We start from the raw sequence: 72089 nt of genomic DNA on the forward strand, positions 1-72089 counted from the left end.
AAAGGGTTGACATGGCTAAGTAACAAGCATGGGAGCTATTACTTCAAATTGCACTAATGACATATGTTGAAGCAAGAGAGGCTCCAAGCAAAAGGAATTGCTCAAAGGGCTATATACCTAGATAAATCCAGGAACATTCCCAAACTCATCCTCTAAAAACACAACATAGTGCAGTTTCAATCTCATGATAGTCACTCACAAGGTTGAAAACCATAAACTCCATCATGCATAGCAAGGACTAGCTACTATGACATCCCTACTGACGTCATCAGCGCCCAACAGTGGGTGTAGACCTTAGTATAAAAATATGCTCTCACACATACAAATCCACACACCCACACATACTTGAGCATCCATTTATACAAAGTCTTCGTACTGAGTTTCTGTCGGCACTCCGGAGGTGAAGGGCAGACTCAGCCATGATGAAGGCTAGCACTAAAGGAGAAGGCTAATCAAAAGGTAGTCCAAAAACTCTTCATTCAAGCTACAACTCTTGTGAAGTCTAAACATTTTCCTTTTAGTCTCTCCCCAACGAGCATCTAAATCTAAATCTAGCTGGTAGGGCAATGCACCATTTAAGATAGAAAGAATTATCACAATACCAGCAGGCCGCAACTTGGACGAAAATTTCACAAGGTGAAATTTGCATGTCCGCTAATACAGCAGAAGCATATACCTAGATGAATCCAGGAAACATTCCCAAACTCATCCTCTAAAAACACAACATAGTGCAGTTTCAATCTCATGATAGTCACTCACAAGGTTGAAAACCATAAACTCCATCATGCATAGCAGGGACTAGCTACTATGACATCCCCACTGACGTCATCAGCGCCCAACAGTGGGTGTAGACCATAGTATAAAAATATGCTCTCACACATACAAATCCACACACCCACACATACTTGAGCATCCATTTATACAAAGTCTTCGTACTGAGTTTCTGTCGGCACTCCGGAGGTGAAGGGCAGACTCAGCCATGATGAAGGCTAGCACTAAAGGAGAAGGCTAATCAAAAGGTAGTCCAAAATCTCTTCATTCAAGCTACAACTGCTTGTGATCTAAACATTTTCCTTTTAGTCTCTCCCCAACGAGCATCTAAATCTAAATCTAGCTGAAGAATTATCACAATACCAGCAGGCCGCAACTTGGACGAAAATTTCACAAGGTGAAATTTGCATGTCCGCTAATACAGCAGAAGCATATACCTAGATGAATCCAGGAAACATTCCCAAACTCATCCTCTAAAAACACAACATAGTGCAGTTTCAATCTCATGATAGTCACTCACAAGGTTGAAAACCATAAACTCCATCATGCATAGCAGGGACTAGCTACTATGACATCCCCACTGACGTCATCAGCGCCCAACAGTGGGTGTAGACCATAGTATAAAAATATGCTCTCACACATACAAATCCACACACCCACACATACTTGAGCATCCATTTATACAAAGTCTTCGTACTGAGTTTCTGTCGGCACTCCGGAGGTGAAGGGCAGACTCAGCCATGATGAAGGCTAGCACTAAAGGAGAAGGCTAATCAAAAGGTAGTCCAAAATCTCTTCATTCAAGCTACAACTGCTCAAAGGTCTATACCTACTACTCAAGCGATGGCTCACTTAATCTCTTCATTAAAGCATTCAATGTTCCAAGGGCGGAACAACAAAAAAGGAATGCAAACTCAACCCATTCAAAAATTGAGCATGAGAAGGTCAACCAAAGTCAAAACTTTGACATTTCAATCAAAAAGTAAACTTTGCATACTTTTAGGTCTTGACATGTTTTCCATGTTGTGGACTAACCTCAAGTCCCATGGAGTCCAAAAAGCATCTGATGCACAACATGAGCCAATGCTATAAAAGCCAAGGCCCTTTAGGTCATATATGCCTTGGTCATTCTTAATCAACACACTATATTTTATACGCGTGCACACACACACATATATATATGTAGACCTAATTAAAATTTGTTACAAAACAAAGGGAAAAAAGGGAGTTTGTAAGCGACTTTAGACTAAATTATGGGGTAAATGAGAAAAATAACAACTTAGTATGATCCAAGAGCTGCCATCGGGTCTCAAAAGATTTTGGGAGGGAATAACTATGTGAACCTATGCTCTAACAAAATGCACCTATATCCACTCACACAAGCATGGATACATAAGCTGCAATCTGGGTTTGGAAAGATGGAATCTCTCTAAGGCCTACATAAGCACATGCTCTCACAAAAAGTACACCTTCCGTACATATATTGGAACAAAGAGCACGCATGGATTCACACAAAAGATCATGATAGCGGCTACTACTGGCATGAGGAAAAGACTTGCCCATCTTAACTATCTTCGCTAGGTTACTGTGTTGTCCATGTAGACCATCTGCTATACAGGCTTTATCCAATACACACCACCAACAGCAATGGCAATGCAAAAACCAACAAATAATTGTATGGCATTGCTTAGATAGTATTACGGAAGATTTAAAGAGTTGGGACCGGAGTCCCTCGCTTCTAAAGCACGGCCTAGTAAGACGCATACATTAGTTTTAAGCTCAACAGGTAAAGCAGTTTTTAAGTTGACGCATAAAAAAGGGTACTTTGAAGTACAAAATCCGCTGCCATTCTACTGAATCGCGTGCGCATGAGATGAAAGGCGGCAAAAGCCATTTCCTGCAACATAATTTCTCTCACACAAAAACAAATCAAGAACAAGCTCGTGTACGAGTGAGCCTCTGCCATCTTCCCAAGGTTCGAAACAGAATGAGCCCTACGAAAGAAAAAACAAGAGCGGGCAAGCTGAAGGCGGCACAGGCATACCTTGTCTTTGAAGTGTTTGACGTTCTTGAAGATGGAGTTATAGTAAGCATTCATGCGGACACTGTCGGAGAGCATCTCCTTCTGGTGGTAAAGGAAAGCATAGGTACAAAAATAATTCGCGTAGTCAGCTCCTTTATCGAGGGGTGAGGCTTTGAGGTCGATGGCAAGGGGAGGGGCGGATCTGGAGGCGCCATTAGGAAGCCCGAGGCCATTCATGACGGTGTACGAGCTTGAAGTATGGAGTTACTTACAAGCAAGCAACAGAATGGCTATGGCGGAGGAGGAGGAGGACACAGAAAAAATATCATGCAAATCAAATCCCCTCCCTTGCCTTTAGTACATGCTCGTCATATGCTCCTTGTCCTTGTTGTCTCTTTCCTTAGGTTGTTGGTTCGTTTGTTTTGATTGTCACTTCACTCCAAGCAACTTTAGGGTACCCATCATAGGTCTTCACTTTGACCTACTTTGTTTCTACCTTCTTGGACATGGTCCTTCTTGTGAGGATCTCATCTCTTCAAGAATGTCATTTTCTAGCTCCTCCATTACAGAACAAGCAAACACTTGGGCTTCGCATGATGCTCTTTGAGGAACTATTCACACGTGCTCCTATACTTTATCGTGCCCAATTTAATCGAGCAAAAAGCTTGCACATGTCTTGGTAGATGCATGGGTTACATAAACATCGAGGACAACAAGCTGAGTGCTTCTCAATATATTAGAGTAGTCTTTCTTACTATCATGTGTAGACATGAATAAGCTCGACTAATACAATACACAATTTGCATCAACGCCATGTTGCCCTAATAGTACCCGCCTATTTCTTTTGCTCTGAAAATTCACAAATTTAATCAACTAATTCTGATATGGTTTGTGCTTGAAATGCTTGTAAGTCAAAGTCCTCATGTTCATCTCATTAAACTGTGTGTATACATTTACGTCTATTTGTGCATCCTCTTCCTCTTCCTTTTCAACTAAATCTACTGTCTATGTTCCCATTTTAGCTGCAGGGGCACTAATGACCTCTTGCTCCTTGGATGTTCTTAATTCATCTTCTATAAATTGAGATTCCCCCAGTTCTGACATGGATGCTACCAATATGATCCGTTTAGATTTCTCTTTTGCATATAACTCCTTCTATAACACTTCCAGCTACTCTTGCAACATTGTTACTCTAATTGATTCTGCGGTTTTGATATGCTCCCCAAGCGATTGCCCAGTGTGATCATCAGTTTTTCCTTGATATTCAGCCACATCTTGGTCATGTAATCATATCCACCAGATCTTGCAAGCAAGCAAATTGCTCATCAACTTGCGTGTTTATCTGCCACTTCCACCAGTGATAGTTGTGGTATCCCTCCACTTCCATTTTCTTCAACCACACCAGATTCTTGGATACATCATCATCCAAATAGAACTACCTGCTCTTCCAGCTCCTCTAGCTTAGGCCTTGCAGCGCAACGTCCAGGATGGTCCAAACAAAACCTTTCTCTTCCCCATGCTCTCTAACTAGCTTTGCGACTTAGAATCAGCCTATTCTTGGGAGGTAGCGCTCGCAGTATCTACTGTTGACAACGATCAATAAGGCCTCAGATATTGAGATTTGAATCGATGAAATCGATCTTACACGCACTCCAACTGATTTGAAGAACTGAGATGATAGTACACTAAACATAGGAATCAATCACGTGATGCTTAAACCATCTCTTCAATGTGACCCATGTGTGCAAATTGTCAATCTAGTGAATACGGCGGGCCACCGCCACCCCCTTATTATACCCAAATACTGCCATGACCAATACTTTCGATTCTGGATCCTCTGACTAGGTCACCGATTCATGTACACCTATGAATGGCTTTAGGAAGAATTCGTTGATTGGTGTTGGGAACATGTTGCCATGTAAATCAGCAATCCAGAAAGTTTCATGTTTCAGGTCCTCCACAATCCGATATGGACCCTAATATCTCAATTTAAGCTTGCTCGAGAATCTTTCCAACTTGGAATTATACACCAACACTAGATACGATCATCTTCAGGGTCTGCTTCATTGTCTTGTTACTAATCTTTGTCTCTTCGTTTCTCCTTGCGGATTATACAGCGTGGCCATTTTATGCACTACCATATGTACATCCATTAGTTGTTCCACTATGGCATTAAGAAAGTGAGTTTCACTATGGCATCAATTGGACAACTGAACCTTGTGATGATGTTCCTGTATATAAACTTTGCTATGCTGGCTATCGTGTTGTCCCTTAGTGCTTGTGTTTCAACCCATTTAGTCAAGTAATCCATGGCCATTACCATGTAATTGTTGCGTGTATATAGCACTGCCGTCGGCTTAAACGGTCCCATGAAATCTAGGCCCCACTTTTGGAAAAGCTCCAATAGAAGAATCAAGTTGGAAAAGCTCATGTCAGCATTTACTGGATGACCATCTCTCTAGCAATACCAACACTGCTTTGCAAATTCATGTGCATCTTTGATGACTGTTGGCCACCATAACCCTACTTGGAAGACTTTCTTAGCCCGCAATTTCTCCTACAAACATGGAATACAATCTTTTTTCCCAATAAGTAATGATGGAATTTCCCCAAGGAGTAAATCATTCCTAGGCATTCTCTTTCCATGAGTGAATAATTTCTTTCCGCACTTGTGAGCATCCGACTTGCATAATACACTGGCTAATACCAACCTTTCCATCGTTTTTGCATCAACACTGCACTGATTGCAATATTGATGCATCCGCAAACACATGGAAGTCTAAACTCTAATCCGACGGCTGTAATACCAAGAAAACTATTAGGATCTTCTTTAACAACTAGAATGCTTTTTCCTATTCCTGCCCTCAATTGAGCATAGTGTCCTTCTTTGTCAACCTGGTAAGGGGCTGGCAAAGATATGACAAATAACGTAGAAACTAATTGTGCCATTTCCATAAATCTTTGTAACTCATTGACATTTAGAGGGACCTTGGCCTTTTGAATGGGTTTCACCTTCCAAGGATCAATCGCCATTCCCTCGTACAAAATGATGTTACTGCTAGTACCACTCCTCTTCATTGAAAAAGCACACTTTGTTGGATTCAAGCACAACCTGGCTATGAATGTACCCATTGAAGCTGTCTAAAAATTTGTACATTTCATGACCCACAACTTCATCTAGCAATGTATGGCAAAAAAGCAATGAAATTGGATCCATGATCATTGTTGCATTTAGCTTATTGTAATCCACATAGATCCAGAGTTTCCCATTCTTCTTTGGAACAATTGCAATTGGAGATAACCAGGTTACCTTATATGTCGCATAAATGACTCCCACCCTCAACAACTTTTCAATTTCTTTTTTTACCTACTTCGTAAAATTTGGTTCATTCAATAACATTGTTGGATTACGGGCTTGACATTTTTCTTCATGTTGATATGATGAACATAGAGGGCCAGATCTACTCCCTTCATGCTCGTATATTCCCATGCTCCTGTAGCAACTGGACCAATTCCTATCAAAATACTCTTGTAGCAAATACGCTCACCTTGACTTGTTTTGGCTCATCCTCCGTTCCCAAATTAAACCCTTCCAAATCATTCTCTTTTACCTAGGACATTCTCCACATCTAATCTTCATATGTCGATTCGGCCTTCAAGAGTAGCTCCTCTCCATATTTCTGGTAAAACGTGATTTTCTGTCATTCAATTCAAGGTCCGATATGGTGGGTTGGGCATCCTTTGGTTCAAATACCTCATCAAGCAGCACCGGATCTTCCGTTGTTACTATACACACTTTTGTAATGGGTTATTACCCCCGAATCCTCTGTTGAAAGACTTCTTCCACGTCTATCTTGAACAGAGGGACCATCGATGGATTCACATCTAGGAACTTCTGCTCCTCATCATCATCCAGTTCTATTCCCATATTCACCCCTTGGGCCATGATAGGCCATTGTTTCTTCTATAGGGTTGTACTTGGAATCATTTGCATTTTCAGCTTCTTCTTACCATTCTATATGGTGATCATGCAAGATCCCCAATCCTGTTTCACCCTAGCTGCCTTAAATCCAAGGCCTACCTAACAACATCTTCTTCCTCCATCTCCATGATTATGAAATTAATGTGGAAAACCATACCCTGCATGCGTATCAATTGATTCTAGATTATTCCTATTGGCTAAATTCTTCTTTGATCCGCCATGCAAACCTAAAATGGGGCAGCTCCAATCCAAAAAGTCCCAATCGCCTAAACATGTACTGTGGTAGGATGTTGACTCTCGATCCTCCATTGAGAAAAACTCCTGTCAAATTCTAACCCTGGTACTGTCGGCACCATGTAATCCACATCCTTGAGTTCTGCCTGGCATATGATTAGTACATCCTTCTCCAAGCGACTTGGTGGTATGAATTCTTGAGGTTGAAACTCTAGGTGGGGCCACATCAGATCTACCACTAGCCTTTTCCTGACTTTGGGAACCATCCGTAATAGGTGCTCTACTTGGATCTTTACTTCCACCTTCTTCAAGGCCATTAGCAATCCTTCTGAAAAGTTCTCCAATAGAGGAGTTTTATCATGACTTTGGGCTATAGGTCTTACCTTTGTATTTTTCCCTGGCTTTGCACTAGCTCTGAGAAAAGTGGATCTAGCTTCCCGTAATTTCGGTGTGGCTCGTGTATTCTATGTTACTTTGCTATGAAGAAGGCCATAAAGACTTGGTATATTAGATTCTAAAGAAATCTTAAAGGAGAAATAAATAAAGATAAAGTAGCACCAACTCTACAAGATTGGTAATCATCAAGGTTGATACCAATGTGGTAACCAAAGCACAATCCAAAGAGATGACAATTCCAACTTGAATGGCATATCAAAGGCTAGTGGATCTAGTCGGGATGGTAAGGATGTTTGAATTGTAATCAAGGTCTCTATTTTACTATCACCTTCATTGTCATCCAAATGGAAGGGGAGAAGGGCTACCTAATGCTGCTAGGCTAAGAATGGCTTATAATAGCAAAGATTCTTCATGATTGGATAAGAATCAACACAATCAAGACCAAATAAATAGATATCAAAGTCTCATCCACACCTTTCAATCTAATTTAAAAGCCTTAAAGCATTGAAGCCATAAGAGAAAATCCTCATGGATCTGGAGGAAAATCTAATGTTTATGTATTTGTTCATGATGGCTACTATTGACTTGTTTGCTGGGAGAGTGCATCTAAACAAGCAACTAGAAAGGTAAAGTAGCATTTTTCTTGAAGTCTTCATTGAGAATATCAAAGTTATCAGAAATTATATAAAGAGGCAGCGATAGTTAAGATCCACCTTGACGAGGGAGGCATCCCCAAAGTTCAAAAGATAAGGGGAATCAACATGGAGGATTTTTCTTAAAGCCTTCATTGAAGATATCAAAGTTATAAAGAGATTAGTTAAAGAGGCAACGATAGTTAAGATCCACCTTTATGAGGCAGGCATCACTGAAGGCCAGAAGATAAGGGAAATCAACATTGGTATTGAGGAAAAGCCAAAGGCCATTAAGATCAATGCATAGCTTGATGAATCCTTTGTATAAAAAGCGACCCTATCTCTTCACAAAATACATGATATATTTCCATGGGATTAAACAACATATGAAGGAATTTTGATCTCAAAGTTTGGAGGTACACGTAAATTGCAATACAACTATACATAAATAATGTGGATGGAGTCTCAAAAATAACAGTGAAGAAAATCCTTCAAGTGGGACTATGGTAGTGCACAATGTTGTAGGACTATCAAAGTATTGTAAAGAATGTGACATTTATTAAGGAATCTGAAGGGCTTTATTGCATGACTAGATGTCTTTAGTTCTCCCTTGGGAACACTTTCAAAAATCAAGTTCATGGGTCCATTTAAAAGGTTTCCACGCTACATAAAATTAGTATCTTGTTATAGCAATAGATTATGCCACTGAATAGATTGAAGCAAAAGCTTGAAGGGATAGCATTACAAGAACAACATTTTTCATATGCAAGTTTGGATGCCCACCCAATCACCAATCACAAATTGTATTAGATCAAGGCTTACACTTTAAAAACTCAATCCATTGCATCTAATGAAACAATATCTTATACATCATAAAATGTTTACCATCTACTACCTAAGATGTAATGGACAAGAAACAAGGTAATAAAGTGTATCCTCATGATTCAAAAACAAAGAATAATTTTGTTGGAATGATTGGGACAAAAAGATATAGACAGCTCTATGGGCTTATAAGATGGTCTATAAGGTAACAACAAACCGCACAGCTTTTTAGTTGGCTTATGGCCTTGAGGTAGTTTGTTCTAATATTAGTACCTAAAACGTGAGGATTGTAAAGGAACATGGAAGATGTAACAAAATGGTGGCCATGGATGAGATCAGGCTAAAGACTCAATGGTCACAAGTGGTTATCCATAATAAGAGAAGGAAGGATTGGCACGATAGACACATAATCCTAAAGGATTTTGAGAAACGAATGATGATCCTTATAATTCAAGGTTTGGGACCAAAAAGTCAAATCTAAAGTTCAAAAGGATAGGATTGCAGCAAATTGTTAACATTCATGGCAATTGTACCCTATCATTAGAATATTTGGATGGGTTAGCAATCCCAAATGTGTTAAATTGGCTAAATGTAAACCTTCTACACTTGCCATGAATCTCATGTAACTGGTCATATCATCCCTTTGCCTATGTAATTTCATGATAGCTTATCTTTGTGGATTTTCTTTCCTATAATAAAGAAGAGGATGTGTAAAAGTTCCATAAGAAGAATTAATGATCATCCCCTTTAAAGTTGACGGCAATAAATGGGTTTCATTACTCTATTCTACATGGAGGCAGTCTACTCCTAGTGATTGCATGATTAGCATGATAGTCAAATTTATTCGAGCATGCATGGTGGCACTCAACTCCTATGAAATGATTACCACAACATCCAGGATTTAAGTTAAGAGGAACCTAATCAACCAATCAACTCTAATTTGGATGAGGATGACAACCAAATCTATTTGAGTCTGCATCTCTGCTGCTATGAATGGATGATTACCACAACATCTGATTTTAAGTTGAGGAGCTAATCAACCAATCAACAAGAGTTTGGATGAGGTCTATAAACTATCAAATTTACCATTTTGCACTTTTGACACATTCTACCTTATAAGCTTTACTGTTGCTTCTGTCCATCAAATGACAAATCCTCCTAACTTTGCCAAAATCCACTATTGAGTCCTTTCTTCTCCATCATTCTTCTTCCATCACGCCCATTTGGATCACTATTTCTTATCCCTTCACATGTTCTCACCCTTTAACTCTTGCCATAGTTCCCAAAGTAATCCTTTCACTCCTCTTCGATCATCCCTTTAGGTACCTAAGAATCTCTACATTATTATGGTAAAACAAAACCAAATAGAAGACATGGCAATAGGATGTTAAAAAAAGTAGAAGATAGAGCAACATATGATGATCACACCTCAACAACAAAAGTGGATACCAAGCACAAAAAATGGCTTGAGGGATGCAAGCTAAATTTTTTTGCAACCTTCAATGAGGAGTTAGCAAATCAAGGTAAAGATAGAGCAGCATCTGATGATTACACCTCAACAACAAAAGTGGATACCAAGCACAAATAGTGGCTTCAGAAAATGTAGCCTAAAGATTTTTGCAACCTATAATGAGGAGTTAGCAAACAAGCTCTTGACTCGTTTTATGTGGGTAGTTTGAAATGCATCATCAATGGAAATCATATCATCCTTTTAAATAAAAACGTTGTGCGAGTCTTCTACCTTGACAACAAGGATGATACATTGCATAAGAAATGTATCACCCTCTTCGGGCCAAATACATTCAAGAGAGATCAAGGGTAGTTCCTCTCGCACCTTCTAGACAATCTTAGCTCTACTTTCAAGTTTTTGGCATAGAAGGTGTACTTGAAAAATATCAAAGAATTTTAAAAAATAGACTAGCCAATGCCACAAGGACGCTTCACCTATTCATGGCACAGCTCCCATGGTGCTAGCACAAGAGACTCCACTAAGTTTCTCTCGATCTCTGAGATTGAAGTGTTGCTCAAATGTGTTTATTGTGGCACAAATCATTAGGGGATATGTTGTACAAATAAATTTTAGTATGGGAGACTCCAAGATTGGGATCTTGAATGTGTATGCACCTACTTGTTAGTAGGCAATGAACTTATTTTTGGAAATGGCTTACCGAGTGCCTTTCAGCTGAATTAGGAGACTTCAAATATTTAAAGTTCAAGGGCAAGTAGGGTGGAGCCTCTTTCTTGGCAATGTCTTGATTGGAGTGTAGTACTTGTGAGCCATTAATCCTTGTAGTTAAAGGCAAATATCCTTAGTAGGAGGCACAATTCTCTAGACTCTTGGGTAGCCTTCACTACTCCTTCAGCCCCAACGGTGGCATGCTTGACTACTTAAGAGACTAGAGAGATGGACTACTTGAGAGACTATAAATATTTATACGTGGGGGATTGGATGATGCACAGAGGAAAAGTCAATAGCATCTTGCAGGGACGATGATGTTAGATCATTCCTAGATTATGCTTCATTTGGAGTAGATGTTTGTTATTTGCACATTTCATGATTAAAAATCTTTTTTTTAATGCTACATGTGGAATGAAATTGTAGAAAAGCACCCATATAAGGAAGTAACATCATGTGGATAGGTAAACAAATAGAAATGGAAGCTTGTTAGTTACAGAGTGCTTTTCCCCACAATATTATTGGATCGCTTTTGAAGTGTTTTTCAAAAAAATTTAAAAATATACATTCTAGGAATAATGAATCAAAATATATGTAAAGGTGGATGTGTTGGGATGCATGAGATGGCAAATAGAGGGTATTGATGTTGCTACTATAGTGTGTCTCAATAGTGTGTCTCAATACTACAATTCCACCTACTACTACTATTGTTTAGTGATAACTACATTGGGAGTCTGAAAGTTTTCTCCTCCCATATTATAGCTCGTCTAATTAGTCTATAGTGTTTTGAAAGATGCTTTATAGGGATAACAAATAAGTTGTATGTAAAAAATGTGTGCTCGGATGTAGTAGAGGGAAAATAAGTGCTATTGCTACCATTATAATGAGTTTCGGCACTATAATTCCATCTACTACTACTATGGTGTAGTAATAATATCATAGTTTCCTCCTCTAGTTTAAAAAATTCTCTCTTATAGATCCCCTAGTTAGTTTGTGATGTTTTTTTGAATAATACCTTCTATAGATAATGAAATATATTGTATGTACAAGTTTATTTTATGGGATTCATGAGAGGGCAAGTAGGTGCTACTGCTTCTACTACAATAGGTATTGGCTCTATAATTTTGTCTGCTACTACTCTACTATCTAGTGACATTGCATGCATATGATTTTGATAGATTATGAGATGAGTAAACATTGTGATCCCAACTTTCAAAAATATTATGAGAGTGCACATGGAAGCACCCAAGAGTACACTTGAGGTGAGAAACATTTTACAAGTGTATATGTGTGTTCAAATAAAATTGGTATTTTTCCAAATACTAGAAAGCTAACATGAGAAACATTTTATGCCTGTGATTGCATGTTCACATAAAATTGTTACATTTCCAAATAGCTAAAGAACCAATTATACTTTTACTTTTGGCATTTCAAAGTACACTTGAATGTTGAGTAAAGTATTCAAGGTAAGGTTTGGAAAAGCATTTTGTGCATTAAAGTAGAATGTGAGTTTCCTAGAGGGAGCTTAAAGCACATTTTTGTGAAAATATTTGTAATTGGATTTATTTCATCACATCACAAAATTCTTTTTTCCATAGTTCAACAGTTATTGTTAGATATCAATGCTCCACTCTCATGTAACTATGCGGGAACTAGCTAACTCTACTTGTAAGGCCCCCATATGAGGAGAAGGCATTTGAGTAGCTCAATTATCCGATAGGTCCTGGTTTGGACACCAGATGGGGGCCATGTGTGGCCTGATGGCTGGACGGCTTTAAATAGAGTTGGCACACTGCCAACTAGGCCACATGCAAGTGCAGGAAGGCAACCCATGACTGACCGCATTGAGGGTAGACAAAGCATTTCTCGGGGCAGCCCACTCTCGGGTTGCGGGGCTGTTTGGAGCCCTAGATGATCCTGGATGGCTCTGGGCCGAACGAAGTCTGTATGTTAGTTGCTCTATTTTGCGCCACGGTTCCATCGTGTGGTCGGTGGCCTATTTCAGGACCGACTCCCAGTCGACCATTTTGGGCGGACTGGGTCGGTCACCCAATTAGGTCTAACCGACTATGACTGGTGGCTATATAAGAGCAAGCCCGTGAAGCCCATCATCATCACTGCTACAGCAACCCTGATTCCTTAGCATCTAGCCTCCGTCCTCTACTCTTTCTAGCATGCCATCGAAGCTTCTCTCATAGGAGCGCATGGCTGGGAGGCAGCGCCATCTATTGTATCAGTTTTACAGTAATTAAATCTTTGATTCTCCATACTATCTGCTTTTCTCTCTTGCATACGAGATCCTGTTATCTGTTGAGCATAGACGTATTGTTTTCTAACATGATATCAGAGCTTGGGCTCTAGCAAGAAGATTTGGTAGTGTGTTTCTGTTTGCGAGCAGATTGTGAGAGATGGCCCAGCCCGCAAGACTGTGAATCCCACCATTCAGCAAAAGCGAAAAGTTGGACGGCACTAACTATCTACTCTGGACGTTCAAGATAAAGACCATCCTAAGTGCATACGAGCTTTGGGATACTGCTACTGGGGTGGATGTGAAGCCAGTTGCGAGACCGGATCCAGCCAATGTAGGACAATAGATAGTACCAACCGCGGATGAGATTCTCGTGTGGACAAAAAGAAATGGAGATGCACTGTGTTCTATTGTCTGCAGTGTAAGTGATTCTGTCATGGCATTAATTCAACATGTCACCACACCGGAGGCATGGACGGTCTTGAAAAATTACTACGAGACCACGAATCAATCGCAGATTTAGAATCTAGAGACTCAACTCGTGAACGAGAAACTGTCTGAGTCTAAAGCGACAGAGAAGTTCATCACCAGGGTGAAGAATCTGCGCGATTAGATGACTGCGATTGGCATCATCATCACCAGTGAGAATCTAGCACGAAGGTGCATATAGATTCTCCCACCAAAGTATGATGGTCTTGTTACGGCGCTGAATACGCAGAACAGAAATCCACCCCTCAACTTTGAGGATTTCAGTGCGATGCTTCTAGAGGAGGAGATGCGTCAAAGATTCGGCTTTCTCGATTGGATCAAAGAAAGATAAGGGTAAGGACTCTGGTAACCCATCTTCTTCTGATGATAAAAAGAGAAAGAAGAAGATCAAGTGCTTCTATTGCAACAAGGGAGGGCACAAGCAGAATGAGTGCCGGAAGAAGATTGCAGATGAGAAGAATGGAGTAAAGAAAGAGTCCAGCAACAGCGCGCAGGTAGTACCAGTAGAGTTGTTCGTAGCAATTGAGGAGATTTGCACGGAGGCAGTTCATGTACCTGCAGATGAACCTTGGATCATTGACAGTAGTGCATCGCGCCACATGACCAGTCGGAAGGATTGGTATATCTCTCTACATCCGGTAGGGAATGACATCCTGGTAGCAGTCGGCAATGATGCAAAATGTCCAACAAAAGGAAAAGGTACGATTGCTCTCAAGTCAAATGGAGTTGTAAAACAGTTGTCCGATGTTCTTTATGTGCCAGATATCAAGAGGAACTTGTTGTCCGTTTCTGCGATCACGAATCGGGACCTCAAATTTCAATTCAATAAGAATGATGCACAGATTTTGGATCTTCAAGGGAAGGTCATTGGTAAAGGTACACGGCGCAACAACATCTATGAACTCTCAGCTTTCAGTGCTCGAGTGGATGTGAAGAACACTAAGCTGTGGCATGAGAGGTTTGGTCATCTAAAACTTAGTTCTTTAAAGGAGATGCATAAAAGTGGAATGATTGCAGACCTACCAGAAATTACACATCTGCTCGATGTATGTGAAGCTTGCATGATGGGCAAGCAGCATCAGTAGCCCTTTCTAAAGAGGCCAGCAGGGCAAAGGCTCCTCTAGAGCTCATTCACACGGACCTCTGCAGAAAGATGGAGATGGAAGCATTGGGTGGTTCCTACTTCTTCATGATGTTGATCGACGACTACAGTAGAAGGATATGGATATACTTCCTAAAGACTAAAGATGAGGCTTTTAGTAAGTTCAAAGAATGGCATGTAATGGTCGAGAAAGAAATGGGGAGGAAGGTGAAGAAGTTGAGATCACACAGAGGTGGTGAGTTCACATCAAGTGAATTCGAAAGTTACTGCAAAAGTCACGGGATCAAGAGGTAGAAACCCTCGCCACATACATCACAGCAAAATGGAGTAGCAAAACGCAAGATGCGCATCATCTGCGAAATGGGCAGGAGTATGATGAAAGGGAAAGATTTGCCAAAGACTTTCTGGGCTGAAGCATGTAACACGGCAGTTTACATTCTGAATCATAGCTACACGAAGGCTGTGAACGGGATGACTTCATTGTATGCCTTTTTTGGTAAGAAACCTTCAGCTGCACATTTCAGAGTTTTTGGATGTGACCATTTTGTGCATGTCTTTGATGCTAACAGGACCAAATGGGAACCGAATAGCCGGAAGTGTATTTTCTTGGGCTATAGTGAAGAGGCGAAGGGTTACCGTCTCTATAACCCTATTACCAAGAAGGTAACAGTAAGTCATGATGTGGTATTCTCAAAACAACCACATCAATTGGAGGAGGATGCTTCCTTCCCAAACAACCAGAATCCATCCATTACAGCCACCAACAGCAGACCGAACTCCCCCAACGGTGCTTGGGAGGATTCAAGATGAAGAAGAGGAAGAAGAGCCTGCAGAACCACAACGGCAACAACCATTCTCGAAGTGGATAAAGCAGCTTTTGGATGGCAGAGAACCTCCAGTCATTCAGGAGGAACCATCTAAACACCGCCGGTCCAAGAGATTAGAGGAGCAAAGAAGGGCATAGGAACACTTGGTTAACTACGCTTTGATGACAGAGGTGATCTGTGCTGAAGAACCCAAGTGTCTTGAAGAGGCACACGGTGATGATAGGTGGATGGAGGCTATGCAGTCCGAGTATGGCTCCATAATGAAGAACAACACTTGGGACCTTGTGGATCGACCACCAAAACGCAAGGTAATTGGCACCAAGTGGGTGTACAAGACCAAGTACAAGTCTGACGGCACGTTGGATAAGTACAAGGCTCGGCTCATGGCAAAAAGGATTCGCACAGGTACATGGTTTTGATTATCAGGATACTTTTGCTCCCACAGCTCGCGACTAACCACAATTCGTAGTGTTTTGGCTTTAGCAGCCCAAGGAAGTTGGCCCATGTTTCAGATGGATGTAAAATCTGCCTTTCTGAATGGAGATCTCAAGGAGGAGGTATACGTGGAACAACCACCAGGTTTTGTGATCCCCGGTTCAGAAGGTAAAGTCTATAAACTGAAGAAGGCACTTTACATGCTGAAATAGGCCCCACGAGCATGGTACCAGTGGATTGATGCCTACTTTCTACAAAATGGGTTTAGGAGGAGCCCATCTGATGCAAATTTGTATATCTTTAGAGAAGGAGGCAGGTGTATGATCGTGGTCCTTTATGTGGACGACCTTGTCATAACAGGGAACCATGAAGAGAAGATCTCGCAGACAAAGCATTTGCTAGGAAGAGAGTTTGAAATGACAGACCTCGGACTGATGCATTTTTGTTTAGGGATTGAAGTTTGGCAAGAGCCAAAACAAATCTTCATCTCACAGCTGAAATATGATGGAGAGATACTAAAGGCATTTGGCATGGCTAAGTGCAAGACAGTTGGCACCCCTATGGAGGTTGACGTGAAGCTTTTAAATGAGGATTCATCACCACTCGTCGATGAAGCGAAATATAGAAGGCTTGTGGGCAGTTTGATTTACTTGTGCAACACGCGACTGGACATCAGTTTTGTGACTGGTGAACTAAGCAAGTTTTCTAATAAGGCCCGGGAGAACCATTGGAGGGCAGGGATGCGGGTGCTGAAATACATCAAAGGCACACTTGATTATGGCATCACCTATACCAAGGGCAACATCTTGACCGAATTCTGTGACTCGGATTGGACAGGAGATGTGGACAGCAGGAGATCAGTGACAGGTTACTGTTTCTCACTTGGATCTGGAGCTATGTCATGGGTCAGCAAAAAGCAACCTACAATTGCTCTTTCTTCTACCGAGGCTGAGTACAAATCAGCATGTTTTGCTTTTTGTGAGGCAATATGGTTGAGGAGGATTTTAGGGGACATGGGTGGAGTGTAGAACAAGCCTACATAGTTATCATGTGACAATCAGAGTTGCATGGCAATTACAAAGAACCCTGTGTTCCACGCTCGCACAAAACACATTTAGATTCAATATCACTTTGTACGTGAGCCATCATGGATGGAGAGGTCGACTTGGTGTACTGTCCGACTACAGAAAATGTTGCGGACATCTTCACGAAGGCTCTTGGAAGAGACTTGCTGGAGAGGCATCTTCATCGACTTAGCATTGGGCTGAGAAAGTAAGTTCACTTGCCGGTGGACATTGAGAGGGGGTGTTAGATATCAATGCTCCACTCTCGTGTAACTACGCAGGAACCAGCTAACTCTACTTTTAAGCCCCCCATATGAGGAGAAGGCATTTGAGTAGCTCGGTTATCCGATAGGTCCTGGTTTGGACACGAGATGGGGGCCATGTGTGGCCTGATGGCTGGACGGCTTCAGATAGAGTTGGCACACTGCCAACTAGGCTACATGCAAGTGCGGGAAGGCAACCCATGACTGACCGCACTGAGGGTAGATGGAGCATTTCTCAGGGCTGCCCACTCTTAGGTTGTGGGGCCCGTTTGGAGCCTTAGATGATCCCGGATTGGCTCTGGGCCAAACGGCATCCGTAGGTCAGTTGCTCTATTTTGAGCCACGGTTCCATCGTGTGATCGGTGGCCTATTTCGAGACCGACCCTCAGTCGACCGTTTTGGGCAGACTGGGTCAGTCACCCAATTGGGTCTAACCGACTACGACTGGTGGCTATATAAGAGCAAACCCGTGAATCCCATCATCATCATTAGCTACAGCAACCCTGATTCCTTAGCATCCAGCCTCCATCCTCTACTGTTTCTAGCACACCATCGAAGCTTCTCTCACAGGAGCGCACGGCTGGGAGGCAGCACCATCTATTGTATCAGTTTTACAGTAATCAAATTTTTGATTCTCCATACTATCTGCTTTTCTCTCTTGCATGCAAGATCCTGTTATCTGTTGAGCACAGACGTTGTATTGTTTTCTTACAGTTATGTATGCATCAACATTTGTATAATTTTATGTTGGAAGGGAAAGAAAGAGAGAGAGAGAGAGAGAGAGAGAGAGAGAGAGAGAGAGAGAGATTGAAATACATCACTTTTGTGTCTTTTTGTTTGTGTGTGGAAATGAATCATGGGAACAACCAAGAGAACAAGGGCTTTTCTAGATTCTTCATTGGGACAAGCATAAAGAAATAGCTTCTACACTCTATGTAAGAAGAAACAATAGAAGTGATATCATAATAAATAACAGAATTGATTTTAAGTTCAAGTAGTCCTTTTCTTTAGTTCAAAACATGAACTATCTCCTAGAAAGCTCCAATGCCAATGGCAACAACTTGTGAACTTAGTCATGTAGGATGAAAACCAAACTCTAAGAAAATGTAAACAAATTTTGACAAAATATAACCTTAGTAGTCTAGACCAGGACAAAAGCCTAGAGCAAGTAGCATTTCAATCAATCATTTCCTCTGTGATTCACTTTTAGTTTGATGTTGACAGTTGCATATTTGAGCGTAGAGTTTCTTTGTATGCATGTTTAGTTTGGAGAATGCTAAACAATTAGAGTGTTTGATCAATTTTTATGCTAACCATTGGTATTTCTCATCGTATGAGCTAAGACCATCATTTCCTAGAGCATCTGAGGGGTTAGAATGAAGGATCAATCGAGATAGTACTACATCAATTGGGTTGAAGCGGAATGTCTGGGTCATAACTTGGCATCAAAATTCATTATGAAATGATTAAAACTAGATTAGTGTATCCAAATAATTACTCAATGATTAGGGCCATCATTTTCTTAATCAGGTGATTGAAGAGTTAGTTTCCTGCCACATGATCATTCACAAGAAGTCGACCGTGTACTACCCACAGGCCAATGAACATGTAGAATAAGAAATCCTTATATGCCTACTTATGGGATGGCCAGATGGCGATCTTGTTCTTGTGCTTCATTTTGGTCTAGCCATGTCTGTGCCAAAATTCCTTAAACGAGTTGATCGAGTAAGAGATGGAGGTGTTCTTCAACTCGTTATTGAACCACATATCCGTTTCAAAGGTCAGCCAGGCGAGTAGGTAATGTACATGCATAAGTAGACATGTCATAATTTTTTCTTGTTTGGCTAGGCACTTTTATAATGGTCAAGCTCTAACATATGCACGTAGCAACTGCATGCATTTAAATGCTTTGAAATGGAGAAGATTTATTTTGAGAATTGTTTCATGGGTGGAAATTTTACAGTGGACTATGTTTTTCAAATATAAAAGTGGAAACTCATTGGAATTTAAGGCCATGACAAATCCAAACAACTTGTTTGCCAAATATGTGGTTGTGGATTGATAGCTTGCTAGAACTATTGGTCAATTTGTCAAGATTATAGCGTACTTGCCTTGTATGCTTCGCTCTTTGTTATGGACTATAACATTTGTGGACACCCTGCCTCTCTAAAAGAGCTCTAATATTTTTGAGTGCTTTATTGATTTGCACTAAGTGAAGTTCTATTTATGTTTATGAAGATTAGCTCTATGAGGTATGGAACGTGAGAGGTCGTCTTCCATTTAGTATTTTCTTCTTTGAACGATGTATGATGGATAAACACATGTACATGATAGCTATTGTGTTTCTTGAGAGAATAAATTGGCAATGCTACTTTTATTTAGAGATGCTAGGTGACAAAGTAGAGAGGGAACATGACCCAATGTATGAACTAATGGAGCTGAAATGTTTTGTTTTGCTAGTTAGAACATGTGATGTAAAAAGTTAAATGCATATAAAGTTAAGCCATGGTAGCAAATGGCTACATGATGTAAACTGTCCATGCTATTTCAACACTCATAATAGCCTTTACTCTTTTAGATTCATTCAGTTGTTCCACTCTTTGTACTTTTGAGAGCACCACAGTATCTACATATTGAAGAATACAAATGGAAATTGGATAACAGGCTGCTAAAATTCTCTTATTGAAATTTTGAAAGGCTCCTATTATGTCCATTGACTTGGAGCTACTTGAGCTACACCCAAAAAAAATCAATCTCCTAAGGGATAGCTACTAGGCCTATAGGTGGTGGCCTTGACACTACCTTGGCTTTGAACTATCACAGCGTTTTGGTCTATGATAGTGATCGACTTTTGCTTTAGCAGCTACTGCTAATTCTCATGTGGCATGTTGTGCTATTGGCCTCAGTGGTGATGTATACCCAAATTTTTGCATTAGTTCTTGCGACGACAAGCCCTTCTTACCTAAATAAAACAATCGAAATATGTCTTTTGATGAGGCTTCTAGTGGCACATCAGATTGGAATTCAATTGTCGGAGTTGGCATCGCTTGTTATTCCACCATGTGCTTGGGAGATTCATCCTATGGAGGTGGCTCGGGGTCACTTGATCGCTGGAGTGGCATGAAGGGGGTCTATATAGATTGATGCTCTTTTTAGAGGTCTACGGGTGGGTCCTACCATTGAACTTGGGTGGAGTTGGGGTCGTCTATGGAACTTGCTAAAATTCAGGCTACATTTTCTTGATAGACTCATTGTTTGATTTTGTGCTTGGAAATTCGATCTTACTGGTCTCCTCAGCTTTGAGACTCATGGCTAGGTGATGAAGATGGAATAGGGGCAAGTGTCTCTAATACTTTTTTCGTCCATTAGCTTTGGTTATAGGATGCATAGTGGTGCGTCAAACTTGCAGTAAGTTTGTCCCTTTGCACACCCTTCAAAGTGTATCAAAAACTTGGAGGAGAAGGCCATCATCTAGTAAATGGTACACCCAAATTCTACTATAATTGTCTTGCCTATGAAGGCCCTTGAGATATTGCCAATCCTATGTACTCAAACAAAATCTCAAAGAATGGATGCACCGCCTCATCCAGCATGTAGCTAACTAGGTACTCTAAGGATGATGGAATAACTTATGGGATGGAAGAAGCATCACATTAGGCTAGCAGAGGGTGGGATGCTTATTCGATGTGTAGGACATTTGAATCTTCCTTAACAAACCGCTTGCTCGGCAACACTTTCCTCCCTTGTACAATGATGGACGTTCTTTGTTGTCATAGTTATTAATCAATGCCTCTTCATCATCTTTATTTAAGTTGGCCTCACAATGAAGTTGCATGCAAGATTTCTTTTGCCATCCATTCAACCAGGTGTAGTGGTAGAATACGTGAATGGGGCTAATGTCTGTGCTTCTTTTGTGTTGTGGAGAGGGGGAATCTTAAGAGGCCATGCAATGTAGTGTGAGATATTGCTTGAAGTGTTCAAAGGAGTAGTGGATTTGTGTGAGAAGGATGATAAGGAGCTATGTGGCTATAGAAGCACATGCAATATGTAGTAATAGTGGTGTATTATGTTGCCCTTTTGGAGTACAAATGCTATGGATGACCACTAGACCTGTGATTAATGTTCACTATAATTATGAGATATGGCTAAATTGGACTTGAATTCTCACACAAAGCTTAATTACCATTGGATATCCATGGATGGGTGATGTGGTAGGCAGTTGCATGACAAGGCTTTATCATACTACCATTGACGAGGTCAGAGGTGAAGCTTTCTATAAGTTAGCTAGTTGGACTATGTGGTTTTGTGAAGATTTTGCTCATCTTCAAGGGTTCATTTCAACCCTAGTTTAGGCTAGGAATTCGGGTACCAATTTTTATTTGTATAGTAAAACCATCACATCTTTCTTGATATTCTTAGGGGTGATGTGCCACCGGTCATTCTTGGCCTTTCTTCTCTCTAGATCACTATCAAGCCCAAACTACTTAGGCTTAGAGCTCATTGAGCTCTACCTATTCGTTTAGACCCTATTGAATAGCTTCTGGTCTCCTTGAGTCAAAGCTTAATTGTTTGACCATCAGACCCTATTGAATAGCTTTTGGCTCCGTGAGTAGAAGCTCAACTCTTTGACGCATAGACTTGGAATTCGATTTCCAATCCATAGGTCATGTGGAAAGGGATAATTGTGGTTGTGACCTTATATGATGTCCCATATGCCCAAAGGGTTGTAGTAAATTTGAAGTAGCAATCCATCGGTTGGTATCTACCATCTTGATAAGGACAATTTTCAATACCTTATTTATTGCCTTGGCCTTGGCATACTTAATTAGAACGCGTGAGTTGTGTATTGCAACTTATTTGAACCGGTAGGCCATACAAAAAGGGATAATCATGGTTGTGACATTATATGATGTCGTATATGCCCAAAGGTCTACATTCAACTTGAAGTCCCAATTTTATCAATTGGTGTGTACCATCTTGGTAGGGATGGTCTTCAATACCTTATATGTGCCTTGTCCTTGGCATACATAGTTAGAACCCACTGATCCTGTGTTGTAGCTCATGTAAACTAGTAGTGATAGAACACAAATCCAAACATTAGGCATACTTAAGTGCTATGAGAGCATGGCCATTACTTGTTCACTTGACTCACAATTTAAGACAAAATTCTGGTGCACTTTGATGCTCTAAGTTTTATTTTTATAATGGTCTCATAGTGATCACCAAAAATTGATGGAATTTCCCTCATTCACTCTCTGCTTGTATAATCACCTACTCATGCAAGTTACTCACTTGTGGGAGATCTCATGCACTCAAAGGCTCAAAGGGTAGGAAGCCCAACGCCAGGCAAAAGCCTTGGAGGCTTCAAAAAATACAAAATAAAACAAGGTGCATTAATGATATTCAATCATTCATAAGGCCTGCCCAAGTTAAAAAAAGTAAACAAAAAGGAATTCACTGAAAATTGTGTGAAGGAAGAGGAGATAAAGGGGGGGGAGAGAGAGAGAGAGAGAAGAAAGGTGGAGATTGTGTATAAGAAGACTTGAGGAGATAAAGAAGGGAAGAAAGAGAGAGAGAGAGAGAGGGAGAGAGAGAGAGAGGGGGAGAGAGAGAGAGAGAGAGAGAGAGAAAGTCAACCACTTTAAAGTCTGCATTCAAGTCCAATGAAAAAGAGCCAATAGGAAAAATGTAATTCCAAAATTCAAGAAATGCCTAATTTCTGCTTTGCCAAAATCTCATGGTTGCTAAGGCTACCCTGAGGGCAGACCAAAAATTCGAATTAAAGTGTTAGACTTTAAATTTGAGGAGTGGAAATTCAATATAATAATGGTCAGAAATATTATGTATCACTCAACGTGCAATCCTTCTTCTTCCCTGCGTCGTCGTCTCCGCCCTCTCTTCAACAAAGTTCAGGCTCCAGCCACAGATCGACAATACTGGTATGGACCCCAAGATCTCCTTCTTTTTGGATTCTTAACCGCCTGCATATTTGCTTTGCTCTTCCGCCTGTTTTGCGAAAATGGCGCAATAGTCTGGTTGTTTCCTTCCGCGCTTTCGATGCGCAATCCTTGTTTTCTTCACCGCTTTCAGAACTATTTCTAGTTTACATCTCCCGCCGATGGAGCTGCTTTTAATCGCGGTTTTCCTATTTGGGTGGAGTTCCAGGCCGTAGATCTCTTGTTCCGACACCTGCAGAAATATCGTCGTATCCGTTGATGATTGTAAACCCCACTTTTGCAAGTAAAGAAACCTAAACTGTAGGTCGTTCACGGATTTTCTGGAAAGACTGACCCACTGCAAAAAGGTGTTGCCTTTGTACGGGGCTCTGGTTTTCGGAGTCTCTGGATGCGCTCTTGCGTGTAAGAGAAGTCACTACATTGTTTCCTTTTCTTTAATAACAATAAAGACTCAGGCAAATCCAGTATTTTTTCTAGTTCTAAAATTTGATTTCAGGTTTATGGAACTGTAAAGGTCTCGGATAGCTGGTATGCTGACGAGTCGCTGAGTTTTCAAGGAGGCAAAGGAGATGCAAAGATGCAATATACAGGATTTAGAGGCAGGAAACAAGCAAAGGGTTGAAAGAAATGAAGTGCCGACGTGTCCGGTGTGCATAGAGAAGCTAGGCACTTATGGAGGACCTTCTTCATTAGCGTGTGGTCATAACGGCTGTCTGGAATGTCTCCAACAGGTTTGATAAATTTTCATACATCGGAGCTCTAGCCAATGCCTTATATTTTTGCCTTGGTCTCGTTGGTTGAAGGATTTTGATCTCTGCATGCCAGGTACAAGCGCATAATGCTATTCCTGTGTGCCCGCTCTGCCGAACTCCTTTCGATGCAGAACTGAATCTAGGGCTCAATTTGAATCTGCGAGATGCATTGGAGAGGTTAGAGATTGCCTCTTTACAAGCAGTGGGGTGCTTTGGAGATGGTTCCTCAAAGAATGTTGTGACTGATTACAAGAAACGTCAGCTCCCTGCAGAGAGCATTCAGGTGGTTGAGCAATATAATTCTCAGCTGTCCGAGGGAATCAACTCCTGGACACCTGTATCAGCTCCTCCAAAGGATATTATGGATGGTTCAACCCATGTAATTAATGCGTTTCCTTATGATGGAAGGGATCAAGGTGAAAACAATGCATTTGGGATAATGGGAAATCCACGGCCCGAAGTAAACTTTTGGAACATAGTGACTGGAACTTTGGCCATTCTATCTGGAAAGGTGAGACACAATTCACAAGATAACCATATTTACAGAGCACATTCTGACGGTCTAAGAGGGGAAGCAGGGCAAGGGTCCAGAGATATATGGGCTAGTGTCCATCTTCCTAGTGCACCACCACTTTTGACAGGACCTGGGGAGGATGTCAGGGCATTGAGAGCCACGTTAGAGGCCGAGCCACCTCAGTGGGTACCAGATAGTGCGAGTAGCAATTGCAACCAGTGCAATGCAAAATTTCAGCCCCTGACAAGGGGAAGGCACCATTGCAGGTTTTGTGGGGGCATTTACTGCAGATCTTGCTCAACGGGGAAATGCTTACTACCAATTAAATTCATGGAAAGGGATCCTCAGAGGGTTTGCGATACATGCTATGAAAGGTTGGAACCTTTGCAGAGGATTTTGACCAATCGAGTCAGTAACGCAGCACAGGTTGCAATTCATGACGTGACTGACTCTACCTGCATGAGAGGCTGGCTGAATAATCCAATCGGCCTATGTATGCAGGAAGAAATTTTCAAAGCAACCAACGCTTTGAGAACCTTCTGCAAGGTACAGTGAACTGTTGATCGCTTTGCTGTCACCGCCCCTTGCTGCTACTCATTGGTTTTGGTCACATGGCTGAATTGAGAATACATCAGCTTATCATTTTTAAATGCAGCTTGGCAGGCTTAAACCAGAGAAGTCAATCCCTGAGTCCGTCCTCCAGGGTGCAAAAGGGCTTGCCATTTTGACAGTTGTAAAAGTCGGGGTGGTCATGACGTATAAGGTGGGGACAGGTTTGATTGTTGCTCGAAGGGATGATGGTAGCTGGTCGCCTCCAGCTGCGATTGTTTCTTGTGGTTTAGGGTGGGGACTTCAAGTAAGCGAGTTTTGGATTTTTGAGAATAGACTCTGACTCACTCTTGTACGATGTTTCAGGTCTCATGACTTATGTCACATGTGTAATTTTAGGCTTTGTAGAGTATGCATATGAGATGACTTTATTGTTATAAGTTTAATTTTGAAGCTGGAATGATCAACTTGTCTTCCAAGCAAAGCCTTACTACGCTATCCTAACTGATCGATGTCTATGGCAGGTGCTTCATTTGCAATTGTCTCCTTTTTGAATGCACAGTTTGTTTTATCCGTTCCCATAGTTATTAACTTTTTCTGACCTTCCATGGAACTGCTGCATGGATTGTCTATGTGAACATATGTTGGTGTAAAACAATCACTAAGGCTCAGCACGATGTGTTGGTAGGTCTTAGGTGTAAGGAGTGTCATGAGGACAACTTGGTGGGAGCTATGGATGCTAAGTGGCACATGTAGGGATGACTTCACAATGTCAGAATAGGGCCCCGGATGTAGGATACCCAATCGCAATTTGCCAGGGATGAAGTATAGCTGCTGCGAATTGATTCCAGCACTTTCTTCTTGCATAGAACCTCTATTGCAGGTCCAAACAGGCCCAAGCAGGTTCTAGATGAATCGCAATTGGGGTGGGGACCTCCTGGATGTGAGTGCAAGGTTTAGGAAGCAAGGAAATAGCAAGGATGCCGCAAGGGGAGATGGAGAGATCAAGGGAGCAGCAAGAAAGTGACGCGAATCAGCAAGAGCCAGCCCCTCCAAAACTGATCACACTTTTCTTATAGCCGTAAGGGAAGGCAGAAATCTTTTAAAAGCGGCAAAAATCATATAAAGCAGGTTTGGAAACCTGTAGAAAGCTAAAAAAAGATTTCAATGTCTTAGTTTCTAACTGTAGTATTTAATTAGTTATCCTAGGTTAGAATAGTATTTAGTAGTTAGTTTAATCTTTTAAGTAGGTCTTTTAAAAATTTCCCCATAACCCCTCTAACCCTGGACACAATTAATTAAACAAGTACGCCTAGAACAAATGCAATCCTAGGTTTCCTAGGCTCCTAACTTGACTTAGACAACTCTCAGAATTCAGCCATCCTTTAGACCTGCTCTAACTAATGTGGATGTGAGTGATCAAGGTACTAATTCTAACACAAGGACTATGTCTGAAGAAAACTCACATGGTTGACTGACCCTGGGCCGGCTAGTTGGCTGCCCCTGGGTCGGTCTGTTTGGCAGGGTACATATAGCCTTGCCCATTCCATTGTCTAGCATAGCATTCTACTCCTTCTCTGCTGGTGTATTCCTCTGCTATATACAGTTGCCATTGCCTGTATCTGTTCACATTCTCTCTCTCTCTCTCTCTCTCTCTCTCTCTCTCTCTCTCACATGTATGCTTCCACACTGCACTCCACTCTCACACGGTACCAGATTTTTAGGTTGGTTAGAGACCAAGGGAGGGCAGAGTTTAAGCGCACTATTTGAAAGCGTAGAACCAGACGAGTTGAGGGACCATTTCTGTAGCCATTCCCTTGCTTTAAGGCTGCTTTGTTTTGCTGCTGCTGTGTGCTGTTTCGCTGCTATCTAGACTTGCGCTGAGGCACGCCCAAGAGGCGGTTGTTGTGCACAGTCTGCCCTTGCTTAGCCCATCAAGTCGGCCATCTCTCCCTCTTGCAGTGTTATCGCAGCTGTTTGGGACAGCTTTCCTGGGTCAGCAGTAAGGTGATGCAGCTCTTCATGAAGGTGATTGGCAGCAGGACTTCGAGATGATATGGTGGCTTTCTGGAGCAGCAAGTGTCACGGGGACGTGAATGTAAGAACCGTGACTAACTTTGGCTCAGGGGACTAGCTTAGGGGAAGCGACACTTCCCAGAAGTCCCTAGGTGCACACACTAGGCCTACATGCTAGGGGCAAGGCAAGGTTTAGAGGGGTCATAAAGTTAGGCCCAAGGAAACCAATGTTTCATTGGTTAGAACTTTATTGTAGGGGCAAACCAATGTTCCATTGGTTTTGTGGGGTTAGAGCACTAATGAGGGGGCCACCCTCATGCACACCTACCCTCTTGCTCCCCTTCCACCTTGGTTTTGATGAAGGTACGTGCTTTCTTGAACATTGCTGGCTCCTCTCTCTTTCCGTACGCATCCCGAGGTCCTCTCTCTCTCTCTAAGGCTGTTTCACCAAGGCTTCCGTACGGCTGTACGATGAAACCTTCCCTCGAAAAGGACAGCAGAGACACTATGAAACCTTCCCTCGAAAAGGGCAGTAGAGACACTCTCATTTCTTTCCCTCTCTCCCTCTCTCAACAGAGACACTAGGGCTCAGGACAACAGTCGGGCTGGACCCCCTCGAAGGATTTTATTACTTGAGAGAAGATGAAGTACATAGTTCAGCGTAGAGCTGTTCATACATGAAAATCCAAAACGTGAAGGAATGAATCATTACATGAGCTCTTAGGCTCCCTTTCTTGGCAACAAGCCACTTGTCAATTTCTACACGACTTTCCTAATTACATGCCACTAAGGGCAACTCTGGAGTCTTCGAAGCACTTGGTCACGCGAACTGCCTCCCAGACTCTGATTAGGCTCCCGTAGCGCTTAGGAAAATAACTCTTCCTAGTACCTGCAACAATTAATTAAAGCGCACCACCATTGCACCCATTAATTGTTAGCGCTTTGCATGCAAACAACACATTGTGGACTAGTTCTAGTCACGGTGGGCGTCCCCACTGAATACATGTGCACACATAACAAATATAAAAAAATATTTTTATTCTTTGGTTGATTGAAGTCAACGCTCTTGATATAATGCTTTGACCAAGGGTCGAGGCGCCTTAATTATAGCCAAGTCTCTCCAACCGAAGTTGGCACAACTCTCCAACCGAAGTTGGCACATCTTGGTTAACCGTGGTTAACCCTCTTGGCGCATGCCAAGTCTCGTTGACCGGAGTCAACACTCTCTAACTGTAGTCAGCTCTCTAGTTCTCTAGTTAACCGTAGTTAACCCTCTTGGTAATAAACCAAGTCTCTCCGATCGAGGTCAGGTTTACTTGACCAGAGTCAAGTATCTTTGACCGTAGTCAATTCTTTGACCATTAAAAGAACTCTTTGATCATAATTAACACATATAAAACTCTTTAATTATGATCAAATAAATGGTCAACTGTACTTTGACTTAGGATATTTACATTGTGGTGACATTCCCTCGGCTTCTATTCAGTTGACCTCAACTGAAAAGCTTCCTTGTAAACATCCAAAAGGTGTGGATGATCGGATAACATGTCTTCGTCCATCCACTTGGCATCTAATGGCGTATAATTCTTGAATTTTACAAGATACTTGTAAAACTCCTTGCCCTGAGGGCCTTTGCGTACAGTATGGTACACAATTTGCTCTGGCTAAAGGACCTCCTCCAGCTCATCCACTTTCTAGTGGATCCTCTGATACTGGTTCTGTAGGCTCTGGCCCCTGAAATTTCTTTAGAAGACTCACATGGAATGCATCGTGAATCCTCCAATGCTCTGGCAATGATAACCTGTATGCAACCTCATTTATTCTTTCTATAACCTTGAAAGGGCCATAGTATCTGGGAGATAACTTTGCATACACTTTCTGTTTGCCTTTAAACTTGCGGAGCCTAGCTTTTTCAAACTTCAAAAGTACCCAATCCCCTTCCTTGAGATCTAACTGTCTCCTATGCTTATTTGCAGCTCTTTTATGTTTCTCTTGAGACCTTTCGATTGCTGTCCAGACTTGGCTGTAAGCTGTCTGGAGGTCTCTCACAAACTGATCACCTGCAAATATTTCATCCTTGGTCCTCAGGATAGGTGGCAGAATCACCTTCCCATAAATGACCTCAAAGGGGGATTTCCCTGTAGAGCTGGGTACGGTATTATTGTAAGCAAACTCTACCAATGGTAGGTACTTTTCCGAGTCTGAACCTTGGTCACCCACGTAGCATTTCAGCATATCCAATGCTGTAGAATTTGCTACTTCACTTTGACCATCTGTTTGGGGATGGAAAGAAGAAGAAAAATTCAGATTCGTCCCCATGTTATCAAATAAAGCTCTCCAGAATAGACTAGTCATTCTGGGATCTCGATCACTAACAATGGACTTAGGCATACCATGATGCTTAAAGATCTGTGCCATGAAAGCTTAGCCATATGATCTGCCTTTATGGTTTTGCGAACCGGAATGAAATGAGCTTGCTTGCTGAATCTATCAATGATAGACTAAATCCCATCATTCCCTAACTTTGATGTTGGCAAATAAAAAATAAAGTCCATTGTAATACTTTCCCATGGTGCCTGAGGCACGGGAAGAGGCATAAGTAGGCCAAGTGCCTTCCGTCTATCATACTTCACTTTCTGACACGTAAGGCATTCAGTAACAAACTGATGTATATCTTTCCGCATCCCTGGCCAAAAGAAATACCTTTATAGTGCTAGAGTTGTTGCTGTAATTCCTTTGTGTCCAGCATAGGGAGGTGCATGGCATTCCTCCGAAATCTTTTTCCTCATCTCTTGGGTGATGCATAGGCAATCATCTTTCATTAGATACCCATCTTTTAGGGAATAGTGACTGGTGGATTGCCCCTCTTGCATTTGCTGTAAAATCTCACCAAAATCTGCATCACTAGCATATTGCTCCCTCATGCCTTCTAGGTCCTGATGATAAGCAATAGTCACATTATTGACCTTGGGTCTTCGGGACAAGGCATTTGCCACTCTGTTCCGAATTCGTGGGGTATGGACAATCTGAAAATGATACATTGACAGCATGTTTGCCCATTTCATATGCTTCTCGGAAAGCTTATGGCATGAATTACAGCCAATAACTCTTTCTCATAGATTCCCAGATATCTTTCTGCATCCCGGAGTCTCGTGCTCTCATAAGCCACTACATGACCATTTTGATGCAATGCAGCCCCAACACATTTCCCACAAGCATCACAATCCATGATACAAATCTGGAACGATTAAGATTGGCTTTGTAGTCGGTCTTTTCTTGAGTGTGGTGAAGGCTGTCTTTTGAGGAATTCCCCATCTGAAAGCTGCATTTTTCTTAGTAAGATCGTGGAGTGGAGCGGCTATATCCGCAAAATGCCTGATAAACCTTCTGTAGTAAGAACACAGGCCTAGGAAACTTCGAACTTCATGAACAGTTTTCAGCTCTGGCCATTCCTGAATGGCACGGATCTTTGCTGGATCCATCTGTATCCCATTCTTGGATATTATATGCCCCAGATAATGGATTTCTTCTAGGAAGAATTCACTTTTCTTGCTGTTTGCATAGAGCTGATGATTTCTCAGCTCTTGAAACACTATAGCAAGATGTTCCTTGTGCTCTTCTTCGGACTTAGAAAAGACAATTATGTCATCGAAGAAAGTACCAGTGAACTGTCTGTGGGGTCGGAAGATACGATCCATCATCCTATTGAAGGTAGCTGGGGCATTGGTCAATCCAAAAGGCATCACTACAACCCAAAAGTAGTACGGAATGTTGTCTTGTGCACATCCTGAGGCTGTATCCTCACTTGGTGATAGCCACTCTTTAAGTCTATCCTGCTGAAAACTGAAGCTCCATTTAACTGATCCAGCACATCATCAATGCGCGGAATAGGGAATCTATTCTTGATGGTCATTTTGTTCAGTGCGCGGTAATCGACGCACATACCGAATGAACCATCTTTCTTTTGTACTAGCAGTACATGGGAACAAAAAGGAGAAGAACTGGGCTGAATCAACCCCTTGGACAACAAGTCCCGCACCTGAGTCATAATCTCTTCTCGCTGAGTTGCACTAACTCTGTATGGGGGCCTATTGGGTGGCTCGCTTCCAGGAATGAGTTCTATGCCATGATCCTCAGGTCTCTCAGGGGGTAGCTCCCCTGGCAAAGTGTCAGAAAAACAATCTTTAAAATTTTCAATAAACTCAAATTTATTCTGATCTGCCTCACTTGTTTCAGCATACATTTCCACATCTCTCTCTTTTACAAAAATCATGTAAGCTGAAACTGGAGACTATATTTCTTTTCCAACAGAACTATTTAATACAATGGGAATAGTTTCCCCTCTATTCCTAGCAACCGCACGATATTCTTTGCCCCTATGTACAAACTCCAGCACTCTTTCAGGAAGGGTCAACTTCACTGCCTTGCGGTGAAACCAAGGCATACCCAAGACTACATCATGATGTTTCAGTGGAGAAATGAAGAAGTCTTCCTGATCCGCATAACTCTGTATATGAAGACGGAGCTTCCCTATCAAGGGAGTGACTGGGTTTCCACAGAACATCTGATCGGCATCCAAAGCCGTGCCCAACTCCTCTGTCTTTATTCCCAGCCTCAGGGCTAGGTCCTCTAATATGAAATTATCAGTAGCCCCTGGATCAAATAAAATTAGTGCTTGCTGGTCTCAGACTTTGTCCCATGATAGCAGCAATTCTCGTTCTTCTGGGTTTGAAACATGACCCAGTATGTCAGGAATTCCTCCTACCATTGGCTTTTGCAGTCCCCGTGGCTTCTCTGCCTCTTTTGCCTTTATAAGTCTTTGAAAACTGAGTACCCCTCGGCTTCTGAGGCTAAAACCCTTTCTTTTCAACCTTGGGGTACTCTTTCTTTTCTGATTTTGAAAAATCAGTTTTCTTTCTTTCAGCACGTCCTGCATGCAAGGATAGTACTGTAGATGGATCTTGTAACGGCACAAGACTAGCTACTGAAGCTGAATGCATAAGGTCTTGAATGTTCTTTGCCCCCAAAGCATTCACTACTGCGTGGATTCTTGGACTGAGACCTGCTCTGTACTTTCTCATTTGGGTTCCTTTGGAGATCTTTTTGAAAGGTGCAACCTGAAATAAGCATCCCAAAACTTTTGGTTGTACACATCCACTGTATCTCCTGCATCCATATGCAAACTGTCCCAATCTTGAAGAACATGATCTCTAAACTGTTTAGGCATAAACTGCTGGTAGAAGGCTTTCTTGAAGTCCTTCCACTTCTTTGGGGCTGACTCATCTGTGGTCTGTGCACTCCACCTTGCACTAGCTGTCGCTGTCAAGTGTAAACTGACCATTCTTAATTTGGAGGATTCTGAAAACTTTTCTGTACCAAATGCAGCATCAAACTGCCTGATGAACTGCAATGCTTTGTCTGTATGACCATATTGTCCATTGTAGGTCATAAACTTGACAGATTTACCTCCCTCTTTGAATTCCTTGGTCTCTCTGGAAGACTTTCTCTTCCTAGACTTCTTGTGTTTCCTTTTATTCCTGGATTGTTTATCTGATAAAGAAGAAGATACAGAAGTCGAGCTCGAGGTAGACGGTGAAGGACTGGGAGATCGGTGATGCTATGAGACCGTCCCCTATGAGATCTCTCTCTCTCTCTGGCTGTACACGAGAGTGTGCCTCTGGCATTGGCACATCATAGGCTGCATTAGGCATATTTTCTATTTGAAACAAATGCTGAGCTCTTGGATCCCTTCTGAAATTTTCCATCTCCTGCATACGTGTGCGTACCATCTGCTCAAACTCTTGCTGAGTTTGTTGCACACTTCTCTATCTTGGATGTGCATCCCTATCTTGTGAATCCCTTTGGCGAGGTGATTGAGCCATTTTCCTTCAACTTGTCTGAGATCTGCAAGTTTCTCACACACACTGTGTATGCAACTGATGCACACTGCCTTTGCTTTTCAAAGAGAAAATTTACCTCAACAAGAGGTGTCTTGCATTCACGATCTATGCCAGTACCGGTCTGTCAACTCAAGGCATATACCCACAAAGTTGCCAAGGCATCAACGACTATATTGCCCCTTTTCTGGCTGCTGCAAAAAGCACTCAGAATGCATCTGATTCCCTTTTCCTGAGCACAAAAGCATACATATTCTTTTTCTGCAAATCTCTGATTTCTCTGTTTTTCTGATTTTTCTGACAGTAAATACTCTCTCAGATAGGTAAAAACTGCTAGCAGAAACAGTCTGCAACTTTTTTTTTTTTGGGGGGGGGGGTGAAACAGTAACCAGATGGGTAACCGGCTGGTTACTCTAACCAGACTAACTGGCTCTGGTCTGGTTGGCTCTCAACTGGACCTCAACCATCTGTAGTCTAGTTAACCAGCTATGGTCTGGTTAACTAAACTGAGGTTAGTTGGTCATACCTGGTTTGACTAACCAGTCTAGTTTGGTTAGACCAACTAACTGAACCTCCAACCAGGGTTAACTTAACCACTGGTTTGCCACATCAGCTTGCCAAGTGTCTTGCCAGATCATCTTGCATGTGCTGCCACGTCAGCATCCACACCTGTCCTCCAGCATTGCCACGTGTCAGTGCCACGTTAGCTCTGAGCTGGATGCCACATCAGCCACCTATCAAGACCCCTCCACCACGTGTGCGCCATGTCAGCTCGCACGTGTGGCCACCACATCACCTATGTGCCACGTGTCTGCTGACTAAGACTATCTCTACCACGTCATCACCTCTGTAGCCTAGAAGTTCAAGCAACGCTTGGTCTCCTCGACGGGCGATGGCGATGGTGGCTCAAGCCATGAGTAGTTGCGACGAGGTCCACCCAACGGAACACGTTGACGAAAGAATGCCACCCCGCAATGCTTTCTAACGCAATAAAACTATTGCCAGCCCTCCGCCCGGGGTTATCGCTTTGTTCAGGCATCTCCGTCACACATGGACTCCAAATGATTCGCCTTCATCATAAGCGCCCACGTGAAAACGTTATTTCTATCGCCACATTAAATCCGGAAATTCCCTACGTGGTCACAAGAACTACCCCCGTTGGCTCTTCGTGTCACATTTACGTAAAGGCGTTGGTTCTTTTCCCCACAGCTACCAGTAATGTTCTGTCTGCATCAGGCAAAAGGGGGCGTTCGAAGGCAAAGGCCACTGGGCTCTTTGTCTCATGACCTCGCTCTAATCAGCTCGTTTCAAAATTCCCTCTAGCCCTTACTATTGGTGCATCTTCAAAGGCAACCAAATTAAAGCTTCGACTGGTGCCATGATCTAGAAATCACCAATCACCTAGGGACTTCACGTTTACAAACCGTCTCGGATCGTCACAGTTTGAGGAAGCTGTGAGACCATGCCCTGATACCAATGAAACCTTCCCTCGAAAAGGACAGCAGAGACACTCTTATTTCTTTCCCTCTCTCCCTCTCTCAACTGAGACACTAGGGCCCAGGACAACAATGGGGCTGGACCCCCCCGAAGGATTTTATTACTTGAGAGAAGATGAAGTACATAGTTCAGCGTAGAGCTGTTCATACATGAAAATCCAAAACGTGAATGAATGAATCATTACATGAGCTCTCAAGCTCTCTTTCTTGGCAACAAGCCACTTGTCAATTTCTACATTACTTTCCTAATTACATGCCACTAAGGGCAACTCTGGAGTCTTCGAAGCACTTGGTCACGCGAACCGCCTCCCAGACTCTGATTAGGCTCCCGTAGCACTTAGGAAAATAACTCTTCCTAGTACCTGCAACAATTAATTAAAGCGCACCACCATGGCACCCATTAATTGTTAGCGCTTTGTATGCAAACAACACATTGTGGACTAGTTCTAGTCACGGTGGGCATCCCCACTGAATACATGTGCACACATAACAAATATAAAAATATATTTTTATTCTCTGGTTAACCGAAGTCAACGCTCTTGATCATAATTAAGGAGCTTTGACCAAGGGTCGAGGCGCCTTAATTATAGCCAAGTCTCTCCAATCAAAGTTGCACAACTCTCCAACCGAAGTTGGCACATTTTGGTTAACCGTGGTTAACCCTCTTGGCGCATGCCAAGTCTCGTTGACCGAAGTCAACACTCTCTAACCGTAGTCAGCTTTGTAGTTCTCTGGTTAACCGTAGTTAACCCTCTTGGTAATAAATCAAGTCTCCCCGACCGAGGTCTGGTTTACTTGACCAGAGTTAAGTATCTTTGACCGTAGTCAATTCTTTGACCATTAAAAGAACTCTTTGACCATAATTAACACATATAAAACTCTTTAATTATGATCAAATAAATGGTCAACTGTACTTTGACTTAGGATATTTACATTGTGGCGACAGTACGAAAGCATTAATTATTGATTGCACGGGCTGTTGCATGGAATCCAAGGCGGACATCCCTTTTGCTTGCTGTACGGAAGAGTCATGCATCCCTAGGCTGTTTGTATGGACGATTGCATGCTTCCCGTGGTAGTTTGGCACTGATGTGGAGACTGTTGTACAACTGTTTTCTACATATTGTTTGAGGTCCACACTTCCCTCGGCAGATCTTGTAGGCTGCGTTGATCTCTTCCTCCTTCTCCTACCTGTGATCCTCCTGCTCTTTTCCTCTCTCTGATTTCCACTCTGTTATCTCTCTTCCTTACCCTCTCCAAGCTGCCATTTCCTCCTGCTAGCCTCCACACTGGATTTGCTGCCCGTGGAGGTGTTCTGGACTGGATTGGAGTTCCTTGGAGCTGATCTGGAGCTGGATTGAAGTCGTTTGAAGCTGGATCGAGTTCTCTTGTTACTATCCCTTTCACATGGATTGTATTTGGTGATTTTGGAAGCTTATTATTGCTCCATTTGTTGTTGGAAGCCGTTCTTGGCCATTTAGGCAGTGATTGGGCACCCCAGTCACTGAGGGTGTAACCAGATTGGGGTCAAAAGGGCAGTGTGTGGATTTTCTTCCTGTATTGTGGTCACTTGTTCAGTCTGAGATCTGTGTTGAAGCTTGGTCACCCTGATAGGCTTGTCAGTGGGTTGTGGGATTGCCAGTCCTGGTTGAGCAAGTTGGAACACATGGACACCTTTACAGTTGGTCATGGACAATGGTGAATGCCTTAGCCTTGCCTTGGCACTTGGGTACTAGTGTGTGTACTAGGATGGAATGCAGGTTGTAGCCAAAGTTTGGCTTGGACAGTGGAATTGCCCGTGGGGAAGAGCACAAGGGTGAGCCCTTGCTATATGTACCAATTTCATTCCTAAAGAAATAAATAAAATACCGGAAGGGGCGCCAAGTGTTTGGGGCCAGTGTGGTGTCTTGTACTTGGTTTCATTGAGCAGGGGCACTCTAGTCTCCATCCAGTTATTTCTCAAATTGTTTCCAAGTGGTATTGTTTACAGTTAAGTGGTTGGAAATGATGCAATGTGGCTGTGAATAATGAATATGCAATGCAAGTTATAGTCCACTGCCCTTTAGAAAACTGAAGGCCGGTTATAGCAAGGCTTATGAAGTATTCATGTATACATTAAGATGAGCTGTTTATTGTGTTTGCTAGGATCACCGGTAGGAGTACGAGATTTGGAATAGCTCCATGGGTCCCCCGTGTATGAGCAAGCCCGACGGCACCAATTATGCTCACTAGAGGCTCAACGTGAAAATTTGATTTGTCCATAAAGGATTGTGGCAGCTTGACCGAGAGTGCAATAAACTGGGATGCTGACTGGGAGGATGAATTCTAGGAGGAGGATTGGTATTTGAAGGCCCATTAATGGTCAAGACCATCACCAAGGAGGTTTCTCTAGCGATTCAAACATTGCAGATTGCATGGGAGGTTTGGTTTACACTTCAGGACCTACATGCGAGATACTCCACGATGCGGGCTGTCACCTTGCTGTATAGTCTCGAGTTCCCTAAAGGGAGTTCTATGCATCCTTTTCTGATGTGGGCCAGGATTCTCCATGATCAGTTATTGGCTATGGATGCTGCATTAATGTCGATTCAGTTGGTGTCGCTCATTCTTACAAGGCTCCCTCCAGATCATGACATAGTTGCCCGAGCATTGAGGAGCCAGGTCACAACATGTGAATTGGACTTTGATGACTTGAGGAGTTTGTTCTTATCTCCCATGGGAAGCTTAGGATTACTTCAGGTGCCACTCTAGGTGCTACTTCAAGCAGAGATGAAGCCCTTGCTGACTCCCCCAGCGTTCTAGTGCTAGTTTCGGGTCCCCCCATGGGTCACAGTCAGGGAGGGCTTGTGGGATGCAAGTACACTTCATGCCCGTAGCTTGTTGTTTGCTCTCTTGCATTCCAGCTTGGTTCCATTACTTCTTGCACCCAACAGTGGTATTAGAGCAGGATTCTTACTTCTACTTGCCTCCTCCTGTTCTCTAGCTTTAGCCCAACTCACTCCTCTCAAGGAGATGAACACCATGGGTGAAGAAGGCAGTCGATTTGATGTGCAATGAAGTAAGGGTGGGATAGGTTCTATTTGTATGCTTCAAGCCTTAGTCTGGGGTTTGGAAGTTTTTACAAGTAGTCCAGGGTTTGGAAGTTTACAAAATAGCAATACATTAGTCCAGGGTTTAGAAGTTTTTTACAAAATAGCAATATAGCACAGCCTCGACGTGAGCTGCCATTCCTGATCCACAGTTGCTGTTCAAACTGTTCCAACTCCCGCGAGCTCACCATTGCCGCTGTTGACAGTCCTCTGTCATTTGCACCGCGATTGCAGGTAGGTGTCTTTGAGCTGTTCCAGTCGCTAAAACAGCTGTGACTCAAATCATTTTTGCTGCACTTGTAGAAGCAAACACATGCGCCGCGCCCGGACCTCTTTCTTGCTCAGCTGGCACTCAGAAAAGCCTGCTTTGGTGCAAACAGTCGATGCTGCCAGTTGCAACTATTTTATTCCGTTTTTTTGCTGTTTTTTCATCCTTACAGATTGCTACAAGCTGCTGGAGCTGCGTACAGACATCCATACAGTCTGTATGACTGTACGGACCTTCAGTTTTCAGTCGTTTCATAGTCTGTACATGCTGGTGCATTGACATCACTATTTGCCCTCTTTTTTGGCATACTTTGCTTTTTGGTTAAATTGGGGCTTTTGTAGGATTGACATTTGTAGTCTTCTCCTTTGCCTTGGGTTTTAATTTCAGGTGATTTTTGAGCTGAGTTAAGGGCTGGATAAGTTTTTGCAGGGCAGCTTTATGCTTTTGATGCATTGACATTTACATATTGTTTGCAGTCGTACATTGCAGGACAGCCTTTTGTGTTTTGCTTAGTGATTGAGCATTATTATTTGCAGAGCTTTTGCTGTCATTTTTAGGGTTGACATTTGCAGCTTTTGTGTGAGCTTTTGAGCAGCCTGCTCATTGTAGTGATAGCCTTGAGGCTTTGACATTTGTAGGGCACTTTCTTTTTAGGGATTTTCATTTGCAATGGCCAACAATGACTTGCTTATAATGATCTCTGCTAAAGACAACCTTGATGGTACCAACTATCCCAAGTGGTCGTACTTGGTGCGCCACTTTTTGGTTTCCAAGAATTTCTGGGGTATTGCATCTGGATCAGAGACTAGACCTGGCACATGCACCTGTTACCACCGCATCCACTGCAGGTGGTGCTACTTCTACTACATCCACTTCTTACTCTACTACAGTTGTTGCACTGGATCCTCTAAGCAGACCCAGCTGGGATCAAACGGATGCCTAGGCACATGCATGCAATAAATTTATTGTCTCTCACATCAGATCTTGTAAGGCAGCCAACGATGCATGGGATACTTTGGCCCGTTTGTATCATGTTCATAATGAGGCCGGAGTTGGAAGCAACTTGATGGTGTACACATGCACAAAGGGTGTAACCCAAACCGGATAAAAATCGCAATTGACTTCGGCACCATGGAACAATTCGTAATCAATGTGGGACTCCTCTGGAGCAAAATCGCAGACCCGGTACATGATAACTGGTAGTGGAAATTCCATACACTTCTCGAGATACAAGTTGTAGTTGTGGAAATTGAATCGCCAATAAGATAGAGTGTTGGGAGAGAAGGGTAAGGAGCAAAACACAGCACTAGAGCCCAGAAATAAGGGCTGGACCCCCCTGAAGGTCTTTATTGCAATAGAATAATCTTTGTACAACTGGCTCTTGAAAGAGCATAGAATTTAGTACAATTCTGAATGAATATGGGAGGCCAGAGGCCTTTCCTTTATAGACTAGGCCTAGCAAAAAGCTAGGGCCTGCTTTCTAAAAGCTACTTTTACAAAAAGCGAAGCTTTTAGTCTTTTTCCTTCTAAATCTGGTGCTTTGGAGCTTTTGGGCGCCTTTTTAATCTTGTGGGCCCTCTTTTAAAGAGGCACCCCCCTTGTCCTTGCTTGAGAGCCCTGTAGGACCCGCTTTTTGTGCTTTTCTCCCCAATCTTGGGTCCTTTTTTCACTCTCTTGGGTCCTACACATGGCACAAACAAATCCAACACGTTAACCCATTAGAGGTGAGTGAAATGCATGCATTCCTAGTTCTTGGACTATTTCTAGTCCCTTGTGGGCGTCCCCACAGTTCTCTTTTTACCAATGCAAGGCAAAAGTAAAACCAATAAAACTTATTCCTGGTTAACCAACTTCACCATTCTTTGACCGAAGTCAATTCTAATAAAGATTACTTTCTTAGGAGAAGTCCCAAATGGTGACATCCCCTAGGCTTCTAAACAGTTGTCCTCAATTGAAAAGCTTCTTGATACAACCTGTAGAACTTGAGGATACTTTGAGAAGAATTCCTCATCTACCCACTTGGCATCAAGTGCTGAATAATTTTTAAACTTGACAACGTACTTGCCTCTGGGTCCTTTCTTCTCTGTATGATATACAATTTGTTCTGGTTGGAGGATCTCCTCCATCTCAGGTGACTCTTCTTGAACTGGTTTTGTGCGTTCTGGTCCTTGATACTTCTTTAGAAGACTCACTTGAAAAGCATTGTGAATCTTCCAAGTCTTGGGTAGCTCTAGTTGAAAAGCGACTTCATTTATGGACTCACTAACTCTGAATGGCCCATAATACCTAGGAGACAACTTTGGGTATACCTTCTCTTTTCCTTTCATCTTTCTGAGCCGTGCTTTTTCAAAGTTAGTAGCACCCAGTCTCCTTCTTGGAGATTCATCTCTCTCCGGTGCTTGTCTGTTGCCTTCTTTTGCTTTTGTTGAGATCTTTCAATTGTTGTCTGAACTTGAGAGAAAGCTGTATCTAAGTCTTGGACATACTGGTTGGCTGCAAGTATCTTGTTATTTGTTCTGAGGATAGGTGGTAGAATCACCTTTCCATGAATAACTTCGAATCCGGCTTTTCCTGTGGAGCTATGAACAGTGTTATTATATGCAAATTTCACAAGAACAATTGTAAAGACAAAAGGTGTTCACTTTTTGTTTCAAGGCGATCCTCATTTTCTCATGCTTTTCCTTCCCTTGTCCGATCTCTCCTACAACATGTGGGTCATTGCTATCATCCCAAAGTCTAGGTATGTCTGGCATGAGTTGTACAAGAAACTCCATAATGTAAAACATTGCCTTACTTTTTGTCTTACATATCCTTTCAACACCTTCATAAACCGTTCTAAGAAAAACATCGAACATGTGCCACCATGACATTAGATATTCAGGTATCTTGAGCCATGTCCAAGATACTTCAGCCCATACCATGGAGGGGGGTTTGTAGGCCATTCTATGGGCTATCCATAGGCCATTCTATGGGCTATCCATAGCTGTCACTAATTCCTTGGTATGTGCCTTGTAGGCCTAGTTATAGTCAGTTAGGACTATTGGTACAGTTGGTACATGTACCACCTAGGTCAGTTAGGATAGTTAGTCCAATTAGGGTAAATAGATGTAGGGTTTTGTTATTTTGGCCTCCACTCTCAGTTTTGCAGCAATCTATTACAGCATCTCGTTTTTCTCCTTCTCACCTCCATTTTTGAGCTTCCATTGCTTGCCATAGCCAACAGTGGTACCGTGACATTAGATGTCCAGCCCATACCATGGAGGGGGGTTTGTAGGCCATTCTATGGGCTATCCATAGGTGCCACTTATTCCTTGGTATGTGCCTTGTAGGCCTAGTTATAGTCAGTTAGGACTATTGGTACAGTTAGGACACGTAGTCCAGTTAGGGCAGTTAGCCCTAGGGTTTTGTTATTTTGGCTCTCTCTTGAGCCTCCACTCTCAGTTTTGCAGCAATATATTACAGAATCTCGTTTTTCTCCACCTCCAATTTTGAGCTTCCATTGCTTGCCATAGCTAACACTCTCAGGAAGCTGTGAATCATTCCACTCAGTTCCACTTCAAAGAGATCAGCCTTGATCCTCAAAAGGTCTTCCAAGACAATATACATGTAAGCAAACTTTGTCTTGGAAGTTCATATGATCTCTAAGATACTGTATACCCTTAGGATAGAACGGGTCTTTACCTTCTTCTTGAAGAGGGACACACTTTGCTTGGCCTCTACCATCACTTAATTAATTCAAGGAAGCTTCCCAATATCTTCTATGAGAAGGTCCCAGCAATGGGAAGGGCATGGAGTCCACACAACCGTATTGAACTCCCTCTCCACCATCTCCCCAATCTTTTTTTTGGCAATTGCTTGCAGTATCCATCACAACCTGTACTACATTCTTTACCCCCACATCAATAAAGGCCTGCCTGATGTGGGTGAAAATAAAGCGCGAATCATCCCTTTTTCCTGCCGTCCCAGCATCCACTACATGCAAGAAAAACGTGCCAAAGCAAGAGGAGACTAGTATGTTGATTATGCTCCTCAAGCCAAATTTGATCCATCCTTTGTTAATAGGTTCAAGGCATTATTAATTTTGATAAACTCCTCATCCAAGACCTTAGTGCGCATGCTCCTCCAATGTGTAAACTGGTGATAGATTTTGAAGTAGGCTGATATATCCCAAGTGCTTTTGGGGCTATATCTGAACTAAATTTAAGCTGTCAAACATATGTTTTTTTCATGCCTAATTCTGGGACTGAAGTTGCTGTAAAATCAGGTGGGTGGAGAGCTAATAGATTTCATCATCGTCCTTCGCACTGTCAAGGCTGTAAAGGCTTTTAGTGGACGTGTTCACCTTTCTATTGGAGCTGGACTTAGTGCAGCTGTGGGACCTCTTGGTAGACTTGCAGAGGCAGATCTGCGTGTTGGAGATGGCGGGGCTGCTGCTTGTTACACCTACAGTTGCAGTCAAGGTCAAAATTCCTGTTACTGCTTGTTTTTTAAAACTCCAAACTCATGATCTGTTCCTTAAATATTTGATTGTATAAGTAGTTCAGGTTAAAGAGAGCATCTTTTAGCTACTCGTCACAATCATTTGGATCGTTTAACTCAATCCTAGAATGATGCATGCAGTTTATTTGGTATTTTGCACTTACACTACCATCGTTGCAGGTGCTTTTGTGGGAGTGTCTTTTGAGGGTAATGTAGTGGCTTCTCGTGTTGAAACAAATGCACGTTTTTATGGAGATTCTTATTTGACATCTGAGGACATTCTTTTTGGTCCTGTTCAATTGCCGAGGGCTGCTGATCCTTTATATGGTGCTTTGTATGATCTTTTCATGAAGGTGGACTGCTGTAATGAATCCTTTGTAAGATAAAACACCTCTGCTTTTGTACATAGTACTCCATGGATCTAGGCCACTACGTAACAAAATTTATGGATTGTTCGACACTTGATTGTGTATATATTCTTTTATGTATAGTATGTTATAGAAGTAATTGCTAGTCAATATTGCATTGGCTTCACATGATAGCTTTAAATCTTTAATAAGCTCACTTTGTGTACTAACAGCAGTACAGGATGTCAAAATTGCCTTGGCTCTTATGAGGAATAGCAAGCACCATTGGTTTGATGAGGACCCGGGGGGATTTGAACTCAAAAGCATGGGCAATGGTGCCCTGGTTTATATGCTTTGTGGGACTGTCTTCTGAGGTCTCTATGTGGTAGCTTCTTATGTTGAATGTTCTTATGGACAAATATATTGTACACCTAAGGACATCCTTTTTGGTGCTATTAGATTGCCAAGGGCTGCTTCTCCTTTGTATGACGCTTTGAATGCTGTAACAAAGCTTCCAAGGGAAAACCCTTATTACCATATGCTTTTGTATATAATTCGTGAAGTGAGGATGAAGAGAATTGCATCTCGTTTTTTTGTTGTTGTTGTAAAGAGAGTGGGTATGTGGGTGGGGGAGGGTGGGTTTACTTAGTAGCAAATGGATCTGGGCAAGCATCATTAGTTGATGGTTGTCGAACTTGATTGTGTATAAATGTCTTTCAATGTATCATATCTCACATATAGATTAATAACTTGTCATTCGAATGGCTTGACATAAATAATTAGTAATTGTTTACATACACAGCTCATATATATATAGGGGTCCAATGTTGCAAAGTTTATATTCCTTAATACCAGGTGGTTTGCTCATTATTTTTCTCACAAGATCCTTAATAATATTATGCTATGGGATAGGGAGATTTTGTTTATTTGTGGGTGGACTTGAGAGGTATTTTCCTTATGAATGTGAGATTGGGATTCGAACTCGTGAACTTTTTCTACGGACATGTACTTGTTGACTCTAAGGTGGATCCCAATGTTTTCATCTCCATCTCCCCCTCCATCTAATTAAATGAATAAGCATTTTTGTTAAGTAGGGACATATTAGGCTTACTCATAAGAGGGTTAAAAGGGTTGCTTTAGATACGTGATGCTGGTTCAAGTGTCTTTCAAACCCTATGTTGTAAAGTCTTTCCTTGGGTTTCTATGGAGAGTTCTCTTAGACTAAGTGGCCGAAACACCTTCCATGATTTGGGATTACTAAGATTCAAGCAGGGGGCTGATGTTGGCAGCCCATGCTGCAACTAGTTATTTTCAGCTTACTACTTTTATTGTTTGTGTTAGTCCAACATGATAAGCGACCTTGTAGTGCTGGGAAAAGAGGGAAGCTTACTTCGATAGTGGTAAATGCCATCGCAAGAGTTAGAGCTGATCCTATACTTGTGCTACAAAGGCGGCACAATTGTAACTTGACATGTAACAAATGTTGAAAACTGTTGCAGACAGGGTGGAAGGGCTAACCTTTATTCAAAAAAGTTGAGCATAACTTGGACAATGTGGAAACGAAGCTCACAATGTAGGTAAATCCCATAGGCGATCTTCAAGATGTTGTAACCAAAGTGGCAAAACGAGTGGTTGAAGGGTTGAAGGAAGAGCTAGAGTAGTGCTTGCATGAAAAGGTCGCGTTAAAAAAGGAAGTTGAAGCATATGTTAACCTAGAATTCAAGTTGAAGCATATGTTAACCTAGAATTCAAGGAGCAGCTGCCATAATTTTACAAGGAGCAAAATTCTATTGAGGATACGCTCCTATTATTACAAGGAACATTTTCAAGTTCTTAGTCAACTTATGTGGGCCATGAAAAACCTAGCCCGTTCTAAAATTTCGGATTGCTTAAGTTTATGAACAAACTATCTAATTGCATTGGATTCACACTTTGTTCATCTTATTTGACTTAATGCTCTTTGGTATTTTCTCTTTTGATGTCAATGATTGTACTTTTTGATGTAAGCAACAAATCTTGAAAATTTGAAGGAGCTATATGGGAGCATTTAGGTTTATTAAGAATTGGTCTTATAAAAACCATAAAGGATGATTATCTCTTTGAAGATAACACTTGCAAAAGTGGATGCATGCAAGTAGTTTCATACATTAAAAATCTTGCCATTGACTATGTAATACATCAAACTTATGAATGCAAACATCAAGATCAAGGATATTTCCTTTGTTAGTAAAACATGCCGAGTATTAATTAGTGCAATGGAGGATGGGAGGGGTAAAGAGAAGAGTGATTAATGAAGACATCCTGCTATTTATGAGGGGAGGGCCCCTTCCCTCTAATGTATGAGAGTAAGGAAATAAACTCATGTATTATACTTCTTTCATAGACATCTTCATGTTGCCTAGTGCTAAGTTCTTGTGCGTGGGTAAAGGATGTCTTTAGTTCAAGTCCCTCACATAATGTATGAAGCTATCTCGTTAACAATACTTGGATTGGGCTATTACACCTTTTCATCTAATAAATTAGTTGAATAATTCAATTAATAAATGAAGGGCTTTTCAATTACCTTTCTCCTTGGGTTTAAAATCAATTGAATTTCTCAATTGAAAAATAAAGGCCTTTTTACCTTCCTCGTTAAGTTATATGTATGGAATACTTTGTTAAGATTTAAGGGCCTTTAGAATAGGTAGATGGAAAGTATAGATGAGCAAGCTAATGGAGGAGTTAGAATAGATAGGTGAGAAGTATATGAGAAAATTAATGGAAAAATTAGGTGAGAGTAAGGGGCTATTAACACACAAGAATAGTTGAGGATTAGTAGGAAATTGCTAGTAGATGTAAAGCAAATTGATTTTTTGCTTTGCTTATTAATAATCATCATTTTTGGAAAAATTCAAAAAGAACATTGTCTCCTGCACTCTAATTTACTATAGGATTAGAAACTAGCTTCGGCAACTCATCTTGAACTTTCACTTTTGATGCTCTTGTATCTGAAAACTATTCTTCAAACTAGTTTGTGATATGAGATTGTTGATCCAGTCTTTCAAATCTCATTTCGCTAGAATTGATGAAGGATGAATGTTATGACTTGTTCAATAGGATTCTTGTGAAATTTTTTGTTTAGCTTGGGGAAAGTTTCTTGAATTTTATAATATGTATATGAATGATGCATGGGTTACTTTTAAGTTGCCAAGGCTTAATTGAACAATTTGGGTTGCATGCAGTTGCCTAAATGTGCATTAGATTTTGAAAATTTCATGAAAGAAATAAATCAATGATTGGTGTTGCTTTAAATTCATCCAAGAAAATTTCCATTGCAATAAAATTTGCATTTTTAAAATAGTTATAATTTACTCAAATTCTTACAAATAGAGTATCTTGCATCTCTGTATGTAGTTTTTATGGTAGTTCATGTTGTTGTATTTTGGGTTGTAGTCGTTGACTCATTACAAGAATTATAGACTAAATAAGGGGCCCTATAGAGAGCTATTAAAATAATCGGGGAACATTGTATTTAGAATTTTTTTACTTGTGTAAAGTGCAATTTCAGAACTAGACTAAATAAAAGTCCAAAATGATGAATACTATGCTAATGCGGTTTTCAAAGCTATAATTAATCTACCTTATAACAAAATACTACTTCAAGTAAATTATAAAAAAATTTTAAATACAAGGATAGAATTGCAAGCTTCATTACAAAATCTCCAAGTAAAATTATACAAGGGGTTTTTCGTTACATCAAAAGCTAAGTACTTATGGTATTAATAAACACCTTTCAACAGTTACAAGAATACATGCATATAATGACTCTCTTGTCAAAGGCACTCCATATTATAACTCTCTATCTCAAAAGCAATGGAATTCTCTGTTTTCTCCTTTGCTTCTTTGTCAATATAATTATAATAATAGAAGAGGACCAAAGAATTTGAGGTTCTTTCTTGGAAAGCGGACTATCTATATCTAATTGCTTGCGCTTGGTCTACTAGATATGGCCTTTAATGTGCTCTTCTATAAGACATCATAATAAATAACTTTATTAGATCTTCTCTAGTTGAATGCAATTTTCACTTTCTTGAGCTCTCTCTTCTCTTTTCTCTTCTGCAAAGCAAACTCTTCTTTCTCCGCTTGTGTCAATGGTTCCTGTTCTCTCTTTTGCTCCTCTTGATGTCTTGTGTTCTTAGTAATCGGATCTAAGTTAGTGCTTATGGCTTGCTTGACTAGAAATATATTATTTTAGAAAGAGTCATATCCATTTGCAAGGGTGAGAGAAAGAAACTATGCTTTCTTAACGATGATGAAAGAAGATAGCAAGTGCTTTTGCAATGACGAGGCGAGCAATGTAGTACACAATTATAATGTGAGATGGAAGCAAAAAGATAAGAAGAGGATGAGAGAAAGTAAGTGCAAGCAATGTAGTGCACAACTATAACTTGAGATGGAAGCAGAAAGAGGAAAAGCGGAAGAAGAGGACGTGCTGTTGCGAGAATCTGATCTCATCATGACTAATAAAGTGGAGTGAAAGATTTGAAATAAAGTTTTGGAAGAAGAAGAATGTGGAGAAAAGCACGAGAGAGTGTAAGCGCCTTTGGAGGAATGTGATTTTTTTTGAAAAAAGCAATTGGGTATAGCATTGATATAATTATTATATTCTCATCAAGAGACATGAGAAGAGAAGATCTCTCTCACAGAGGTGGTGTATATATACACCATGTTACAAATTAATAGTCATTGTTACAATATTAAAATTAACTATTTGATGTAGACACCACCAACTTAGTGTTATTATTCACTACCATTAAACATTTTTAACAAACTATTCATATACATAATTGAGAAATCCAAACTGATATCTTTATTTAAAAATCGGATTTACATATATGGAAGTGTCTCTCCTTTATATTCTCTCCTTTTTGACCATTTTGAGGCTTTGAACAACTATCGAACTCTTCGCTACCACCATGATGACTTCTTTCAAGTTCCTCTTTTGATTCTTCCATAGTATACCCCACATCTAGTAAGTCTTAAAGCACTGACTCATCAATAGGATGCTACGACCCAATAGGCTATTTAATGGGTTGCTCTAGCATTGTGTGGGAGGTTTCATGTGCAGGTTCGTCATTGCCTAGTAGTACATTTGCTTCGTTGGTTGGTATTACAGCCAATGTGAGACCCTCACGAATCCACTTCCCTCTCCCTGGAAAAGGACCTCCTTTTGGGGTCTGAGGATCAAGATTTGAACCACCATTGACTTTCCTTTGCAACACTTTTACTTGCTTCCTTATGATGCCTTTCCTTATGACACGTGACCTCAATGGTTCCATGCATTGTTTTATCCATTATCTTCTTAGTACATTGTTCTAAATGTATGTCCTCTGATGAAGAGCTACCATTCTCAGATTCACTATACATAGAACTATCATCCTTAGATTCAAGAGAGGTCGAATTTTTTATTCTCGTCATTGTCTTCTCTCTCTTTAATTTCATCCTTGAATGTAGGTATGCAATTGAAGTAAGTATGAAAGTACAAAATCTGATGTGTAGCATCAATGAAAACTACATGAGGACCCTTCCGCAATAGAGCCTCTCCAACTAATCCCAATCTAGACAATACCACATTTCAACCTTTCATCTGATAAACTTCCACCATGTCTTCTATCAGGGAAGGATGCTTTGGATGACGTCTATAATCAACTAAAGAGGATTTGTATTTTAATGTTTCTTTCTTGCAAAAAAAGATCCCAAGAGGCTCTTGGGGAGCTTTGAATGGTGCACCGTTGCCCCTATCCACAAATGCAACCATCATGGGTTGCAAGATCTGGATGAAAATGCCATCTACATAATCATCTTCATGCTATAACATCATACCATGTAACACCTTTCCAATCACTCCTCTGAATGTAGATGTCAAATTGACATACAATGCATTCTCTTTTGAATTTGTGAAAAAAACGACCAATGTCACTCTTACTTGACATGCCATAGGACCTTGTATCACAACTGGTATAACATCAATAATCTTCATACTGGAAGATCTTGTAGTTCATCAAAGAAGAACACAGATGAGTTCTCCCAAGGCTCATTTCCCATTGCCTCAAAATTTTTTGCATCAATTCCCTTGACAATGACATAGTTTGAAATGCCCTCTGATAAATCAATTTCATATTAATACTTGAAACTGTCATGGCGGGCTTGAATTTTCCTTGACAATGACATAGTTTGAAATGCCCTATGATAAAACAATTTCATATGAAAACTTGAAACTCTCATGGCAGGCTTGAATTTGCATTGCATTCTTTAGAGCATTTGCCTTTATCTATATATACCATCAACTCCACATAGATAGCCATCTTTGCTCACACATCCTTTGCTGGTGCCCCATCGTTGTTCCAAGATTTTATCCATTTCAAGGCCCAACCCTTCGTCAACTGTTTGGCCTAGCCCACATGCTTTTTGCTTGTCCACTATATATTCTCGGTCCACTAATTCTTCATCTGAATATAGTAAAAATTTTAATTTTCAATATGCCACTTCGACCTTCTCTACTCAGCTAGCCATTTCTTTGAATTGTTCTTCTTTCCAAAGAAGAATTCACCAATTTTTTGGGATACCATTGTCACTATCTTACTCTGCTGATATACTTCTCAATGGCATCCACCAGATTATAGACATAATCATTGTGTTCTTTTGTCTCTTACCCACCTTGTGCTTAGGCGAATCAAATGATATCATACCATTATCAAATGTGATGCATAGATCCGCAATAGATTAGAAGATTTCTTCATTTTAAAACATGATGTATGTGTAATCCGTGTACCTTACAATGAACTTTCTTATACTTTGTGGGCATTCTTGGACATCATTTACCATATCTATTAACCATATGTTTGATCTTGTTTGCCCTTTCAAAAAGTCAACAATGGGCCACTTACCCCTTGGAAGATGTGGCTTCCCACACTTGTACTATATCTCCCTTGCTTTGATCAAAATCTTTGAAAGAGTTGACTTCTTCTTCTTTTGAAATAGTTCATTATTGAGCCCTCATAGATTTCAATATGTACTTTAAGTCATCTTTAAATAAAGAAATGAAAGCTATGACTCTTGAACACTTCTTCATGTACTCGTCTTGTGGCAAGCTCCCTTTGTAGCTTCAACATATGCCATTTTACATGCTTCACAAGAGTGTTTCCCATCAATGGGCTTGAAGTTGTATCTTTCTAGGAATCTATTCGAAAGGGCATGTACATTTTCTCATTTTCACCCTTGTAATAGCCCTCATATACTACGACTTCACAAACATATCAATCCATATGAACTTATAAAATGCTTTGAAGAATTCGGCATGCTCTCAAAAAGTCACAAGTGGCTCCTCTAGATTATTTGATTCACTTAAAAGGCTTTTGGAGTAATACTACTAGGGTCTAGTGTTTTACTCCACCTTGCATCCTTCTATAATCTCTATACAAACTTCTCATTAAGATTTCTTTGATTGGATAGACAAAGAAGTTTCTAGGAATCTATTTGAAAGAGCATGTACATTTTCTCATTTTCACCCTTATAACAGCCCTCATATACTACGACTTCACAAACCATATCAATCCATATGAACTTATAAAATGCTTTGAAGAATTCGGCATGCTCTCAAAAAGTCACAAGTGGCTCCTCTGGATTATTTGATTCACTTAAAAGGCTTTTGGAGGAAATCGGCATAAAGTAATACTACTAGGGTCTAGTGTTTTACTCCACCTTACATTCTTGTATTATCTCTGTACAAACTTCTCATTAATATTTCTCTGATTGATAGATAAAGAAGCTCGATCGATCTCAATGTGAACATAGATTATTGAGAGGCTTCCCATATGTAGCCCTTATCACCCTCAACATGTATATCTATGGTTACAAAAGCATGTGCAAGAATTGAACCTGTAATGGTAGCTTCTATAGCTTCGTCATCCTCATTGCTCAATGTCTCACCTTAATGTAATTGGGTTGCTCTTCAATCAACCCTTTGAGGTGGAGGTCTTTTTATCTCCTCTTCTAGATACAACGGTAGCTTCTAAATGGGCGTCAAACCTTGATGTTGTCTTTTCCTTTTTTACCTTGTCCACTACTACAATTTGTACTCGTGGTTGGGTAGTTGCTGTTGGTGGAGGTAAACGTAGTACACAACCTTGAGCAAATTCTCAAACTACACCACTACCCTAGACGTCTGGCAATACATCCCGTATCACATTCAAAATTTAAGGCATCACCTATTTCTAGATACTCTATTGAATATAGTACTTCTTGCAAGAATTGCCTCTTGTCACTTGAAAGCAACTTCCTTTTACGTTCACCTTTCAAGATATGATTGTAGAAGGCTGTCATATACCGATCTTAATATCTTCAAGATATGAACCCTACCCCATGGTGGTGGGAACCAAGAAGTACGAAGAAAGTCTTTGTTCCTAGGGTTGGGATGCGTTTCATTGATAGATCTCTTTGTGTTATAAGTAGTGAGTCTTTAAGTTAATCTTTTTGGTTTTCCTTTTTTAGTTTGGTAGATTATGTTAAGAATCAATAATTTTGCTAAAAATTATTATTTTGAGTGATTATTTTTAGGCTTTTGATTTTGTTCTATGATTACAAAATTATAGCATGGATTATTAGGTATTTCATTATTTATTGTTTTTATTTTTTTCAAGGGAATAGATAAGATGGAATTGAAAAATGAGTAGTATTCAAGCAGCTTACAATCTGCCATCTTAAACAATATAAAGAATAACAATGACAATGGATCCCCAGTATACAAAAAGTATTTATGGCTCACAATGCAATCCATCGGAGGTGCTATAAGGTTAAGAAAAAGGATCCAAAAGGGCCTCTCAAAACGTTGGAAGAAGAGAATTATAGACTTTGAGATGAATTCTATGGAAAAATGTAAGCAGAGTCTATGTTCAGTATGTATTTATACACATGGATATTTATGTTCATCCTAACAGTAGCCCTTCCATATCAGAGACTCAATTGTAAGTTTTAAGAAGGTAATTGGTCAAGTGTGTCTTTGAACCTAAATGAATGATATGTTGTTGATCTGTATAGTGGGAGGTAACAACATGGCTACTTGGGCTGCTGCATGCTGAAGTAGAGAGGCTTCCATATGAATGTTGCACTCTATCAAATTGAAGAAAAATGAAACTTCATCCTACCTGATAATGAGGGGGAGCATGGAACAACACATTGGATTTGATAGTCCTAAATCGCCACTTCCTAATACACGTACGAGTGAAGCGTATAGAACTTGGATGTTAAATGGTGCACAATTTGCCATGAAACCAAGAATTGGGGGAGAAATGTTTGGGTAAGTTGGTTCCTACCATTCTCATGCTTCGTAGATTTTTTTGTCAACTGTAAGCAATCAAGAAGAACATGATAACATTCAATTGCTATTTCTCAAATCTTCAATTTAATTAGTGAGCCTTTAATTTGATCTTTTTGGTTTTTTTACTTTAGTTGTAGTATTATGTCCAGAAGCAATTGTTTTGCTAGCATATTATCATTTTCTTTTACTATCTTTAAGCCTTTGATTTTTTTAAAATTACAAAGTACTAGCATCAGTTTTGGAACTCATCTTAAACAATATTAAAAATGACAATGATAAATGGAACCTCCCAAATTATACAAAAATATTTGTGGGTTGCACTTTGCACTGCAATAGTCACGGATGGCATAAGATTAAGAAAAGGATTCAAAGGATGTCTCAAAATGATGGAAGGGGAGAACTCTTGAATTTGAGATGCAATCTGAAGGCAAAATAGTAATTAGGCTCAATGTTCAGCATGTCTTTATACACATGGATATTTATGTTCCTCTTAATGAATCCCTCCCATATTGGAGACCCAATTGTAAGGCTTAAGATGGTAATTTATTCAGTGTAAGTTTGATTTTTTCTACTATTATGCTAAAAATGAAAGGTGCATTGTTGATCTGTATCCTCCAAACTTTTTAGAGTGGGAACCCTTAGCATGCCTAGCTAGGTTGTTGCATGCTGAGCTAGGAGCTTGAATATGAAGGTTATACTCCATCAAATGAGAGAGAGAGAGAGAGAGAGAGAGAGAGAGAGAGAGAGAGAGAGAGAGAGAGATTTTGGCTATCCCATGGCTATGTTTGGGATATCTTTTAAGTTTATTTTTTTTGGGAGTTTCAACAATTTTTCAAAATTTTAGTAATTTCAAGCTTTTAGTATGTAGAAAAGAGTCATGTGATGGAGTAGATTGATTAAAGAATGGGAAAGTTTTGAAGTGGAGGGAATTGCTACAAATTATTTCAAAATTTTATTGTTAAATTTTTTACATAAATAAAGGATGGTTTTAAGGGTTTTTAAGGTCTAGAAGCTTTATAAGCACCTCATTTTAGGTTATTTTCACATCCACTTCTCATCCTACCCTGCTTGCAACTATCCATACATGCTTGACACATTGGTTCCATACATGCTTGACACATTGGTTTGATATATTACCATATTTCACACCATTTTGATTCTTAATGATGGATTCCTCTAAAGGAGCATTTAAAGATTGGATACAATGGATTTCACTACATTTTTGCTCATAATGTTGGATTCCTCTAGAGAGTAGCATTCAAAGATTTGATGCCTTAAGTGACTCCATAGATTTGAGATTCCAAATCTAGTTTTTAATTTTCTAAATTAATAAAATTAAAGGAAACACGAGGTCCTTCCTTCTCATTGATCATCCCTCCCTCCAATTTATTTGATAGGCTAGTGGGTAGCCAATCCATCCAAATTTCAAAACTCTTTTTCATAGTGGCTCCCTATCAATGTATTGAACTCTACGAAGGTTGTTGGTAGGGCCCTAGAATATATATCCCTCAATCTCTAAAGGTGGAGTTTCCCCCCCTTGAAGATACCTCCACTGTCCCTATTTAATTGCTAGAGAGAGCTACAATCCTCAGTGTAGTCATACTATCCTCACAATTTGAGGAGGATCCCAATGAGGATCCTTAGGGAGGATCTTCTTGTACAATTGCTTCACATGCTATCAATATCATAGACATTGAGCCAATATAACAAGTTGATAATGTTCACAAAGAGAGGATTGAGAGTCAATTCATCCTCTTAGTATACCCAATCTATGGTCAACCTTCTTCCTCCTATGATCGCAATGTTGTAGCACATATGCCACACTTGGCATTGATTAGTCCCATAACAATAGATGTTGAGTAGTATATCACCTTGTATGATGTTTTGGAGGCTACTAGTCTAAGCGGGAATGAGGCCCTTTGTCAAATGAGCAATTGTGGATAGATGGATCTCATTGAGTTTGAAGACATTCACCCAAAGGTAAATGAGATTGCACAATTCAATGACACTAGCCTCATTGATATGGAGGCAATGTTCATTACTCAATAAGCTATTGAAGATGAGGCTCTAGAGTACTAGATCTAGCCTCATTGATATGGAGGCAATGCTCATTATTAAATAGGCTATTGAAGATACAACTCTAGACTACTAGGTGATTGAATTGGAATTCTGTGCATTGCAATCTTCCTTCTTCACTACAAGATCTGACAAAGCTAGCACCTCAAAGCAAAGTTGCCAAGTTCTACTAGTGAAAGATGTCATGCTCAATGCACCAAATAATGTCATTAGAGGTGAAATGAAAAAATATAGATTGCACCATCAAACCAATTTCATTGCACATAATAATATATTTGGTGTTTTCTATAAAGGTCTACTATTTTTCTATTTTAAAGTTTCTTTGAACCCATAGGCTACAAGATGTGATAATATACACCTCCATCAATTTCGTGCAAATTATTGCTAGGAATCTTTAGCTAAACTAAAATGACTATTAAAGACACGAGACCATTGGCTCATTGGGGAAACCCAAGAGAATAATTAATAGATTGAAAACAAGGAGAAAGTTTCAGATATTCATACCTGTGTCAATATCTATGCAATAAGCAATGTTGTTGTCTTTGGACATATGTAAAACATGACTCTATTCTACAAGCCATGATGTTGTATGTCATACATCAAATAGTGAGGTCACTATTTTGAGGGATGGAGCACATAATTGATACATCTATGTCACCAATATTAAATATGATTGCTTTGATGATAGCATAACAAAATTTTCTATATTGAAATAGAGGGACTGGCTTTAGAAAATGTGGTAGTAGATCCCAAGTTAGATATATATACATCATGAACTATTAAATATATGAGAAGGTAGGTCTAAAGATATTAGTCCAAAACTTTTGGACACTATGGATGGCCAATCATTTGAGTGTTATTTTAGAAGGTATGTTGTATGAAGTCATTGTGGGAGTATCAAGGGTATTCACTATTTGCAAGTCCATGTGTTTGAATGGCAAAAGTTTATTGTTTCAGTATTCGAGACTACTTGGGAGACTATGGATCATTAGAGAAATTTCCAAAATAGACATTCCCATGGGAAACTTAATATTGGATGAGGTAAGGATTAAACAGTAATTGATGCTATCTAAGATGGATCACACCTTGACAATTAATGATGGTTGCCATATACACTACCTAGGCAGACAATAACAACACGAGCTTTCCAATAAACTTAATAAAATTATAGATAGGAGATATAGATACACGTAGTACAATTGAAATGTGATAAGATCAAGTCTAAGCAAGAGAATCTAGTGGACTATGTGGGGTTTTTTATTTGATATCTTGCAGTAACTTGGTGGATTTCAAGCCTATATGAACTTGGCTTATGTACTTCTAATAGATAGAGAGGAAAAGTGCCTTTACAGCCTTGAGAATGATATTAGAAAATTTCTCTCTTTTATTCAAGATTGACCTGTGAGCGCGTCAGCTGAGGAAACCTCCGCCAATCACCATAGTTTGCAGGCAATTCTGTCATCATCTCCATGTGCGACACGTGGAACTAATCTCCAAATCCATGGTTTAGTTAGGCTACTACACATTTGGTGAACCTTGTGGTTAAGTTGCAACATGTGGAAGATAACAAAACTCAGGGTTACCACACACAGCTTTGGGTCATGCAGTTGACATGTGGTAGTCGACTGCCATGTCAGCAGCCCTGTGAGGCTGCCACATCACCCTTATCTGCCACATGGTAGCCACCTACCATGTTAGCAATCCAGTCAGGTGCCACATCACCCTGTGCAATGTCAGCTACCACATAAGCAACCACAGCAGCTTTGATCAGTCAGCAGTCCACATTAGCAATCCACATGATCAGGCCACGTCAATTGCCACATCAGCAGCTGACATCATCATCCGACAGGTCATGAAGTGACCCTGGTCAACTTAGCCCTAGGTTAGTCAACCAGACCTAGGTTAGTCAGTCTGACCATGGTTAGGTCAGCTAGTGCCACATCAGCAACACAATCAGCATTAACCCCTGCTAGGCATACACAGTGCTTCACAGGCAGTTCATGTGACCACACCTGCCACCTCAGCACAGGGCTCCACAAGCATAGTCCCTGTTAGGCATAGTGCCACATCATCACTGCATGTGACTCACAGTGACACATCATCATTGAGCACATTTGCACTCCTTTTGCCCCTCCACCTAGATCAAGTCGTATCTCTTGATCCACGAAGAATTTGAGGGCGCTCCAAAAAGAAAAAACGATTGATTTTTTGTGCTCTACACGCTCATCATGTCACACATATTTTTTGGTGCAAGTTCCACTCACTTTTGAGCTTCGCCGATGACAAATCCACTTCCTACACACACATCAGCCTCTGCATCGACGCATCTGAACCAACACTTAAAAAGAAGAAAAGAAAAGAAATTATTTGCTGTTCTTTCATCGATCAATGGTTGGTATATATCTAGATCAGAGTAGAATAGATCGCCATAGAGGGGACACTTTGAATCTCCCCAAGTTGCCAATCTAAGCCATGCTCGAAATTCCCGACTAGTTCCTACTCGGAGTCAGTCCATAAGCTCACATACGGTTTCACATCATCACATTACCTGAAACCTGACATTCATAAGTTTAGTGAGCAAACTTCAGAGTGTTCAGAGGCATTGCCGATTGTTTAATGGGTAGATAGCACATGATTTGATTTCACACACACATGCCATCGTTGTAAAGCCTACTTGGCTATTTCACGGCATTGTGCACTTTATTTTAGCCTTGTAAAGCCTCTTGGCTATTCCCAGCATCATTTGCCATATCTATTGCAGTTTTTTCTTCACCGTCAGTTCAGATTTCACTTGCTACAATCAGTGTTTTGCAGTTGATTCATACAGTGATTTTCACTTGCACCATGTCTTAAACTACAACCTCAATCTGGATGCATATGCTAAGCTAGACAACTCCAATCACGGCACATGGAAATACTGAATGGAGACCATTCTTGTACTTCAAGACAAATGGGAGTATGTCGATGGATCTACACCTAGACCATTGGACGATCTAGCCAGCAGTAGCTCTACTCCACCTATTGTCATGGCACCAGCAGCGGGATCTACAATGAGATCTACAACTACACAAACAATTTCCGCACTCGTAGTAGATCTTGCCATTGCTCGAGCTCAAGCAGAATGGGATAAGAAAGACAAGTACGCATATCATCTGATCAAGCAGAATGTGCAAGATGTCATGCTAGGATAGCTCAACGCCGTCAAGACATCCAAAGAAGCATGGGATATGTTCGCAGCTCTCTACGAGTCCAAGAACACATCCAGGATTCTTATACTGAGAAACCAAATCAACCAGAGTTTCCACAACAGCAGCGAAACCGGTCATGCTTATGTACTCTAGATAAAAGACTACAACAATCAACTCGCAATAGCAAGAGAGACTATGAATCTAGCAGAAATGGTTCAAGTCATCCTGAATGGACTAGGAGAGGGATACAGAGAATCTAGTCTAGAGTATTCCCATCCAATGGCAAATTCCAACACTGGAAGAACTCCAGTGAGTCCTACTTGGTGAAGAACTTAGGATGCATGCCATGCAAAGGTCATTCTAATGATCAAGCATTCACAACTTCAAATAGAAGCAGAGGCAGAGGTAGAGGCAGAGGCAGAGGTAGAACATTCAAGCGAAGTGGTAATCATCAGCAACAACAAGGTCATCATCAGCATCATTCGCAACAACATCAGCATCAGCAAAGAAGAAATCATTTCAATCGAGGAAGATTTCAAGGACGAGGGAATGCATCCACCAATGTGTCAAACATCCAGTGCAACTACTGTCACAAGTTTGGATACTATGAAAGAGATTGCCGCCGCAAGAAGTAGTACGACAAGGCGGTCAATCCAATAGTAATCGGACATTCTAGTCACAGTCATTTTGCAAATGAACATGGGAATATGTTTTGCAAATGTTTTTTGCAAGCGAGGAATGCAACAAACTGATACAGTTTACCTAGACAACACTGATTTCAATCCAAAAGAGGATTTTACCTCTATCAAGTCGACCAAGCAAAACAGGATCCTTGGTTTATCGACAACAGTGCATCATCTCAGGAATGGTTCACATAGATGAAACCATTAGAAGGTCAAAAGAATGTCATCTACACAACAGATAATACACCGAATCCAGTTCAAGGGACAAGTGTTATCCCTATGAACAATTTCACTAGTACGAATGAATTGGTGAAAGATGTACTCTATGTTCCGAAGCTCAACAAGAACCTTTTGTCAGTAGATCAAATGACGGAACACAACTATCGAGTCATCTTCGACGGAGATGAATGCACTATCAGAGACAAATCTAGAAGATGTCAGCTACTAGTAGCAAAAGGTATCAAGGAAGGATGCTTGTATAGAATGCTAGCTATAGTACCAAATTAGCATGCCATGTCAGCTCAACCGCAACAGATGCCACTATCTACAAAATGGAACAAGGGATATGGTCATGCCAACTTCAAGTACTTGTTAGATCTTAGGAATCAGAATATGGCAATCGAGATTCCTAAGCTACAGTTTCTTGGAAAAGTTTGCAAAGCATGCTACTTCGGCAAACAAATGGGAACCAATTTCGATAGAAGTACCTCTCAAGCACGAGGTATTCTTGATTTGATACATACAAATGTATGGGGTTATGCCTAGACCCGTAGCATCAATGGTTCACTTTACTACTTGACTTTCCTCGACGACTACAATAGATATTGTTGGGTCTACTTTCTGAAAGAGAAATCTAAAGTGTTTTCCAAATTTCAAGAATTCAAAGCCATGGTAGAAAACCAGATAGGCAGAAAGCTCAAAGTCATGAGATCAGATAGAGGAGGTGAATACATGTCTTCAGCATTCATGAACTTTTGCAGAAGTCATGGCATTTGAAGACAATTCACATGTGCAGATACTCCTCAGCAGAATGCAAGAGCTGAAAGGAAGAATGGTACTTTAGCAGATAGTGCTAGAGAAATGCTTAGTGAGAAGCATCTTCCAAATCAATATTGGGTAGAAGCAATAGCCACTGCAAATTGCTTGCTTAATCGGCTTCCTACCGAACCGATACAAGAATCCTTATGAAGCATTCACTGGACATAAGCCACACATTGGGCATCTCTACATATTTGGTTGCATAGCATATGCCCACATACATGATGATCATTGTAGGAAATTGGATGCGAAGTCATGCAAATGCATCATGGTTGGCTACAGTGAAGAAAGCAAAGCATACAAGTTGTATGATCCCATCAGCCGAAAGGTCATTATTCAACCTGATTTGGGAAAGTTCATCCTTCACTTCTCGAATTGATTCCATCGAAACCTTTGCACCAAGCATTGGACCAAATAGAGGCTACAAGTATTGCACCCACTCTGTCACACTGTGTCAGAAACATTTGTCTACTCTTTCCAATTTATTGGCTCCTTGATTTTGTTTTTTGGTTGGCTAGACGACAATGCAACCATCTCACCATATTGTTGGTGGCACTATAAGATTCCATTAGACAAGAGAGATCACTACAACCTTTCCCAACCCTTGACCTTCCTTATTGCCCTTGTTGTGCAAATGCTTTGTAGGCATCACTTAAAAAGTGGACTGTGGAATCTATTTTTTGTCTTGAACATGCACTCCTAGCAGTATCTTTTCTCCTCTTTGACATACCCCAACTTGAAGGGATATTTGCAAGTTTTCAAGCCTCTCCCAAAGGCACCTTCTCCGGGATGTTATCTTCAAAGACCCACTTCTTGTGATTGGCTTTCATCATATCCTCTAGACATCCTTGCAAAGTCTTTCCCCAAAATTGATTATGGGAATCTCCTTCATGAACTTCCTCTGGCTTGGATCCTTCCTTGACACACTAGAACATCTCTCCAAGGCTTCATTCTTTGGACTCCTCTGTCGAAGATAATAGGGATGGCCTTCCGTTCATAAATTTCCAGCATAGCTTTACCCTTTTTTGTCACTATCTTCTAAGGGCCATCCTTCAAAGACTTGCTGATCCTTTTAGAATCCTTGGGAAGTTCTTGGTGGTCTTGGGATACTTGAGTATATTGGGGATATTGCATATTATATGCAAGATTTGGTGCATTCTCCTCTTGTTTTGGTTAAAAGTCCTGTTTGTTAGGGGTCGTTTCACCTCTAGTTAGCATTGTATTCTAAGCTCAAGTCGGGCAATTACATGTAAAAGTGCCAATCTTTTGCAAGATAGTAGTCATCTAGGAAAGGATTAAAACAAATCGAATGAGTAAGCAAACTACTCTGGTAGCATGATTTGTAGGAATTCTAGGATTCTCTACCCTTTATCCCAAAGTATCCACATTTTTTAAAGCCCAAAGACCTTTCTGGTTAATCCACTCAGGGGCATGTATCATGAATGAAATCGTCCACACTAAAGGGTTTCAAGGTACCACCAAAACAACCTCTCTAGAAAAGAAGGAATTTTCCCACTAGCTCATCACGAAGGGCTTTAGATGCACATCAAACCAAAAAGGACCCTTTTCCAAGGCATCACACACCCGTTCAATGGAATTTCACTTTTGTACACCACAAACTAACATTGACCTATACCCTCTCTCTCTAACTTCCTAGGGGGGTGCACCTAAAATGTGTAACATCAACAAAAAGGGTTTTTTATTCCTATAAATTCATAGAATTTTACATACAAAGGGGTTTTTTATTCATAAAAATTTAAAATCCAAATTTTATAAAGAAAACGGGATATATGACTTGTACCTAAGTAGGGGTTTAAATATCACCCTTGAATCCACATTATGAGTAGGTTTTTCTCATAAGGCTCATTGTTTGCTGGGGTGTAGCCATTTTTGGTGAGGTTCAGGGAATTTTTTGTATATAGGTATCTTGCACATAACTTATGCATTGCTCAACGGAATTCGGTAAACTTTGTCTTCAAGTTGTAGTACATATTTCAAACTTGAACACGAGATAAAAAAATTATGGAATAAGGATTTGGTCCAGGAACAAGACCATCAAAGCATTACAAGTGCTATGTTGTGTGAAGCATGCATCTTGAAGACTATAGGATATAGCAATTTATTCAAAAACATCAAAATTTTGTTCTGTACATACATACAACCAAGTAATAATTCAAAAGTACACTATGTGGGCTTCTTCTCAACCCAAGGACACACCTAAATGATAACATTAGGCATGGATTAATGGGCCTCCAATGTTGTGCTAAAATGATGAACACCGATTTGAGGGCACACTCCATAACTTTTTTTGGATTTGTTGAAAACCAAAATGGATTGAAAATTTGGAATCCTAGTGGGACTACTGACAAAATATGAAGAGGGGAGAGGAGAAGAGTGGAGATGAGGAGAGAGGGCACAGCTAGAGAGCACACCACAAATGACTAACTGTACACTAGTTTTAGCTGAAAATGTAGAATATATACAAATCCATTTAGGGTTAGGGTTAGGGCATCTAACCATTTCCTTTATAGCACTCTATTGGGTTAGTGCCATGCACATATGATCACATGATAGTGCTATGCACACATGATCACATGATGTTGAGCGTGAACTCTCAACAACTTCCCTCAAGATCAACATCATGAAGTAGGCCTTCCCTCAAGATGATGATTCTGGGGAATCGAAGAAGGACTGAACATTACATTCCATCACACCCCTTTAATGGGAATGTCCTTCCTCTGCATCAAACCAAGAGCTAGTCGGCGTTTCTCGAAAAGCTCTTTACTGAGTGGTTTGGTAAAGATGTCTGCAACATTCTCTTTGCTATCACAATGCTGTATTATGATGTCACCAAGTAACACTCTTTCTCTGATGAAGTGTTCTCTGACATCAATGTGCTTTGTCCTGGAGTGATATGTTGGATTCTTGGCCAATGCTTGAGCCGATTGATTATCATAGTATATTGTTGTTGGCTTTGACTCATCAAAGTAATCTATTTCTGACAATAGTCTTCTGAGCCATATAGCCTCACATGCACCTGACGTGAGTGCCCTATATTCTACTTTAGTCAAAGACAAAGAAACAGTTGGTTGTTTATTTGACAACCATGATATAGAACCTTGACCAAGGAAAAATGCATATCCCTGTGTCGATCTCCTGGTCTCATGATCTTCGGCATAGTCACTGTCACAGTATCCATGCAACTGTGGATGACTTCCTCTGATTCTATCACAAACTATCTTGTACCTCTAATGTACCTCAAGACTCTTTTGGCTGCATTCTAGTGAAACTATTTTGGATTTGCCATAAATTGTGCTAGTGAGCTTACTGCATAACAAGTATCTGGCTGTGTGATAGTCAGATATATAAGAGATCCGATGAGCTGCCTGTAGTACCTGTCATTGACTGTAGGATTTTTTAAATCTTTTGTAAGTTTCAAACTCTGTTCCATGGGAGTGGCTGCAATCTTGCAATCTCCAAGACAATAGTGCATAAGTCCAAGATCTTTCATGTCGAACTCTACAAATAAGTCTTGTTTTAGTTTTCTGATGAAGCTATCCTTGCTTTCGGTCACAATCAAATCATCTACGTACAAAAATGCAATAGTAATGTCTTCCCCTTGAACTTTGTAGTAGAGTGTATGATCTGTAGTGGACTTCATATATCTCAGATTAGTGTAGCATTGGATATCCGGTTTGCAATTCACAGTGTTCATGTCCCTAGCTCATTGCATTGTGGGATTGATACACCATAATATATTGCACATGCTACATGACGTAGTGACCTATCTAGCTTGTTTGACATGCAGGACTTTCATAAGAAGAGGGATCGGGTGCCGATAGGATATAGTCAAGGTCCTCCCACTTGCTCAATGGCTCTTCAATGATAACCTGGTTTATGGGATATGGGGGTTGTGGACCTAGAACCGGTAATGGCAATGGTAGGTTTTGAGCCCTAGTGGCCCTTGGTCGGATGGGGGGCTCCTCAAGGGATCCTTGTATGGCTAGCTAGCTCCGATTGTATTAATTTGGTGGTGCATGTAGAGACAAATATTGCCTTTGATGGTACATGGGTAGGGGCATTGGCTTGAGGTATCTACAATGCAAAGTCTCATGGTTTCCCCATCTAGCACAATGGGTGCAATAAGTATCGGCCTTACCGTAGGCGAGGGCACTCATTCATAGGGTGATTACCCATACATATTCCACACCACACGTTGTCTTGCCTAAAAAACAAGTGCGGATTGTTAGGGCCCTCTCTGCCCAGACCGCCCTTGACCTATTGAGCCACTCGATTTAGTAGATCCATGGCTACCTTGTCTATATTCATGCCCTAAGCCACTTGGGTGGTATCCTTAGTCTCGATGGTGCTAATTATCTTGCTAGGTCCTTACACTACATAAAGATCAATAGGTGATTTTTTTGGTTGTGCTTTATCCTTCACATTGTCATCTAGGAGCATGGTGGTCTTGCTGCACAATTTGAAGGATGTGGGATTCAGGCTGAACAAGTGATCATGTAACTTGGTATCCCCTAATAGAGGCAAAATCCATTTTTTGTTCATCCTCTTGTGTGATTCACAGCGGGAATTCAGGTGTTTAATCCTGGCAATGTTTTCCTATTCCTTTTGCTTGACCTCATACAACTGCTTGATTGAACTCCATTTTGGCCCAGTGGGAGCAAATCCCACTATAAAGGCCTTCCTTAATGTTTTCCAGTTGAACTTTTCCTCAACTTCTAAGGCACTGTACCATTGGCCTGCCTTACCATTGAGGCTAATCCTAAATGCATTCACTTTATCTAGGTCGCCGATATCTCCAAAGCTCTCGCAAATCTACTCAAACCTTTCAACATGGGAGACGGGATCTCCTTCTCCTAAGAACTTACTGATGAGCATACAGATCATGATCGGACGGCTCCATGAAGCATTAGGGTCACTTCCCATGACCACTTGCGGCGTAGCCCCCCTTCCTAGTGCTTGCACTAGGATCCTCATGCCGCATCCATGAGCATTGTTTGTGGTGCAGGCGGAGGTGCCTGAGGGGTTAGCACTATACCATAGTTTGGGGAGTGTTGGTAGAGTGAGCATGCATGGTGGGCTCGCGTCTACTGGCCTCACTGATATGGGACTTGGCATAGGTACATTTATGTTAGGCATAGAACTAAACACACAACCTTGTAGGTTCCCCGACTAAGACATGTATGGGAATGCTTTGAACATTACCTAATACGGAAATTGGTGGGGGAACTTGCTATTATTTAGCCACTCTAGTTTTCCTGGCAAAGGGATTGTTGTCTAGGTGGGATCAGATAATCCAAACCATCCCATAAGATTGGAGAATGACTCCCTCAAACACGAGGCTATTGTAGAAGGGGTGGGGGATTGGGGCCTTATAGAGTTGGAATTAGGAGCCACGAAGGCCTCGGGATTTGCATTTAGGTTTTCCCCCATTTTAGCATTGAAGCTCATGTCGTACTCCAAAATCAAGGACTCCGCATGTGTGGGACCATGTATCAAATACAAACTTAGGGTCAAGATCTCAGAGGGAAGTGATAGTGCGGCATTAGATGGACTGGTTAGGGCATTGTTTGAAGCACTATCCTTCGGTTTCAGTACCTATCACCCTCCCAGACCTCGGGTGCATGTGTCACCTACTCTGCCTGGCTGCCTAGTCAGAATCAGTCTATGTGTCTTTCTGGTCCCTAAAGTAGTAGTTGTTGTTGCATTAGTCTTAAAGCATTGACCCAGGGAGTCACTGCATTATCAACCTCGCTGCGTTAGCAATATAGCAACAGTCAGCTGTGCTAGAAAAAATGTAGTGGCTCTTAAAGCAGTAACAACTGAGTAATGTGATGGGTGGTTAAAGAAACTATTGACATAGCAACAATGATTTGTAAAGAAGCAATTTCTTAACACCACGAGTTAAGTATAGCAACGATGGACTGATAACGCATCGGGTCGCAAGTTGTCGCATTAACCTTAGGCGGGGGTTGACCTCGGAAGGGATAGTTGTGAGTTCATTAAATGCCACATGGTGTTAGATGATGTGGGTGGCTACCTGGCAGTCCACGTGTTAGTCTTGCAGCATTATAAAGCAACGAAGATGACCGATTGAGTCGCTATGTTATATAAAGCAGCGACTCACAGCTTGGCTATGTCATCGACTAGTTTTTGGTGCTCTCTGAGGATTTTTTAGTTTTTGTGCAAGGTTTATGAGCACAAATGGATGCTATACTACCTATTCTGCCTACTCAAACCAAAAAAGCACAAAAACAACAACTTAAAAGCATCAAACGAAAGATTTTTGAAGGGGGTGGCTGAGAAGTCACTGGTGTGTCAAGTCAATCTAATCCAAACTCATTTTTTAGTGTTTTCAGGAGAGATGTGATACCACATACATTTTAGCAAATATCCAAACTAGCTATTCCTACAATGTGAAAATAGAAAACACTAAAAAAGAAGCCCAACTTTGTGAAAAACACTCTATGGGTAGAAATAATAGTTCTTATTTTTCCTACTCCAAGCTCACACTTTCCTCCTTTAGTCCCATTCTATACACCACTAACAACACTTCTAGATAAGCTAGGAGCATTTTGTAATGGGTGGGTAAGGATAGGGGGCTTGTGTGATACGAAATCATACCTTGAACTCCCCGCCAAGACCACCAAAAATGTGTAGTCCGATGGTGACTCATGTGTTGTGCGGATCTTGGAAGAATTCTATTTAAGTCTCTACTCCTGAACAACTCCTTGTGGGAGCTTCGTATGCACAAGCCTCATGCTTGTGTCACCCAAGCATCTACCGGATTGGGTGTGATTGATTCTATGAGGGGGAAAAGAGAGAGGGGAGAGGGAAGAGACGAGGGAAGAGGGATGAGAGCAAGAGGTAGGGAAGAATAGGGAAGGGGGATAGTGGCAATCACAAGACAACTCAGTAAGAGAAAGCAAGAAGACTCAATGCAAGAGAATGAAGAGAAAGAGAGGGCTTCTATTCCAAAACTTGCAAGGACACAATGAAGACCAAAGTCAAACTTTTGGCTTTATATACATTCCACCTTTTGAAGGGAGGGCTAACCCTTGTACTCTCATGTACCTCTCTCATTCTCATTTTATAACCACTTGGGCCCATATGGCTCCAAGGAAAATGTCATATGCTAATCCTCATGCTCTCTCCTACATCTTTGCTTGCTTTAGTGCCTAAATTGTTAACAGTGGTGTTAACAATGGTGATGCAGCTATTCTTCTTCACGAGCAGGTGTAAATGGTTGTCATATTGCCATTGCTCTCTCATTGCTCCAGCCCTTGCACCTTAGCATTTTCCATGACACCAAGTGGAGGAAGACTGGCGTTGATTGCTATTGCTATGTTGAGGAGTCTCGGCTACAAAAGTTGGAGCTACCTTCTGTGTAGTAGATAATGGCTGCAAGCTGCATAGCTAGGCATTGCTAGGTATCGTTGAGTCATTGTTGAACATTGTGGAAGCCACCTCTAGTCATTGTAGCTGTAGTGAGGCATATTGTAGCTGGTTGATTTTTTTGCTGTGGCTAGGTTGTGGCAGTTGAAATGTAATTGTTGGACGATGGAATCGTTTGCTCATTCTGGTTGTAGAAGTCAACCGATGTAGCTCGTTGTAGAGTGCTACATTTAATTGTCTAGCCACTTATTGCTTGTGCCATTGAAGTTGTGCTTGTGTTCACTATTGATGTTCATCATTTTGATTTCGTTGTCAATAGTGGTCATTGTGATGCTAGGTGTTGTTAGCCCATGGTCTGCACTTCCTTTGTTAGCTTGCTACAAGTCCTTGCATAAGGGCTTGTATATGCTTATGTGTTGTGGTCATCCATGTCTGCTAGCTTTTCGGTGTGGTCCATATGTTGGTGTTGTGTACGTTGTAGGTAGACATCAATGTAGATGGTCATGGCTACAACTTTGTGTCACTGAAGCGTTCTTGCATCATAGCTGTATTGCACCAAGCTTCATTACAGCCAATCATTTGAGTCTTCCCTATTTTCTTGCAGGATTCTTGTAAATCACCTTGGTTGGAGATTGTCTTTGCTTGAGTGATCTTTCTAAAGAGATCAGCTCTAAAAATAGATTTGAAAGCTCTATGAAAAAATAGATCTCTTTCACGTGGGTATCTCTCTATCTCACAAAGGAGAAGGCCTCTCACACTCTCTCAAGATGAAAATTTCTCAAAGGATGAACTGAAATACTAAGTCAAACATATCTCACTCTCCATAGCTCAAAATGATGAGCTTTTTGAAGCAAATCGAAGAGGAGAAGGATCTCTACAAGATGAACTCTCAAAGAGAAGAAGATATCTCACTCTCTTAGAAAGAAATGAAGCTCATAGATCTCTCATTTGGAGATCTAGGATGCCTCGCACAAGGAGGTCTTAATGCCTGACAAGATGCAAGGGCTTGGGAGCACGATAGGCTCTAATCATGATAAAATTGAAGAGAGAGAGAGAGAGAGAGAGAGAGAGGAGTGCACGTGAGATAGCTAAATGTACCCCCTTAGGGTTAGGGTTAGGGTCAAGGTTAGGGTTAGGGTTAGCATTAGGGTTAGTCCCATAACCCTATGGTGCGATTTACACCATTCTTAGCACTATCAGAAAGATCTTTTTAGTGTAGGCAAGATCAAACCTCGACTTAGCAATCATCATTTGAAAGTACTTGAATCAAGATCTAAAGTCCATGTAATGTCTAAAGGAAAGGTAATCAAAGGACCATCTACACCAAATTCCATGTCAATAAACATTGTGGGATGCAAACCCATGGTGACGACCCACAACAAATAGGTATACATCGCGCTTATTTTTAAGCTAAAAGAATATAGAGAGGCCTTATTTCAATGGAAAGATGGTAAACTTACTGTGAGTCTCTATGTATCAAATGACACACTATGACTTTGTATGCATAGTTGCAAATCTTCTACAAGCTTCATTATGGCCTACTATGACTTTAGCCTCACTCAAGACGAGAAAGACTCCAATAGAAGTCAAGGTCTTCCCCATACCTCCTCTTTGTGTAATGTACCCACATATTCTACTATGTATTACATTACATGTGGTATGAGACTATATAGTATGACTCAGATATGAGTGTTCCAACAAATCTATCAAGGGATACACATGATATATTTTTCACTCCACTCCATAAACCAATGTGATTTGCTTAAGGATTATGTTTACCTTTGTACTCCCTTTGTCCAAGCTTCTAAGTTGGTCATTGATACCATGTTAGGGCTAAATTCTTTTTCCATTGATAAGATCCTTTCTTGGAATCATCACAAGGTGCAAGAGGTATTTTGGATTCAGAAAGGGTCTACTAGGGATTTTAAGACTAGCATAAGCATGTGAAAGAAGTAAGAGGGATGTAGATTTGGTTATTTGAATTTAAGGCTTGGAAATAATTTAGGAGCTGATGAATGGTATGGTGGGTGATGCACAAAATGGTTCTCTATAGGCTCACATGTAAGCTCTTTACGAGAAAACTAGGCTTAAATAACCATGCTTGCAAAGCATAAACAACCTTTTTCTTAAAAACACTTGGCACTAAGGAAATACCATAGGGTTTGGGATCATGGTACCAAATTAGATTTCAAGGGAGTACTATGGATTGGACAATTTTTTGGAGTAGAAGCTGGGACCCTCCCTATGCCTAATGACCTCATTTACTAAAGACCATCCCTATGCCTAATGACCTCATTTACTAATCATTCCCTTGAATATCATGGGGTTTAAAAATAACCTAACGTAATTAGTTTATGTGAATGTAGGGAGGGTTCTTTCTAGTTCAAAACCAATGTAGCTATACATACACAAACATTATGTCATTATATGAAAAATGTAGCCTAGTCTTAAATATACAAGTGTTCGAGTGTGTTCTTGCTATCTATGCATGGGTCTAACCATATATGTATAGGATGTGCATAATCTATAGACATGAGGAGATGGGTTAATTTATGGCCACTCTATCTTAGACTAGGGTTATGTATGTACAAAGGTACCATGTTCAGGGAAGAATATGTACATTCATATAGTAACCTAGAGTGTTTCCCTCTCCCCATGCGTGAGTGTGTTCTTGCTTGCATTTCATCATTGTATCAAAATTGTAAGGCTCAATTTGGTAACGGAATGACAGAGTGAGTGTGTTCTCTGCATTTCAATGAGCACTCCCTCATGAAGAACTTTTTGAGATCTTCAAATGATCTATGAGCACTCTCTATGCCTAATGATCGAATTTACCATTCACTCACTCATGGAGTGCTTTTTGAGGTCTTCAAATCGATATGTTATAAACTTGGAATTTGGTAAGTTAAACTCTATGTTTATTCCTGTTGCTTGTACTATGGGAAATATATATTTTTGGTACCCAATCACTCTTAATTTCTCGCAAAAAATAACAATATACTACGACAATATGTTAGCTGTTAGAGGGGATGCTAGCTTTGTGAGGATGTCAAATAGTTTCATTTATGTATAGTTTGCTGAAAATACCTTACCCTCACACAATTTGTAAGGTAGGCTTGAATTGATATGCAAGTGTAAAGTAGATATATGACATGCAATCATACAAAAGATCATACTAATATAAGGAGAATGTAAGTGCTCTTGAAAAAGGAGCCTTTATTCTAATGCTTGAAAAGCATCTCAAGGATTGAAAATATTGTGCCTAAAATTCAATCTGTGTAGACATTCGAAAGGGACGTGACCAACATTTTAGGATGCCAAAAATGAATTTAAGAGATTAAAGTTCAAGAACCATCTAGAACCTTGTATATCCCTTGATTATCGGATCCCTAACATCATATTGAATGGTCAACTATAGCACTCTTAGATCATGTCGTAAGAGTTTTAGAGTAAAAGCAATCCTTGTCCACAACATTTTCCTTGTTGCAATCAATTGAATGGTGGAATTCGGCTGGAGACAACAGTGTCCTTTTCTTGAATCTCTATTTTTCTTTTGAATAAGCAATACCAACAAAATACCAATTTTATCTTCCTATTTCTTTTCTTCTCTTTTTTAAAGGTAAAAGGGGAGGGGGGGAGGTGGGGGGGGGGGAGTTGGGGCGCTATGTTACTGCAACAAGGGCTCAATTTGTCTAAAATCAAAAGCTTGATTGCTCACACCATATCAATGTGAATTTGAATGCCCTCTGTCACTATGGTTGGCACCCTTGCCATATCCCTTACAAATGTTACATCGTTTTGTCCCCCTTTTGCAAAGGAAGTTGATGGCAACTTCAAGGGATGCATTCTTCTTTTGCTTTCTGAAAGTTTTAAGGTTCACATTTATGTGCTTCTTAGGTACTTAGCCATGGTTTTTGCTTTCAGGGCCGATTTTCAAGTTAAGATGCCATAGTTTTTGTTCCCTAAGATTTTCAAGTTAAGATGCCATAGGTTTTGTTCCCTAAGAAAACTCTGGTAAGAAAACATAACTTGATGAGATTGGTCTAACTTGATAAGATTGGTCTAAGAGGTGCCCCCCAAAAGGTAATCTTGTCGAAACAAAGACCTGGTAATGAGACGTGGGGAAGGAGTCATCAATTGTTGACTGTTGACCAAGGGGGTATAAGAAGGAGGATCAAAGTAGGAGAGCTCAAAGGAGACCTTGTGCCGGGTGACGTGTCGCAGCCACAGCAATGCTTATGTCCGCTTATTATTACGATTCTTGCCGGATTCCATACTCTAGCCTTTCGTCGTCTTCTTTTTCGTCATCCCCTCCTTAGTTCTTCACCTATTGCTTGCTTCCTCCCCGCCCAGCATCGCCACAACCAGCTTCAACCCACCCCCCACGTATCCCATGTCGTCCCCTGATTTTCCCTCTCGCCCCTTCCCTCTCAATGCAAATGATCCTCCTTTGAACTTCCGATTCCCTCACCATAATGATCTGTCGTCCCAGCACCATTGCGCAGATCTTTCTAGGATGGATTCTTTCCAACACCAATTCCCTTCCCTCGCCCCTAGTGTTAAGCTTGAAGAGTCTTCACCTTCCTCTGCGGCAAAAGCAGACACGAGCAGCTCTCCCCTCCCATCTTCCTTGTGTCCAACCCCACCCGCCGCTTTGTCCTCGCACGCGGCTGTGGGTGCTGGAGCCACAAAAGTGAGTAAGAGACGATCTAGAGCGATCAACAAACCTCCCATTACGGTCTTGTCAGCAGACAGGTCCAACTTCCGAGATATGGTTCAAAAGCTCACAGGTATACCAACGTCTCCTTCTTTGCAATGCAACAGATTTCAACTCTGGAGTACCCCCTCTGGGATCTCTCTTTTGAAGCCGCATCCCGCACGCCCCGCTCATAGCAATCAGGGTACGCCTACCCTGGACACTAGTTCCGGTTTTGTTTTCCTAGAAGGTAATTCGCCTTTTACGCAGGCGTCCCAGATGGTTCACAACCAGAATATGTCGCAAAGCTTTCCTAGCCTTTCCTTTTTGCAATCCTTACAGCAAACAGAGAGCGCCAATTTAGCTGGCGATTTTGTCGCTAATCAATTGAATCCAGCCAGCTTCACCTCAAATACGAGTTTCGATCTTAAGGCTTTGCTTGCAAGCCACTTGGATGTACTGAAGCAAGGCAATTCCAATGCTCAAAACACTGCAACACCAAACCTTGAGCGCCCCCATGACGACAAAGAAAGTGATAGAGCAAGGGAAATGTTCTTCGCTGAGAAGCTACGCAAGAGTTTCACTGAGAGGGGTAACAACCCCATGATCAAAACTTCTAGGAAAGCCGACCAAGGCCTGGTTGCAGAAGAGGAGCATTCTAACAGAAAACAGGTCACTAACTTGGACAGTTTGCTCATGGGAAACGATGGATTGAACCAGTTGGATTTTCCAAGCAGGACGCTGCACACGGTGGATTCGTGGTTGGCATGCGATGGCATCCATGCAACACCAAAAATGGAGCTGGCGCACAG

At 40.9% G+C, this 72089-nt stretch overlaps 3 protein-coding genes across 9 annotated transcripts in view; 2 read left to right on the plus strand and 1 right to left on the minus strand.

The window, feature by feature from the left end:
* PRMT10 (protein arginine methyltransferase 10) overlaps positions 1-3279 on the minus strand; it is a 19097-nt gene extending 15818 nt beyond the window's left edge. Inside the window, exon 1 of the mRNA XM_087382944.1 lies at positions 2816-3279. Coding sequence (XP_087239070.1) covers positions 2816-3031 — 216 coding nt within the window. The 5' untranslated portion in view covers positions 3032-3279. The remainder of the gene's footprint in view (positions 1-2815) is intronic.
* A 19974-nt stretch (positions 3280-23253) lies between these two features.
* Positions 23254-43316, plus strand: LOC147895668 (uncharacterized). 7 transcript variants are annotated; one of them, XM_087382686.1, is made up of 7 exons: positions 23254-23403; positions 23630-23823; positions 23918-24152; positions 24247-25233; positions 25343-25543; positions 42267-42462; positions 42662-43316. In XM_087382686.1, the coding sequence occupies exons 3-7, from the start codon at positions 23991-23993 to the stop codon at positions 42865-42867; spliced, it is 1752 nt and encodes a 583-aa protein (XP_087238812.1). In that variant the 5' UTR covers positions 23254-23403; positions 23630-23823; positions 23918-23990; the 3' UTR covers positions 42868-43316. The 7 variants fall into 7 exon arrangements, with proteins under 7 accessions (XP_087238812.1, XP_087238813.1, XP_087238814.1 ...); XM_087382687.1 differs by having other exon boundaries at positions 23936-24152; XM_087382689.1 differs by having other exon boundaries at positions 23280-23403; positions 23660-23823.
* Positions 43317-70823: 27507 nt separating this feature from the next.
* The window catches only part of LOC147895669 (uncharacterized), a 1366-nt gene continuing 100 nt past the window's right edge, over positions 70824-72089 (plus strand). Inside the window, exon 1 of the mRNA XM_087382886.1 lies at positions 70824-72089. This exon is cut by the window's right edge and continues 100 nt beyond it. Coding sequence (XP_087239012.1) covers positions 70975-72089 — 1115 coding nt within the window. The 5' untranslated portion in view covers positions 70824-70974.

This window comes from Dipteris shenzhenensis, chromosome 12 (genome assembly GCF_047967505.1).
Source record: "Dipteris shenzhenensis isolate YYH24624 ecotype China chromosome 12, Dip_SZ_1.0, whole genome shotgun sequence".
Taxonomy (NCBI): Eukaryota; Viridiplantae; Streptophyta; class Polypodiopsida; order Gleicheniales; family Dipteridaceae; genus Dipteris; species Dipteris shenzhenensis.

What these genes read in the sequence shown, in the direction of transcription:
- LOC147895668 (XM_087382686.1), top strand. Translation starts at nt 23,991, where the DNA reads ATGCAAAGATGCAATATACAGGATTTAGAGGCAGGAAACAAGCAAAGG. An exon ending in GTCTGGAATGTCTCCAACAG is followed by an intron (nt 24,153 to 24,246) that starts GTTTGATAAATT and finishes TCTGCATGCCAG; the next exon opens with GTACAAGCGCATAATGCTAT. An exon ending in CTTTGAGAACCTTCTGCAAG is followed by an intron (nt 25,234 to 25,342) that starts GTACAGTGAACT and finishes TTTTAAATGCAG; the next exon opens with CTTGGCAGGCTTAAACCAGA.